Raw genomic sequence first — 72089 nt, 5'->3', positions numbered from 1 at the left:
GATCATCTAGTCTTAACTTCCCCAAAATAATTCCTAGAGCAGATCTTTTAGAAAAACATCCAAACTTGATTTTAAAATTGCCAGTGATGGAGAATCTACCATGACAGTTCCATAGCTGTTCCACCATCCACTGTTCCATAGCTGTTCCAATGGTTAATTACTCTCACTGTTAAAAAAAAAATCATACCTTCATTCCACTCTTCAACATTTATTTTTAAGTATTTTTTTCTATTTTATCTATGTACATTTTCATAGTTGCACAAAATTATGGGTTTTAAACCTTTTTTTACAATTTTTATTGATTGAAATGTTCACAATGGTGGGAAAATTATGGGGTGTCAGTCCCTAATGATTTAATGACAGAAGACCTTAAGATTCAAAAAGTTACATTTTTCTTCCTTTGCCTGTCTGTAAATTTGGATTATCATAGGGGTTGCCAGTTTTGGTTGAACGTATTCTTGGAGGTTTCATCTCATGACATAATCTTTAATTCCTGGTGACTGCAGGACCATCCTGGAAGGTTGGCAACTCTAATTAACATCAATGGAAAGATTCTTTTTCATTGGTTTCCATGTGTACAGTGAAATCGACATTTATCCACATTCACTGATAAAAAAATCTAATATTTCCAAGCCGAGTACAGAAAGATTTTGATGTACTACCTTTATAAAGAGGGTTCAATGCCAAAAAAGAATCCTATGCTAGGTCCTTGGTTGATGGAGCTGGTTCTGGGTTACACCCTCATTAGAGTTAATTGAGCCAACACCTTGTGCTCCTGGAGAGTTTATAAGCTCAGCAGGAGGAAGAATTTCCTCCACAGAGTTTATAATCAACACAAAAGCAAATTATGGGGCTACCAAGCTGGTGAAGCCAGCACAGCTCATGAACAATGCAAGCCCACACATTTAAATTCAAGGATTTACAAGCTCCATTGACAAAGCTGCTAACTGCCTTAAGCCTGATCTAGCCCTGAATTCTTCCTATTTTTGAAATAATATAACGTTAAGGTTACAAACTGAAATGCTCAAAAGTCAGGAAGTGGAGAAGTTCTGATTTTCATAATAACATCAGTTTAGCTATGATGCACATACTTTGAATTATCTATTCCAATGTTCCTTTTCAAGGTCATGATCCATCTTCCATTGAAGACAATGGGAGTCTTTCCGTTGACTTTAATGGAAATTGGATCAGGCCCTAAATGTCAACATTAAGCTATTAATATTTATATTGTTGGATGTATGTCATGAAATATACAGGATGTGCAATGTGGCTGACTGAAGATTGCTATGAGAATCATAAATTTCCTGGCTTAGTCATTTCTTGACCAATGCTTTTACATTACTAACCTAACCTGGGTAGTAATAAATAATAGGACTCTGACCTTCTCTTCTGACTTTCCACACCTTTAGTCACTGTAAATGGTGTGATTTTGTTGGTGAGCTGAAAAATCACATAGGTTTCAACTTTGTATACATTTTCCTGTGTCTAGTCTCTCTCTCTCTCTCTCTCTCTCACACACACACACACACATATAGAAATAAAATTGTGTTGCTTTAGAAGTTGCACATAACCAGATCAAAATTAAAAGGCTCCCAAAATATATGAGCTATATGAATTATAATGTTTAAAGAGCTCTTAGCTGCCATCACAGTCTTCAAAGGGGGGTCTCAGGTATTGTGTATTTGGTTGTCATGGTAATAGCAACTTGTTGCTATGGCAAATGAGTTAGATTATTAGGGGATAGCCCAGCCAGTTTTGGCTGGTTTGGTTAGTTAAGTGTGTGGAAAATAAATGGCTGCTTTCATGGCTCACAGCTATCTGTGTCTCAAGTGATTTCTTCCTAAAACTGCTGCTCCAAGGATACAACAAAGTGGCGACGAGGATGGGATCCCTGTGCTGCCCCAGCAATAGAAGGAAGGAAAGGTAGGGAAAAAAAACCCTACCAAAATCTTTTATCTGTTGGAAGGGGGTGAGAACTGGCTTGTTTGCACTGACTGTGCTGGTTTGTTGGCACTGACTGTGAAACCTGAAACTAAAACCATGGCTACACTTACAGGGCCACTGGAACCTTTTGAGGAGAATATAGTGCAATGGCATGTGTATACTGAGCGTTTTCAGCTTTTTGTTGTTGCAAATGACATTACAGCAGAGAAGAAGGTGCCAATATTCTTAACTGTTGTGGGGGCTAAAACCTACTCCCTGCTACGCAGCTTACTACACCTTGTTAAGCCTGAGACCAAATCTTACAGTGACATTGTGAATCCTGGGGTCCCATTTTTCCCCAAAACCACTGGTAATTGCTGAAAGATACAGGTACCACAAAAGAGACCAAATAGAAGATGAAACACGTGTACAATTTGCAGCAACTTTAAAAAGGCTAGCAGAACACTGTGAATTTAAGGAGATGTTAAATGATGCCCTGCGTGACAGGTTAGTGTGTGGCCTGTACAGTGAAGCTATACGGAAGCGCCTATTGACAGAGGCTCAGCTTACCTTACAGAAGGCTGTTGATATTGCAGTCTCCATGGAACTGGCTACAAAGGAGGCGCAATACATCGGTGCATCCCCTGGGGTGCATAAAGCACCACAAGAACCTACCCACAGAACTGTGGGGAGTCAGGAATGTTACCGCTGAGGTAAGCCGGGTCACCAGGCATCGCAATGGGACACATTGAGTGTGCCTGTAAACAAAGGAAAAAGAGGTCTGTGGTCTGGCTGACCAAAAAGGGGAACCTGCATACCCTAGAGCAGACCCAGGATGACCAAGGTGACACCTCATCGCAAGAAGAAGTGCCACTGCAGGTTTTGTCTTTGGCCGTGGGCTCACATGAATACTGGGTAACCCCGCTGTCGGATGGCAAACCTATACGCATGGAACTGGACACCAGTGCAGCCGTCTCGCTGGTCTCCGAGACTGTATATAAAGAAAAGCGACAGCATCTTCCGCTTAAGGCAACAAAAACTGTTCTGAAGACGTATACGGGAGAAGCTGTGCCCATGTTGGGCACTATTGATGTTAAGGTGGAGCTCAATGGACAGGCTGCTAAATTGCCACTGTTTGTGGTGAGAGGTAATTACCCAGCCTTAATGGGTAGGTCTTGGCTTGGGAAGATTCAGCTGAACTGGGCAGAAGTGCACCGAATGACTAAAGAAGAAACCGGTCTGACTACTATACTAAGGAAACATGTTCCTGTTTTTGGAGAGGATCTGGGAAGTATGAAGGGAATCACTGTGACATTGAACATTAAACCTGACAGTCAACCAAAATATCTGAAAGCCCGAACTGTGCCATATGCCATCAGGCTGAAAGTTGAAGCAGACCTGGAGTGCCTGGTCACCAATGGAGTCCTAATACCAGTTACCCATAGTCCATTGGCCACTCCTATCGTTCCAATAGTGAAGAAAGATGGCTCCCTCCGGATTTGTGGCGATTTTAAAGTCACTGTCAACCCAGTGTTGTGTGCAGAGCAATACCCGCTTTCCTGCATCGATGACCTCTTTGCGGGCCTGGCTGGGGGACAAAAGTTCAGTAAGATTGATCTGAGTCAAGAGTTTTTACAGATGCACATCGATGAAAAGTCCCAAGAGCTGTTGACTATTGTGACTCATAAGGGGCTTTATCGATACTGTTGCCTACCCTTCGGAATAATGTCTGCTCCTGCCCTGTTCCAGAGGGCTATGGACCAGATCTTGTGTGGCTTGCCAGGAGTTCAGTGCTATCCAGATGACATCCTGGTCACTGGAAGGAATGAAGTGGATCACTTAAAGAACTTAGAGGCTACCCTACAAAGACTGGAAGAGTATAGCCTACAAGTCCGCAGACAAGTGTGAATTCTTCCAGCCCTCTGTTGAATATTTGGGACACATCATGGATGCTGCGGGTCTTCATAAGGCCCCTGCAAAAGTTAAGGCTATTGTGGAGGCTCCCCCGCTTCGAAATGTTAGCCAGCTGCACTTGTTTCTAGGACTATTGAACTATTATGGAAAGTTCATCTCACAGTTAGCTACACTGCTAAAACCACTTTACGAACTCCTTGGGCAGAACAAGACCTGGAAGTGTACTGAAGCCTATAATGTTGCATTTAACAAAGCTAAAGATGCATTGCTAAATTCTGAAGTTCTAACGCACTTTGATCCATCCTTACCCCTACAATTGGCCTGCGATGCCTCCCCTTATGGAGTGGGTGCAGTCATGTCACACATTATGCCTTCGGGAGAAGCGAGACCTATTGCTTTTGCTTCACGCACTCTAAGCAAAGCAGAAACTAACTATGCCCAAATCGAACGTGAGGCATTGGGAATCATTTTTGGAATGCGGAAGTTTCATCAGTACCCGTTTGGGCGGAAGTTTACTCTTCTTACAGACCATCGACCTCTGACATCAATTTTTGGACCCTACACAGGCATTCCCCCATTAACTGCTAGTCATATGCAATGTTGGGCATTATTACTTTCAGCGCACACATATGAAATCAAATATCGGAAATCCACTCTGCACGGCAATGCAGATGGTCTCTCAAGGTTGCCTTTGCCAGTCAAACATCAAGATACTGCCCAAAAAGAAATCTTCTACTTTGAACACGTAGAGAATACACCCATCACTGCTACTCAGATAAAGAAGGCAACTCGCGTTGACCCAGTATTGTCTCAAGTTATGGACCTGATGATGCCCGGAAAATCTCGACAAACCTCTCCAGTCTCACCCGACCTTGTTCCCTACATGTCCAGGAGGATGGAGTTATCGATCCAATCTGGTTGTTTGTTGTGCGGGAGACGTGTCATTATCCCACCACCACTGAGATCACAGATGTTAGAACAGCTACATTCTGGTCACCGTGGAACAGTGCGCATGAAGGAAATTGCACGAAGCTATTTTTGGTGGCCTGAATTGGACAGTGCTATTGAAGAGAAAGCAAGAGCTTGTATGTCATGTCAGGGTGTCAGGAATGCACCCCAGTGGGCGCCCCTACACCCATGGGACTGGCCTGAAAACCCATGGCAACGTATTCATGTTGACTTTGCTGGCCCCCTTGAAGGAAGCATGTTCTTGGTGGTGGTGGTGGATGCCCATTCTAAATGGCCAGAAGTCTCTATAATGCAGTCCACTACTGCAGAGAGTACTATCCAAAAACTACGGGGACTCTTTAGTCATTTCGGTCTGCCAGAACAACTTGTGAGCGACAATGGACCGCAGTTCGTCTCTCAGGAGTTTCAAAATTTTATGAAGGCAAATGGGATACACCACATCATGTCAGCACCATATCATCCATCCACCAATGGATTAGCTGAAAGATTTGTGCAGACAATGAAACAAGCTTTGAAATCAGCAAGGGGACAACACTCCATTCAAAAGCGTCTGGGCACCTTCTTACTTTCCTACAGAAACACACCTCATGCTACGACCAAGGCATCCCCGACCTTTCTAATGATGGGATGACAGCTGCGCACTTGCTTTGATCTGCTGAAACCTTCTGAACCCAGACTAACTGTGCAACGTCAGTAGCAATATCAAGTCATCAGACGTGCACCCCAAGCAAAAGACCGAACCTTTAGCACGGGACAGCCAGTTTTGGCTCGGAATTATACTTCTGAAACTAAATGGGTCCCTGCCACGATCATCACTCAAACAGGACCTGTTTCCTACACAGTTTGGACTGCAGAGAATCTCACCTGGCGGCGACATATAGATCAGCTGTTGCCAGGTCATGCCAGTCCTCAGGACACATCTTCAGTTGAGTTGTCTGACTTCACCTCTTCTGGTGAGACACCGAATCAAGAATCACCTGTTCCTGACTGTTCTCCTCCATTACTGCCAGCGGCTGAGATACCCCCTTGCTGATACCACCTCCTCACCCGTTCGCACTACGAACCCTGAGCCCGTTATCAGGCCTGTGCCCAAGGTACTGTCTGGTGCAACAACACCAGAAGTTCACTGTAATCCACCTAGAGACAGAAGACCTCCTCAATGGCTGGATCTTCAGCTGGGGCGAACCCATGGTTATGGGGCACAATAATCCCTGGGGTTTAGCCGGGAATGGAGGCAGTCTATCCTCCTTCTCTAGTTTAGTGTTTGTTTTATTTAGGGGATGTTCTTATTAAGGGGGGAGGAATATGTTGTGTATTTGGTTGTTGTGGTAATAGCACCTTGTTGTTGCTATGGCAACTGAGTTAGATTATTAGGGGATAGCCCAGCCAGTTTTGGCTGGTTTGGTTAGTTCAGTGTGTGGAAAATAAATGGCTGCTTTCATGGCTCACAGCTCTCTGTGTCTCAAGTGATTTCTTCCTAAAACTGCTGCCCCCAAGAATACAACATCAGGAACTAAGCCTGTTATTGTACTGCCCCCACAAACACGACAAGGGGTAACCAGTATGGGAAGGTTTTTCTCGCTGTTTGACTTGGGGTTGTGTGAGGAAGGAAGCGGTAGTGTGAGATAAGTTTTGTTGCACTGCTATGAAAAGGCTCATTAGACCAGGGTAATAGCCATCCTTTTCACGCTGCTGCTTGAACCTCTCCCTCCCCACACCCGCCCAGCTGGGTTAAAATGAAATAAGTTAAAATGGGAGTCTCTTCATTTTAACTGAAATAAGTACAACTAATAAGAATCCCAGCTTCTTTTTCCTGTGCAGGCCTATCCCGCAATACACACAGCATTATGTCTCTCATGGTCCCTGCTGCCACACTGAAATCTATCAGCTGTTTTTCTTATTGAATGTTCTTTGCTGTTTAACTTTTCCTTGGGTTTCTTTTGTTTTATTGCGGCAATGTCAAAGTTTGCTACAAACTAGACAAAGATACCACACAAGATAACTTTTCCTATTAGGCCCAAACCAAGCCCCATGTCCAAGCACACCTGTTCTTTAGGGAAAATAAGAATTTAGGAACTGCCATAGTGACTCAAACCAGAGGTCCATCTAGTCTGGCGTTGACCTATACTGTCTCCAACAGTGGTCAACACCAGATGCTTCAGGGAAAGATGCAAGCAGCATTGCAACAGGGCATTATGGGATAACTTAGAGGAAGTTTCTTCTTTTCCTCTATTAAGTTAGAGGTCTAAACTTTTCAGTTTTAACAGGTCAAACTAAAACCCCAAATCTGAATAGCCCCATTCCTTTGAGGAAGTTCATACCGGTCTTAACTTTGCAGCTCTGGGCCAAGCTCTCTTGCCAAGCAATGACCTTTGCAACAAAACATCTTATTAAGGACTGAAGCTGTGATTTTCAAAGGAGTCTAATGGAGTTAGGCACTGAAATTCGATAGATGTAGGGTGCCCACACTCAATTGGGCCCCATAGAAATTCCCAGCCTAATTTATCAATGAATAAAAACAAGTCAAATACCAGCCTCCATAACAATATTTTTTATTTTTAAAAATATAATGTAGCAATCAGTTCCGCAAAGCCCTAGGCATGGTATGTTATCATTCTGGTCATGGGTGAAAGGGCAGGAAGCAGAGGAACAGAATGGAATTTGGAGCCTGACCCAAGTCCTGTCAGGACACAGGGGAGGGGCAGTTTATGAAAAAGAGAACCCATTAAATGGGGAAGTGGGCTGCCTTACTTCTGTATCCTGTGGATCCACACTTCCCCCTTAGCGTGACAGCTATTATACAAATATATGTGCAGGCTCCTCCAAACTGCTTCCCGTAGCACTCAGGCAGAAAAGTCAATACAGAAAAGCTGGGACTTAAGAGACAACAGGCCTGATTCTGATCTCACACCATGTCAATCTGGAGCAAATCCACTGAAGATAATTGAGTAAAATCAATTTAAATCCTGTGTAAGCAAGAGGAGAAACAAGCTCAGCATTAGAGTTGGTTGAAAATCTTCCATCAAAACCTTTTGGTGGGGGAAAATTGTATTTTAGACTAAATGAAAATGTCCATAGACTGTGTCTACTTTCCTCATAAAGTTTAGCTTTTTCATTGGAAACCACAAAATGGAAAATTGTTCCATTTTTTGACATTTTGAACTAAAATTTTTTGGTTTTTCAATGAAAAGTCAAAATATTCCTGGGAAATTTTTTCTCACCAGCTCTACTTAATATATATCTAGTGAAAGAAGGCCTAGAACACTGAGGTTTCAAGCCTAACTAGCTTTCCATACAACAATGACTTTGATCTTCTTTCCAGTAAGGACAAGACTTTCAGTGGTAACTAGAAATTTGAGGAGACAGCTTAAAGGGGCCTGATTTTCAGAAAGTGCTGAGCAGCCACCCTCCAACAAGTACACAAGGTTCTAGTCACTTCTGAAAATCTTGGCTGAGGCTAATATTGGGTAAAATTTTCAAAACAGGTTAAACAACATTAGGGCCTAAGTCTCATTTTCAAAAACGACTTGGGCAACTAGGGCCAGATTTTCAAAGGTATGTAGACACCTGAAGAAGCAGATAGTTGCCTAGAGGGATTTTTAAAAGGCTAGGCACCCTAATCCCATTGATTGTCAGTGAGAACTTAGGCTGCTAAGTGCCTGAGGCACTTTGGAAAATCGGATTTAGGCTGGTAAGTCACTTTGGTGCTTTTGAAAATTGTATCCATTCTTCTCAAAGTGTTAGATCAAAATATGACTTGTTTTAGACAAGAAGCCATCTAAAAAGTTTGCATCTGAGACTGGACTGTTAAAAGAAACCACTTTTTATTTTCCTGCTGTCAGCTGATGTTTAGAGCCTAACAGTTCTTTGCTGCTCCTTTACTAATATTTTCTGAACCTTACTGAAGCTTTTACCAATACTGACCTGAGCTCGTAACACACCCTGAAACCAGACGAGTTTTTCCCGGTTTTAAATTCATTAAGAAGCACTCTACTTGAACATATACCACAAACCTACGGTATCTTTCAAGGGCATTTTCTGTTATGAACTGGAATATGTTAGGAATTTAAACAAAGGTGTTGTATCAGCAAGAGACCCCCAGATGTAATGATCTCATTCTTAAGCCACTCAGCGTTTGAGAACAGGAATGGTGTTTGCTATCTATTTGCTTGTAACAGCTCGCAAGACATGCTTAGCTATTGTGTCTGCTTTGCCACAGTAAAATTCTGGGCACATACCTTGCTGAGTAGCGTATATGAGGGACTAACACACCCTCCCCTCCTGCCCTTTTCATGCAACATCTCTGCTGATATCTGCTTGTAAACAAATGGTTTCTGTTCAAATTATTTTTTTTCAGCGAAGACAGAAACATCCTGTTTTGGGAAGGGAAGGAGTCAAAAAATGTGATGATTTGGTTTAGACACGAATAAAAATATTTAGCATTTAAACCTTCAAACATTAATTCATTTCAGAAGCTAATCTGAGCTGCCGCAAAATTAAGCTGAATGCCTTAGGTTTGCAAAACTTTTTAGTAATTGAGAGGCAACAGGGCCTTGTGGTTATAACACTAGACTGGGACTCAGGAGACCTAAGATCTAATCCTAGCTCTACCCCTCACATCCTTTGTCCTGTCTAAATTTTAAGCTCTTCAGGGCAGGGACTGTCTATTACTATGTGTATATGCTGCATCTAGTACAATGGGGCCCTGAGCTCTGTTTGGGCCACTAGATGCTATTCTCTTCAACAGTAGCACAGGATTTTCAAGGGATTCCATTTCCTTGCCCTTCAGCCCTCCCCATTTCAGCACCATCACCCTCTCCCTCATTTGCCCACTCCTCCACCAGTTACATTGTCTTTCCTGTTCACCTGCAGCTGGCTCACACACCCCAGCACCTCCAGTCCGCTTTGTGCCTTCCTCTCTCCAACAGTCCCTACCCTATGTCATCCACATGACCACATGCTTAGCCAAGAACTCTCCATGTTTGGCATGGGTTCACTGACCCTACCATCACCTAGGAAGGAAAACTATCAGCTTAAGAGTCTAAGCCAATGGTTCTCAGCCTGTAAGCATTACTCACAAGGAAGCCAACCGCTTTTATCAGGGGGAGATGGGGCAAGTCACAAGCCTCCACCTATCCCTGTTTGTCACTAACCAGATTTGCTGAAGCCACTTATCTCAGGTGCCGGGAGGTTGGGCTGCAAGCTGCTATTCACCCAGCCCTTTCTTTGAAACAGTGAGAGAGCCACCCTCAAAGCATTCTGGGTGTCATTAGAGGAGAACCAATCACAATTCAGAAGCAGTATGAGATGATGCTTAGAGCCCTGGGCCTAGGACTCAGCCGAAGAGCAGACATGACCTCTGAAAAGGTGACTGCGCACCTAATCTTGCATTACATTTGTTTTCCATGGAGGTCTCTCCTTCACATGGCGCAAGACCCAGTTCTCACTGAAGTCAAAGAGTGCCTTTCCACAGACTGCAGTGGGAGTTGGATCAGACTCATGGACTGGCTGAATACATTTCTAATACATCTCCACTGTTTTACACCTTCCAGACCTCTTGCCCCTCTGCTAACAGCCAGGGTCGTTGTGCTTCTGCATTCTCCTCCAGCATAGCAGAATGGCCAACTTCAGTACTAGCACAAATATCCCTGCTCAGATCAGAGATCAGCATTCAAACAGGGAGTGATTATCAGACCCCTGGCACCCTTGACCTTTCCGCTCCTTCCCAGGGAGCCTCAAAGGCAAGCCACATCTTGTGCCCACATTTTGTTTCCTAAGATAGCCCAGAGGGGCTTCTTTGGCAGCGTTCGACTGGCTGGTCAATAGCTCCTTTTGGCTCCCATGTTTACATCGTTGTGGTCATTAATTTGAGAGAAGCCTTCCCTGCCTCCCTTTGCAGGGGGGGAAAAATGTGACCTTTAAGATTGTTTATACCAATCAACAAGAATTCTTGGGCTGCCAGATTCCAAGAAACATGAGACAGTCTTGGAACTGGAAACGGGAGGGGAGCTGTATACAGAGAGAGACAGAGAGAGAGAGAGAGAGCACTATCAAGGTCAAGAGTTCAAGACAGGATAAAGCATAAGGCAGTGTGAGGAGACAGGGTGGGAGGACATGTCCTTCCCCTTCTGTGAGGAAGTCAAAGAAAGCGTGCGCAAGCACTGAAGGTGTAGTAGGCACCGTGAGAAGACCAGAATTTGGAAATGGATTCTACGTCCTGAGTGTAGGAGCAGTATAGGAGAAAGTTGCAGGGACAAATCAGGCATACGGAAACATATATGGTGTCCCTGAATGACTGGGACCCTGACTTTTCCCACCAAAACAGCCCCAACTCATCTCTCCGCCTAGGACAAGCAAAAGACCCCTTCCTTTTGCTAATAAGAATCATGTGAGATACAGTAGAGCATATGCCTAGGAAGGGAAAAAAAAACGTTTAAATTCCACTCCCTCTCCCCCCTCCCCCGCTTTTACCACACTGGGATTTGCAGTGGCCAATAAGGTGGTTTAACAAGAGAAGGGTAAAAAAAAATTTTCCTACTGTTAAATGCAAGAAAAATGATCTGAATTTGTAAATCTTACAGGAATCTTTACACAGTAATACCCAGGAATCTTCTTTCATTGCCAGCTGTAGCCCTGGAGGGAGCAGCACACAGCTCTTTCTCTGTTCTCCTGCCCTCAAGCTCAGCCAGATGAGCCAAAGCTGAAGTAGGGGATCCCTAGTTCAGGGGGTCTAATAGGTTGTGGAAGCCCAGGCTGGCAGCACCCCTCACTGACAGTTCAGGGCTGGCGCCCAACCAAGTCACTCGTTGGGAGAGGATTTCAGTTCAGTGATGTTCAAGGGAGGCACACTTCATCCATGCAGAATCAAGGCTCTGAAAAAACAAGGGAAATGGAGGGAGGTGCAGTGGGATAGGTACAGAGGTGGAGTGGTACAACATGCTGCCACTAGGCAGCTAGTACATTTCCAAATATATGTTTAACAAAGGGCTTGTGGATCTAAGAATATAATTCTCACCTAGGATACAAGGAGTCCCTGCTTCAAACCCCAAATAAATCCCCCTGGCAGATGAAAATGTATAAGGAACCACATGGCTGAATGGATAAGGTGTCTGTCACTGAATCAGAAACTGAAGGGTTTGAGTTGCTTTGTGGTTAGAGTTCTCCATGAATCTATATGTTTTCAATAATAAAGGTCTAAGCCCTCCTCTCATTTACACGTCTTGAGCTCCAGCAGGGTCAGCTGGGTGCAGCCAAAGGTGAACTGGGCTCAAATATCAATGTATTGTTACTTTAAATAATGCACACTGCTCATTTAAAAATATTTAAGATTACGACCCAATAGCTACATGTCTACTACTTAATTAATAATACTCAGTAAATGTTTTAATAAAAAATTACATTTTGAAACTACCAGAAACCACTCTTTTATTAGTGCTTGAGAATAAATCTATTATTGCATGTTCAGTAACAACTGGTTATTAAAAACATGCGCCCTGAGGTTTCTCTCTCCATTACAGAGGCTCAGGAAATATGTTTAATACCACCACTGGTGTTGTCTTGTTAAATCCTTACTTCAATGGGCATTTAAGAAACTTCATTTGAAGTTCTGCATGGATTTCTGAGTAATAGCTTGGACAACTTGACATACTTAGTGAGCTCACAAAGCCACAGTCAGGAGGAAAGCAGACAGGCTCAGCAGCTGTTTGTGCAAAAGTCAGTCTTTAGTCTGTTTTTAAAGAACCCTAGTTGTCTTCTTATAAAGTCTCTCCCCTGACCCTCATTTCAGGAAGCTTCAGGTTTGTTTTTGCTAGGGATTTTTGCACTGGTGTAGCAGCACTGATGTAGCTATACCAGCACAAACCCTTGGAGTAGATGTGCTGCACAAGTGTGAACTGGGGCTTGACTAGTGTGCACTAGTTAGCCTTGAACCAGTTTGAATGAGGTTGGGCTCGCTTGGATCTCAATGAACTGAAATTTTCAAATTGATGCAGCTCATCTCCATTAAGGGACTGCATCAATGTAATACACTGATTCAAAAATCCCTAGCATTAGACAAGCCCTCAGCAATATCTATGGATGGACGCAGACCATACCACAGACAGAAGACAGGTCCATTCACCTACCAGCATGGTGTTTGCCATCCATAATGTTTTCCCATTTTAATCCCTAGGCAGCCCATCAACAATCTCTGCAAGATCAATGTCAGACTTAAAGGCCTGAAGTTTCCTGGATCCTATTTTAATTATAGGTGCCAGGTTTAAGCCACCATCTCTCCTCTCAGTGGGCATCTTCCTCTGTCTTTCATATTTGTCCTTTTCTACTGTTCCATTTTACAGTGAACTAGAACCACAGAAGTCAAAGATGGAAAAGACCTTTTAGATTTTGAAGTCCAACTCTCTGACAGAGCCGGGTTGGTCTTTACAGTATATTCTTTGTTCAGCCCTGATTTAAGTGACCCGGGGACAGCACTTCTCCATTCTGATAAATCTCACTTTCAGGAAATATTTCCTGATAATCTACACTTCCTTTTGCTCTTTAGCTATAACTCCTTGGATGACCATGCAGTACATTTTTGTTCAGCTACCTACAGTTTACTTCTCATTTTTCTTTATCATCTTCCCAACCCAGACAAGTTTGCCAGCATGATTTGCTGACAGTGATATATACACATTTCCTCAAATGTTGCATTGCTAAAATTTAAGGGTTGTATTTTCAGACAAGCCTAAGGAAGTTAGACACTCAATTCCCAATGGATTTCAGTGCTTAATTCCCTTTGGAACTTTTGAAAATCCCAGCAAAACATCCCTGTATTTCCACTTCTGGAACTCACCCTGATCCTAATTCCAAATGTACATTATGGTCCCTATTCCTAAGGTATTTCTGTGCTACCAGCCTTGGAACCTCTTCTACTACTCTGGAGAAAGCTATGCCAATCTTGCTCAGACGAGCATGCTGAATGTTAACGTTGGGTACAATTCACCCATGGTCAGAGAGCCAGCACAAGGCATATCTGCCATTTAAGTCCTCAAAACGGGGCTTAAGAAGAACTCAGATGATGCACAGGCCTTGTTCTGGCCTTCTGGATGCAGGGAATTCTCTGTGGGGAGAAGCGGTTTTCACAGAATAGCTTCCAGCCGAGGTGAGCTTAGCACATTTAACTCAGTCCAAGCCATGAGGAAGGCTTTTACTTGACTCATATTGTATAGCTGCTGTTACTGTCTATAGACAGTGAAGATGCTGTTTTGAGTCCTGGCTGTGGGACTGTGTAGGAAGAAGTCCAGAGCAGGGACTCTACTAATTAGTTCTGTGCTCTGTCGTGTTTGATCACCAGCTGAGAAGAACTACCCTCCCAGCCATGGTTCAAAGAGTGGAGTATATTTTAATGTTTAGTTTAAAATAGCATGTCAGGGCTGCCTGCTGGTGTCAGGCTCCTGAGAGGTGACGGTTTAAATTATAGACTTGGCCAGTCTCCTGGCCATGAACATTTTGCTGAATCAGAAACAATCCAAAAAATAACGGTTCCGTTTAAAACCATGACTGCTATTTACACAGGAGCCAGAGTTGAGCTCAAACCAAAATCCTGGATCTGACTCCGGGAGTTGGGATCTCAAGCTTCTTATCTTTCTCCTGAATCAAAACAACCCCTCCCCCCGCCCCCCCCCACCCCGCAAGCTTGGACCCTCCTAAATATGGAGCTTGAAAATTAACACTCTGTGACACAGATAGAGCAGGTGCCAGCTCTTGCCAAGGCTGTAGGCATCAGCTGAGCACGGACAAATTCATAGCTGGAAACCAGACCAGCTCACCTGTATGTTAGTATTGTTCAAGATAAGTGTCAGACTTGTACAGATGTGCTTAGACTCTATAAAATGCTTGGAAGCTGCTGCATGCATTAATCTTACTTATTACGTAATATCTGTATCCCAGGCCATAATATGTACGTTTTGCTTTACAACTGTAAATGCCTGCTCTGAACTTGTGAACCCAGGCAGGAGGAGAGGTTCCCCTGCCCATCAAGAAAGACTATCAAAACTAAATGGGTCATTGTGGAACATCATGATACCAAGTCTTGGGTAATGGCCCTCTCACACCCATGAAGGTGTTACATGAAAGAAAGCCTGTCCTATCAGCTTTTGTGCTGGAAGAAAGAAATAAAACATGGACACAAGAACATTTTCTCGCTCTCTTTTGATGTTTAGACTCTGATAAAGCCAGAGACACAAAACTGAAGCAGAAGTCCCCAGAGTTATCCTGGGTCCACCCTGAAAGACATTTTGAAGTGACAGATTGTTACAGCTGTCACCTTTTAAAAGAGTAGACAGTAACTCATTTGTGTATATATGCTGCCTGTTTTAACCTGTAAATAACTCATTTCTTTTTCCGGGTTAATAAATCCTTAGTTAGTTTAAGAACATAAGAACGGCGATACTGGGTCAGACCAAAAGTCCATCTAGCCCGGTATCCTGTCTTCTGACAGTGGCCAATGCCGGGTGCCCCAGAGGGAATGAACAGAACAAATAATCATCAAGTGATCTATCCCCTGTGCCCATTCCCAGCTTCTGGCAAACAGAGGCTAGGGACACCATGGTTTATTAAAGGATTGGCTACCAGCATTGTCTTTGGTATGAGATCTGAGGAACAAATTGACCTGGGCTAAGTGACTGGTCTCTTGGGACTGGAAGCAATCTGAATCTTTTATGATCTTTGGAATACGGCAACCAACTATCACTAAATCCAGCTAGCCTGGATGGCAGAATAGACTGGAGTGTTCAAGGGGACTGTCTGTGACTCCATGGTAAGACTGTTACAGTGCTTCAGGAGTTCATATTTGTTATCAGCTTGGTGAAATCTAATTATAGAACATACCATCAGTTTGGGGTGTCTGCCCTGTTTTTAACAGTCTGCCCTCAGACTGGTACTCATGGTTGTGAACCCCTCCAGATAGTGTGACACACCCAAATCTAAATTTTACCAGATATCAGGTTAAAGTCTTCATACATGTGGGTTTGAGTTAAGAATCAGATCCAGGATCATCCCTAACACAGATTTTCCAGATGCAGCCCTGCACAGTGAAAGTCTCACAAGAGCAGCTATTCTCACAATTTATTCTTCAAACACAATAAAACAGTTTCACATATAAACCCTGTCTTTCCCCCGGACCTGTGGTCTCTGCAGTTCTCCTTTCCAACTGAGCCACTTGCTGGCTTTTACGATTACTTGATAAGTCTCAGAGAGGAGGTAGTTGATCAGCCCCACAAACAATGAAAGACAGAAGGCAGAAGATACTGGAAGTGAATCAGGGCTTTGGAGCCGAGCCCGGAGCTGGAGCGTGTAGCAGCTCCGGAGTAGCGGAGCTGCAGGTTTTTGCCTGGAGCTGAAGCGGAGCCGGAGCACAGCTCCAAAGCCCTGGAGTGAATTGCTGGCTAGATAAGTGATGGAGGGTTTGGGTTTTACGGAACAATTGGTCCACATTCTATGGGGCGGGGGGACTTTAAGTTTGGATGACCTCCAACTCAGTAGAAAGGGGGCCAATCTCTTTGGGAACAGGCGGGCTAGAGTAGTCAGGAGCGGTTAAACTAATAGCACAAGGGGAGGGTAAAAAGAGGGAGGATATGAGCACTCAGCACAAAATCGAGATGTTGAGAACAAAATTAATCGAGGAATCAAAGGACATGAAGAGAAGAAATTCTTGAATTGCCTATATACCAATGCTAGGCACCTGAGTTACAAACAAGAGGAATTGGAATTGCTCATTTATGAGCATAAATTCGATCTAGTTGGTATTACTGAAACTTGGTGGGATGATTTACACTACTGGAATGTTAAATCAATGATTATAAATTATTTGGGAAAGATCGAGTGGGCAAAAGAGGATGGGAGGTGGCGCTCTATGTCAAAAATGGTATTACCCATTTCTGAGTCACTGAAGAACTCAGAAGAAAATTATCCTGAATGCTTATGGACCAATGCCCTAACAGATAAAGCACAAGATCGGGTACTAGCTGGGGTTTGCTACAGACCACCAAATCACACTAGAGAGCAGGATGACTGCTTTCTTATGCACTTATCTACAATGTGTAGGCAAAAATGCTGTGTGATCATGGAGAACTTCAATTCAAGTGACATATGCTGGAGGTCTCATGGTGACTAACTAACACATCCTTGGAATTTCTAAACATAATAGATGATCATTTCCAAATTCAAAAATGTAACAGCCAACATGGGGAGGTTCTATATTAGCACCTGTCCTAACAGGTCAAGAGGAACTGATCACAGAACTAAAAATTAACAGTAGCTTAGGTACAAATGATCATGACTGGATCACCTTTATAATGTGCTGGCAGAATAAAGTCCAAACCAGTAATATATGTATTTGGTGCTTTAATAGGACCAATTTCTCAAAGCTGAAAACAATGATGAGCCAATTACCCGGAGAAAAAATTTAATCAGAAAAAAGTGAATGATAATTGGGAATCATTTAAGAAGATGTTATTAGATGCCCAAAAAACTACATTCCCACAATTGAGGAAAAAGGCTTTACTGGTTAAAAACCTGACCTGGTTCAGAGAGAAAGTAAATGCACCTGTAAAAAAAAATAATTATATAACAAATGGAAGAAAGAGGAAGTTGATAGTAATGAATATAAATCAGAAATAAGGAACTGTAGAAAATTGATAAAGGAAACTAAGGGATACAATGAGACACCTATGACGAGTAGAAATAAGGACAATAAGGAGTTTTTAAAATATGTTAGGAACAGACAGAATCCTGACAATGGTATTGGTCCATTACTAGATGGAAATGGTAGAATTATTAATAATAATGCAGAAAAGTCTGAAGTGTTCAATAAATATTTCTTTTCTGTATTTAGGGGGAAAGCAGATGATATAGTCTCATCATATGGTGATGATAACACTCTTTCCATCACACTAGTATCCCTGTAAGATGTTAAACACAAACTACTAAATTTAGACATTTTAAAAGCAACAGGTCTAGATAACGTGCATCCAAGGGTTTTAAAAGAGCTGGCTCATGAGCTTGCTGGACCATTAACATTGATTTTTATCAAGTCTTGGAGCACTGGAGAAGTTCCAGAAGACTGGAAGAAAGCTAATTTTGTGCCAATTTTGAAATAGGATAAACAGAATAACGTGGGTAATTATAGCCCTGTCAGTGTGGCATTGATTCTGGGCAAGATAATGGAGCAGCTGATACAGGACTCAATTAATAAAGATTTAAAGGAGGGTAATAATAATAATACAATATGATGTAAATCAACATGGGTTTATGACAATAGATCTTATCAAACTAATGTGATACCTTATTTTGATCATATTGCAAGTTTTATGGATAAAGGTAATAGTGTTGACATAATATACTTAGACTTCTGTAAGGCATTTGACTTGGTACTGCATGGCATTTTGATTAAAAAACTAGAACAAATAAAATTAACATAGAACACATTAAATGGATTAAAAGCTGGCTAACTGATAGGCCTCAAAATGTAACTGTAAATGGAGAATCATCATCAAGCAGGTCTATTTCCAGTGGGGTCTCTTGGGATTAGTTGTTGGCCCTCCACTATTTAACATTTTTAATCAATGGCCTGAAATAAAACATAAAATTATCACTTATAAAGTTACACAAAAATGGAGGGAGTGGTAAATAATGAGGATAGGTCACTGATTCAGAGCGATCTGGATCGCTTGGTAAACTAGGCGCAAGCAAACACTGTGTGTTTTAATATGGATAAATGTATATGTATACATTCAGGAACAAAACATAGGTCATCAGCTGAGCCTGAGCTCCCGGTGTGACACTGCGGCCAAAAGAGCTAGTGCGATCCTTGGATGCACGAACAGCAGAATTCCAAGTAGGAGTTGAGAGGTTGTTTTACCTCTGTATTTGGCACTGGTACAACTACCGCTGGGCTGCTGTGTCCAGTTCTGGTGCCCACAATTCAAGAAGGATGTTGATAAATTGGAGAGGGATCAGAAAAGCGCCACGAGAATGATTAAAGGATTAGAAAATATTAATTACAGTGATAGACTCTAGTAGCTTCATCTATTTGACTGAACAAAGGGAAGGTTAAGAGGGGTGACTGGATGCTAGTCTATAAGTACTGACACGGGGAGCCAATATTTAATGATGGGCTCTTCTATCTAGCAGAAAAAGACATAACACATTCCAATGGCTGGAAGTTGAATCAAGATAAATTCAGACTGGAAATAAGGGGTAATTTTTTAACAATGAAAGTAATTAACCTTTGTAACAATTTGCCAGGGGTCACAGCAGATTCTCCATAACTGACCATTTTTAAATCTAAACTGGATGTTTTTCTAAAAGATCTGCTCTAGGAATTATTGTGGGGCAGGTCTCTGGCCTGTGGTATACAGGAGGTCAGACTAGATGATCACAATGGTCCTTGCTAGCCCTTAAATGTATGAATCAGTCACTGTGAGGAGGGCCCAATTCCCCTTGAAGGTTCATCTAGACTATGACAAGGTATATCCCTATTTATCAGGGCTAAGATTTTCAAAACTGTATGAGGGATTTAGTACCCAATCCCTCACTAACTTCTCGTAGGTGCTTTTGCAAGTCTCACCCTGCACATATAGATGGGGCTAGGTGTATGTATTTGTATTACTTTCTGCTTAGTTGTATTCCTGGGTATGTTTTTCACAGACATTTTTTTAGTATCTCCAGAGTCATCTGGAAAGTCAAAAAAAAATGCAAGATCTGGTCTTCCCAAGGGACTTCAGTCTCCGGATGGAGGAAATCTCATGAGAAGCCCAGTTCTTTTGCTATTTTGATTCCACTTGTGGCTCTGTAAGGTTAAAAGAAAGAAAAAAAGACTAAAAAAAAAATACACATTTACATCCTGAGAAACTCATGTTCTTTCGGGTTTCCCCAAACACTCAGATACCAAACCCAAATGAACATCCCTACTATTTATATGTAACTACTTACAGACAAATGTTGTCTTCAGTACATGCAACTCAGTCATATCACTGGAAATTGTGCAGAACTGTGTGTCTGAGAGCAGAATATGACCCTCTAAAGTCACATGCTAATGATCTTCTCTTTCTTGATTACATTTATCACCTCCTCTCATTGTCCTCTCTGAGCTAGAGGTCATTAGGAAATGCTAGAAAGCCTTCCTTTTTGAAAAAGCCTGTCTGCTGTAAGACTAACACCAACAACAATGATGTTCTCTTGTATCCAAAAAAACCCCAAAAAACCCCACAACCAATTTCCCCAAAATCTCCTGAAACAAATCAATCTAAACAAGCAAACAAGTACATAAAATCTAAAACAGTTAAAACAAAAAATCCCTACCCGAAATATAGGTTTTACCCTGAAAAGTGAGAAGGGCAAGAGACTCCATGAAATCCACTAGGGACACTGCCAGCACTATTGGCTTTATGTGGAAGGAACTCAGCTGCTACTGTGATGGGCGGCAGCATAGAATCTATATAAAAGTAGATAGATTGATGATCTGGCCCATTAAGGAATTTGTTTCCACCATTGGAAATCCACAGCCAAAGGATTAAAGAAAAATTGTACAGACAGCCAAGGTTGATGGATACCTCTTGGGCTCTCTGACTTGGGGTAAGGATCCGTGGGGTTGCAGGGTACTGGGCAACAGATACTTCCACCTCATCACTGGGGAACAGGTGAAGCAGCATCCAACAATTACTGAGGGCTAGTCACGGCAGGAAGTGCCACCCAAGAGTGACAGAACTCTGTGGCCAGCTGATTGGTCTACATCAACATTTAAACAAGGAAGTTGGCCCAGGAAGCTGTCTGAACAACAGTGTAGACTCTGGTTTGTTAATGCTATAGACCTTGTCTTTTGCCCTGTCTTGCACCTGGCTCCTGCCTTCGACCCCAGCCCAGCTTGACTTTGGTACCCGTCTCCTGACTCGCCTTGGTAACTGTCTAGACTCCTGCCACTGACACTGGCCCAGTGGATATTACTGGCTCTGCTGCCTACACCCTGGCCATTACACCAAGCTATCTTTATTACCTTATTTACAGCCAGAGAAAGGGGCTCAGAGCTGCACTTTAGTTGAAACCATGACCTTAGGTGTCCAATTATGGGTAGCATAGAAGTGTATGACTCCTATGCCACACCGGATATCTTAGCCACCACCACTGCTGTAAAGAGACAGAATTATTTTGAATATTTACCATACACCCTGCTTGGGCCTTGTATCTCATCATCTCATCTAAGTAGGGGTTGAAAATTTTCTTATAACCACCCAAACAAGTTGTGTTAGCATTTTCATGCATGTATATTATACTCAAGAATAGTGTTCCAGCTCTTCCAGCTGGGAATGAATGGAGATTTCCCATCTTCTCATTAGAGATTTAGCTCTCTGGTTTGTCTCTTTTTGTCTCTGGGTTTTTCCAGCCTATACTATAAGGACAGGGATTCCACCCTCCCTGGCCTATGAATCCTATCTCCCCTCTTCCAAAGCCTCTCTACACATGTTTGCTGTTACTTCCAGATGTGTCTGCAGCTTGAAAACAGTGATTTTGGATACAAAAGAAATATCTAGTGTTAGCTGTGCTATGCAAAGATCCCCCAACGTCTTCTTTCCATCTCCCCCGCACAATCAGGCTGACTGTCCAGTGGAAAACAACTATTTTTAAGGTACCTTGTCTACTGTAGAGTCAATAGTCCATATAGAAATGCCTGAGCATGTGTAGAAGAATTATACACACAATCCACCCCCCTTAGCTCATCACCTCAGAATTCACCCCAGGCCCCTAAGCAAAGAACCCCAAATGGATATCTAGTAACATATCAAATTTGTTGTCCTCTTCCTTTTCTGTTTGAGTGAATCAGATGCCTGTAGAAGAAAGGGAATGATGGCACTGCCTGGAACTGGACCTAGTCTAGGTAGGCTCTACTGTATCACTGCACCTTGATCCTGTGGTTACTGTCTATGCTGCTTTGCCAAAAACACTTCAGTCCTGTCCTGCAGAAACCCCAGAATTCACAAGGCAAAAAGAGGAAAGGACATGAAAAGACATTAAAACCTGGATTCTCTGCTCAGTCTCCACTCAATGCATCTGAGATCACAAGGGTTGCAGCTCCCTGATTCTGGGAGCAGTTCTCATAGCTGCTCTATTCCACCCCAGCTAGCTATGGCCCTCCCCTCCATGCATCCTGTGTTCTAGAGAATTGGCACTGAAGCCAGCTATGCCAGCTGGGGATTCTCCTATGATGGGAGAATCCTCAGCTGGGGAGATGGGTTGTCTTTCCAGAGCGGCGCACAGAGGCCACACCATAGGAGAGAATCTGGATCTAAGCCTCCTTTCCAAAAGCAGCTCTTTAGTAACTTTACTTCATGCATTCCCCTCCTCACCTCCACCAAAAATATCTCACTGCATCCCCATGGTAGTGCCTGCTGTTGACATTAGACCAGACTCACAGCAGGCTTTCTTGCTGCTGCTCTCAGCTGAGTCAGTCATGGTGAACAAAGATTTCTGGCCATTACTATTTTATTATTTTCATTATTTCATTCATCATTTTAATTCCCTGCTTTCATTCCTGGCCAAGAGAAAAGGCCAGCATGGTCCACATCTGGAAACGAATTTCTCAAGACTGGAACAAAGAACTGCCTCCAAAAACTATGGCTCCAAGACTCCTACTTGGGCTCTCCCATTATGGAAAAGTTCTGTAATAAAAATCTCATTGGGAAGAAACCAGCAAGGGTGAATAAAAACTAGCCAAAATTTAATGGTGAATGAGATGCTTTCTGAAGGGTTTTTTTTTTTTTTTTTTTGGAACCATCCTGTAAATATCTACATGAGTGATCTAAAACTCAACTTATTCAGTTCCATGGCATGGTTCAAAACAACCATTGAAAACAATCATTTTCTATTTGATTCTGTAAGGATTTTTCCATAAGGATCAGATGGAATCCATATCCATTCTGTGGGATGAACTGCCCACGTCACCCTTGTCATTTTCAGCAAAGCTGTGTCATCACCCCCACCAAAACTTGGCGTTGAAATTTAAACATTTTTCATGGATTTTTTTCCTCGTCAGAAATGTTTCACTATTTTTCAACTACCAACGTGAGAATCATAGACTAGAATAATAGAATATTAGGGTTGGAAGAGACCTCAGGAGGTCATCTTCTAGTCCAACCCCCTGCTCCAAGCAGGAGCAACCTCATCTAAATCATCCCAGCCAGGACTTTGTCAAGCCGGGCCTTAAAAACCTCTAAGGATGGAGATTCCACCACCTCCCTAGGTAACCCATTCCAGTGCTTCACCACCCTCCTACTGAAGCAGTGTTTCCTAATATGCAACCTAGACCTCCCCCACTGCAACGTGATTCTTGTTCTGTCATCTGCTAACACTGAGAACAGCCGAGCTCCATCCTCTTTGGAACCCCCCTTCAGGTAGTTGAAGGCTGCTATCAAATCCCGCCTCACTCTTCTCTTCTGCAGACTAAATAACCCCAGTTCCCTCAGCCTCTCCTCGTAAGTCATGTGCCCCAGCCCCATAATCATTTTCGTTGCCCTACACTGGACTAAGAGGAGGGGAACAATGTTCCTAAGAAATTTTAACTGGAGGAAAGTAGTGATTGTTTGCATACTTGAGAGTCTAAGAGCAGGTTGAAAATTTGCCATCAAAACTTCTGTTTGGCGGAAAATGGCTTTTCAACAAAACAGAAATGTTTGTGAAAAAAAATTCCACCTCTGTTGTAAACTGTTTTTTGTTTTTGTCAACTGAAAACCCAAACAATTTAACAAAACTGGGAAAAAATGTGTGCATTGTTAAGAGTAGCCACATCGTCCCCCCAAGGTAGCTGTATTTCAGTGGGGCTAGGGAGTGATTTATACAGTCTATAGTTCATACAGTCTGTTAGCAATGTTTCTGAAGTGCTTTCGGATTTGTGTGGATGAAAGGTGTGGAACTCGATATAGTAAGATAATGATTATTTCATAAACATGGCATGGATCTGTCAAAACATGGGAGCTCTTAAACTGCTCTCTGGGAGGCCATGAACTGGTAGAGATCAAAGGGCACTGCTGGGGAAAAAAGCAATTATTTGGGACCACAAGAGTACAGGGCCTGTCAGGATCAGCTGATCTGCTCAGTCATGCACATATTTGTACACTGGCCTTGCATGCTCCCTCCAGAAAGATAAGCTCAGATCCTGAACTTAGATCTCCTGCATGGTAGCCCAATGTGGCACTAGACCATTAGGCCAGGCCCATAAAAAGCAAGTTTAGTTCTCCATGTCTAAATCAGAGTGATAGTAAGGAAACTCCAGGACCAGCCACTATATCAAAGAGGCCCTATTGCCTCAGAATGTCCTAGTCATAAAGCAAACTCTTTGTTTTCTTTGGTACTTGAATGCTGAATCACTGGACTAACCTTTCATCAGGGACCCCTGTAATGAGCTGTAAGGCTGAGGAGGGAAAGGGCATTACTTAGACTTCCCTTCCAAGCCAAAGAGAAAGGAGATTCCTGGAAAACCAGGTTAAGTTCTTCCAAAAAAATTCCTTCTGAAGAAATGTGGTGTACTGTATGTAGCTAACTATTTGTGGTGGAGAGGGACGCTAGAATAACCCTGAGAGACAAGCTGCCTTCCAGACAGAGGTCTTAGTCACACTTCCAGTTACTCATTTAAGTTCAAATATATCCTATGGAGGCAGAGGAAGAGGAACATCCCAAACAGCTTCCTATGGCCATGTTTGTGCTAGTGTGCATGTGTATGTGTATCTATATTTACATTTTAGAGAAGGAATGGGGCCAAAATTTGGATCCAGAACCAGCTTTTGAAACTGCCTCCACCTACCCTCGGTGAGGAAGTGCTCAGACAGGAATAGAATTCATCAAAACTTTTTGTTCAAACTTTGTTTTTTAGAGAACAGCCTTTTTCAAATACAAATTGTCCACTGAAAAAATTCATTTCTGTTTCCACGTTTCCAAGTTTTCAAAAAAATTAACAGAAACTGAAAATACACTTTTTTCAGATTTCAGTTTTTCAGTTATTGGGGTTCCCCCTCCCCTTTTCCTCCCATTCACTTTTTTCTCTGGCAAAATGGAAAAAAGGAGGGAAGGGGGAAAAGGGAAAGAAGGGGAGAAACTCCTCCCGGCCCCCCCAAAAAACCTGAAAACTTCAAACCAAAACACATTTTATATTTAGTTATGAAAACTGAAAAATTGGGCAATTTTTCCCACAGTTTTTGCTGGTTTGTTTTGGTTTTTGTTTTAAAATTGGAAAATGTCACGATTTTATTTAAAACTTGTTGAGAAAACAAACATTTTTCAATTTTTTCTGCAAAACGTGCTTATAGCTAGTTCTAGCATGACCCTTTGGATTAGTCCATTGTAGAGAGACGGGTCACAGCCTGGGGGATTTTCACCTTCCTTTGAAGCATGGGGTATGGTGTTGCAGGTTTAAACTGGTGTATATGGCAGATTTTCTGTAACTTGAAGTCTTTAAATCATGATTTGAGGACAGCAGTAACTCAGCCAGAGATTAGGAGTCTAGTACAGGAGTGGGTGGGCGAGGTTCTGTGGCCTGCAATATGCAGGAGGTCAGACTAGAGGATCATGGTGGTCCCTTCTGGCTTTAAAATCTATGACTCTGTGAACATATGGACATGAGTTGTTCTGATCCAACCTTCCTTTACACCCCCTCCCAATGTAGTTTAATGTATTTGGCATTATATGAGGCATGTACTTTCAATAAACAACTATATGTAGGACTGGAGGTGCCTCATGCTTCAATATCAGACCTATACGATTTAATAGAAAGCAATCACTTGTGGTAAGTGTTTTGAACCACGTTTTGAGATTTTTATTGATTTATACATGAAGGGCCAGAGTCTGCCCCAACTTCCATCCATGGAATCTGGTTCAACTCAAAATGGGAGAGATTGGGGTGTAAATCAGGGCAGTATTAGACCCTTCCAAGTTGACATCTCACACGCTGAATGTGGTATGGAAGGGATCCTGTTTGCAGAAGGTTCCTGCCAAAGTGCTGCCAATTTTCATCATTTTATTACCAGCATCATGATATTTAGTGTTTTACGTAAACCTCCAGCTGCAGAAATCATGCTTACATGTGAATCATGTTTACATGTGAATCTCATCTTTCCTTTACAAAAAAAAAAATGCACCTGAAAGGCTCACAAACCAGAAGGCAGGTGAAAAGAGTCCCTAATATACTATTTTGAAGAATAGTCTGATAGTTTTAAAGCCAATTATGTATTTATTGAGGCCTGACTCATGATTTTGGAACACTTGCGATTGGCTGTATTGACACAGGGCTCATCTTCTAAAGGCCATTTGACCAGCCTGGCGGCAGGAAGTCAACCTAGTGAATTCCAGTGAGGAACTCACCTTGAACTCAATGAGGGGAAGCACTCCTGAAAGGCTTCACTAAATTACTGAAAGGGAAGTGGGGAACTGTCTACTGAACCACTTTTCAATGCTGTGAGCACGAGAGGTGTGAGCTCTATTTCCAGTAACACCTCATGGGAAACGCACACAGATGTCTAATCTAACCAGCCATCCGTGGTGTCAAGCTTCACTCCAGATAGAATGTGGATAGGGAGGAGTAATTAAGTATGGACTCAGGCCTGGGGCCCAATCCTGCTCCTAATGAAGTCAGTAAGAATTTTTCCATTGGCCCCAATGGGAGCAGGATTGGGCCCTAAGTGCATACCTCAGGAATGACTCTTTAAGAAAGATGAATTCTCTTTGACTCATACCCAATAATTCATAGTAAGATTGGGCAGCCCTCTGAAGCAAGCTATTGGCAGGAGGAAACACCAATAAAACACGATAGAAAACTTCCCAGAAGATGCAAATGTAAGAAGAATACACTGACCTGTCCCTGAAAAAATGCTAATAAATTAACACTGTTTCATTACACAATACCTAAGCATTTACAGGAAAAGAGCAAAGAAGTTTGGCTGGCCCAAGAAGAAACTGGTCCAGAAAGACTAGTGTCTCTGCAGGAGAAACAGGGAGGACTGACTAAGAGGGAGAAGTGAAGCAAAGCTAAGAGAGGGATAGGGAACATGAAGGGAGTATGAGACAAGAGGGAAAGAGAAGCAGAAATAGGGATTGAGGAAGAGGAAACAGGAATAGAAAAAGGAAGGAACAAAGAAGAGACAGAGAGACACACAGAAGATGGAGGTAGAGAGAGAGAAGAACTGGGAGGCTTGGAAAACCCTCACCCACACTTTGATTGACCCTAGCCAGTTACATTAGCACCTCCGTTGCATGGTGGACTCAAATCCATTTCCCCCACAGAAGCAGCAGATAATAAATAAGGCTGCCAAAAGAATGAGCAAAATGGTAGGATGCCTGGTGGACTAATTAAGGCAAAGCAAATGGAAAGAACACGTCGCGTCCCATTATTAATATGTTCTATATTAGTGTCATTATAGATGATTACATGAATCGGTTTCACAGCCTGAGCCTTCCTCAGCCAACTCCAAGCAGTAATCCCAGTGATTCACGACCAACGGTTACATAACATGGATTTCCAACAAGCTGATCGTGCTCCGTGGAAAATAGTCTCTACATATGTGTGTGTAGAGTGAGTCACTTTGATTCTCTGGGTTGACATTTGCATCCTGGGCCAAGTTTGCTTGCAAGAGAAAGTCATTTTTGTGAGATTTCCATATTGTATAGGTAGATATTGACATGGGAGCATTCAGGGTAAGGGGGAGGAGGGGAATGCCCCTCAGATATCTGGTTACTGCTATAGCAGTAAATTTCCTTACCACAGTAAAACACACAAGACGTATGCAGACCCTTCCCATATATAGAAACAGCAATCACAGACTAGAAATAGAAAATGGGAGGCACTAAGCACAGAGAGGAACGGTTGTCACACAAGAGGGATTGAAACCAAGACAGATTTTCTTTCCCACCCTCCAAAATACCAAGGAGTGCAACAGAGATTCCCTCAAGCTGCCAGGAACCAGGACAGGACTCTCTATCTAAAAGCAAGGGGAAGAGGAGAATGAACGTAACTCCAGGACGACAAAAAGAGGCAGCGTAGACAACAGTGGGCTAGGTAGCCGCCCGGCCTGGAACCAGGAAGGAATGATGACACATCAATAAAACTTGACAGACACCGGGGAAGAAAGACCTAGATGCAGCATGAAGCCGTATCCCAGGCACATACTTGGTGTATTGGAACCACCACCGGACAGAGCCTAGAAATTCCTGTCCTAGCACAGCTTGTCATGCCAGCAAAGATCACAATCATAGAAATGTAGGATTGGAAGGGACCTTGAGATGGCATCTAATCCATTCCCCTGTCCCACAGCCAGACCAAGTAAACCTAGACCACCCCGACAGGTGTTTGTCTGACCTGTTCTTTAAAATCTCCAATGACGGGGATTCCACAGCCTCCCCTGGAAGACTATTCTAGTGCTTAACTAGCTTTCCAGTTAGAAAGTTTTTCCTAATGTCTAACCTAAGTCTCCTTTGCTGCAGATGTCACAGTTTGATTTGATTTGTGTCCTCAAGAGAGAGCTAAGATGATGTCATTGCAAAGAAGGAGCAACCCACAAATAGCTGTGTCACCTCCACAGCTGGCATAGTGTCAGGAATGGGAGCAAACTCTATCGAAGGAGGAGAAAATTCAAAGCTCTCTCTCTCTCTCTCTCTCTCAGGAGCTGGATAAGATTGGGGGCCACCTCTCTGGAGAAAGTGGGACCATGAAGACAGGAGACTGGTGAAATCTGATTGGCTGTCAGACTTTCATTAATCGTTTTTTTAAAAAAGATTCAGAAAAGGAGGCACACAGAGTACACCACAGTGTATCCCTGAACAGTGCACAGATAGGTTGGTGCACAGGCAACCCAGAATTCTGTCCTCAAAAGGCCATTCAGGGCCAGGCATCTGTGAAAGAAACTGCTGCAAAGACATAAGAGAATGCAGACCGCACTGAGCGCTACCAGACCATTGAGAGCGGAGAGTTGCCAGAACCAATTCCCCAGTCTGTGGGGGGAGAGGGACTCGGCTACAAGGGATGCCCACCGATAAAGCACCTGTTATTACTGTGCAGGGCAGGACCCTATAGATCTATCAGCCTATTTACTGACAGCACCCATCCCTGTCATAGCTGAGCACCTGATGTTGATCTTCGTTTATGCTTCTCCACTGGAGGCTGGTACTTGATGACAGAGGCATCCAGGCTTCCTGTAACTCTTGCTCTGTCATGCCAGGGCCTCTGTGAGATGAGCTCTCATTGTCTGTGACCCTCTGTCTCTGGTTCACATCCACATTGCCCCAATCAGGGCCTTTGGGGCTCACAGCCGCTGGCAATGGCACGCCTAATTCTCACCCTTCACCATACATGCACTGTCCCAGGGCAATACCAGGGCAATAGAGGTGCCTAGGGCAGCTGCGAATTGCACAGACATGCTGCTGCAGCTTGATTAGGGCAAGAGGGAAGATGCAGCCCAGCCATGTTTCCCCTGGCTATCCCTCTACTTCCACAGCCCTGCTCATTTTGCTTCTGTAGTCCTCCGGCACTTGGTGCACCAGGCAAGGATGCCCATTCTGCCGCCACCAAAGCATGATGGCTCATCCTATTTTGGTAGAACATGTGCCACCATGTCAGCAGCTTGCACTCTATTTCCAGTGCTCTGTGCTGCAGGGAAATGGCTGGGGGGGGTGGGGAGGAGAGGTGTTCCCGGTTCTATGGGTCACTTGTGTAGTGCACTAGAAAGATCGGCCGATATGAAAATCTCCTCTGATGATCAAGCAGTGAATTCCAGTCCCTCCTGCACTGATGCCTAAAACTCTTCAGTCAACGTGCATGCAGTGCTTTGAACATGTAAAGCACTATCTAAATGCTAAGTATTATTATAACGATCCTCTCCTTTCGGTCAACTTGACCCCCCAACACACACACACATTCCCCACCTCCCTTTTTAGCACATTCACAGCATCAGAAAGTGCCCAGTTTTCACACACCCGGCCCTCTGCCATATGATCTCCCAGCCCTCAGAAGCTTTAAATAGTCAGCATTATTCTGAAGGCATGTTAGAGCTTGTCCCTACACACTCCAGGAATAATCCTTGATAGCTGGTTGGAGTGTGTGTGTGTATGTCCCTGTAACAATGCGTCCTGGCCCTCACCCTACTTGAGATCATGCCTAGAAAGGGAGCTTAAGCACAGTTCCCGATAGATGAATGAGTGGCATATCACAGTGTTACAGCACTGGCACCATAGTTTTGTCTCCCAATGTTATCTATGTGTACAGTAAAGCTCCCTTCAGTAGTCCCTAAAATAAAAACCTAACTTCAGAAAGGAACAAACTGACCACACTGTGATCTGATAGACTCTGGACTGATCCCAAACCCTTTCTGTAAATGTAACAGGATTGAAAACAATGTAGCAGACTTTTAAAAAAAAAATGTTTCCTTTCTCTCTTCCCCTTGGGCTCCCTCCTCTCTCTGGTGCATTAGCGTGCACACAATAATTCCAGTGTTACATGCTGAAACACAAGCTGCCTTTTACTGGGATGATAAATGTGTACAGAGAATGTCCACCACCAAACTTCTTTTTATGCTAAATAATTTTTAATAGAAAAGAAAGAAGAAACCTGCTCCTTAATAACTCAGCTTCCCCAGGGCTGGAGAATGTCAGTGATTTCAGGCTAATCCACACAGCAAAAAGCCTAGGGCTGGATAGAACCCATATTCTGGCTTTGGGTTCCACCTGCAGAGTTTGGGGGTAAGGAAGTGCCCTGTGATGTAGTAACATTTACTGTATCAGTGAGGCAGTGTGGTGAGACCAGCCTGCAAATACAGTGTGGATAGCATATAAGGATGGATGGATGGATGTTCATTAGCTAGGGGAAGCAGTGACTCTCTCCTTCTTCATGTGCACTGAGAAAGAGCTCCCAGATCACAAACCCTCCTGCCGGGCACTGGACGCTGACAACCCTGTGACATAGACACTAGAAGGCTGCGATGAGCGCTATAGAGATGCCTGTTTAACAATATTGTGAGACAAATGTCACACAATCGTGTCTCGGTGTCAAGTCTGCCACAACCAGATGGGATGTTCTGATTGACTGGGCAGATTGGAATAGGGCTTATTCAGATGGGTTGGGAGTTTTTGCTACGTAGCTCACCATCTGTGGATCTAGAGCCCAGGGATCTAGCAAAGGAATCTGTGGGTACCAAAGACACAAGCAGAGAGGATGCAGATGGGATAGGGTTGGGCACAGACTCATCTATCAGCTCCCTGACGAAACTTTTGTGGCAAAGGTCTTGTCCGCAGCTCTCTAAAAGCCCCATACAGCTTAGCGAGAGAACTCTGTAACAGCATCCATTGGAGCCAGTAGGTACTGACTTCTGTTAGCTGACAGGGGTGTTAACTTTTATAACCCCGTTAAATGGCATGTGACTGGGGGGAAGATATCAGGGCCAATTTTTCATATCACTCCTGTTTGTCGTATGTTCGCTGCATGGTAAACTAAATGCTGACAAAAATGAAGCCAACAAAGCCACCTGAATCCCTCTGCCTGGCAGAGAACTGAATGGGGAGGCTTGCTGTGCTTCCAAATTTTTTTCTGAAAGCAAGTGGTATTGAAAAGAAATGGAGGAGGGTAAAGTCCTCTGCACTGCTGCATGTGCCAGGCATTAAGCCATTGGAAATCTATGATACATTCCAATGGGAACACAAGGGTGGGGCGGGGGGACTACAGACTGCTAGACAAAGTGATTCAAAAGTACTTTGATCCAGGCAAGAATGTCATTTGGGGAAAGCACATTTTCTTTACAAGGAAACAGCTACCAGGTGAGACTATAGATCCTTATGTCACAGACCTACCGGTCAAGTTAATAAATAAATGACAATTGCTCTTATAGAGCGCTATTCATCAGTAGATCTCAAAACACTTCTCAGAGAAGGTGATTATCATTATTCCCATTTGCAAATGAGGAAATTGAGGCAGGGAGAGGTGACATGACTTCCCTACGTCACACAACAGGCCAGCGGCCGAGCTAGAAATAGAATGCAGGTTCCCAGAGTCCCACTCCAGTGCTCTACCCATATGGCCCCACTGCTTAGGTCAGATGAATCTGAACACTCAACACATGAGCGAATTAGAGACCCAGTTATTTGCAGTATAACCGAAAACCAGGTCAAAGGAAAGGGACTACAGGAATGGACTTGACACTATAATGAACAGTGTCTATTTGCAGGGCTAGCGAGAACTGTGCTTCCCAAATGAAAATATCAGCAAGCAATGAAAGAACCTAAGTGCAGCAACTTAAAAATGCAGACCAAAGGCACAAAGTCAGAAGACGTGAGTAAACATACAGCAAAGACCAAATCCTCTTGCACTCATTGTGGAGGCATTTGTAATTAGAGCTGAGCAAATACGTGATTCTTTGGTTCAGTGGCTGTACCAAAAAAATCTGGTAAATGGCTAATTTGGGGTCACCGTGAAATGACAGTTTTTTGCTTTTTTCTCACTGAAGCAAAAAAATCGATAACACTTAGTTTCAGGTTGAACAAAATGTTTCCTTTTCAGTTTTTTTTTAACCCTTTTTTGGGAGAGAGGGTGAGGTTAGTTAAGTATAGCTACTTTTTTTTAAACAAAAAGTCAAAAAGTTTTGTTTCAAAAACGTCTATAAAAATTCCCATTTTTTCATCTGAAACAATTTGTCAGATTCAACCCAAATTTGCACAATTTGTGATGACCTGAAATTGGATTTTTCAGCCAAAAATGACTTCCCAGCTCTAATCATAACACAACACAAAGGTGCACACCACAGGGGATGCTGGGTTGTGCATTCGTTAAAATAATGAGCACAAGTATGTTGCTCACTGTACAAACTGCAAAGAAATATTTATTAATCAACATGCAGATGGATGGCAAGGCTCTGATTATGATCAGGAGACAGGCATGGCATTCTTTGTTGGGTCTCAATAAATTTAAGAAACAAGGTTCTACAACAGGCCAGTCTGAGAAATGAAGAACAAACAAACAAAAGTGAATTTTCAAAGAAGAGCTTGGATATGAGTGCAATGTAACCACAGTAAGACCATCCAATGTTAAAATTGAAAACTAAGCTTGTTTCATTCAGCCGGCACAAAATGAGCCTATAAGGCAAAGCTACCCTGGTTTTACCTGTAGACTCAGCAGACTTGGAAATAGTGGAATAGGAAGCTCTCATGTGTGTTTGGTCCAAAGTGCAAATGATAATGATCAAATGGGTGCATAAGCTGTCTACTGAGCAGGTTGCAAACGGTACTCTAAAGGAATTTGATCATGCGTGTGTAAAGGGGTAGAATGCATTAAGGATATAACAGATCTTATCGCTTTAGAACCCCGTCTGCCACCAAAAATACATCCACCACATGAAGTCCCTTTAGCACTGAGAGAGAAAGCAAACGCTAAATGGACGTGATGGTAAAACTAGATGTTCTCTACAGACGAGATTAATGGTATGGTCAATGGGGGAAAAAACAAGTTATATATGTATATCGATCCAAATGATTTAAATAAAGCCATCAAATAAATCAGAGGTCATGTCTAGGCTTCTAACAACAAGGGCATTTTCAGTTTTGGAGGTACAGGGGCTTCCAAGTGCTACTGTTATAAAATACTATAATTATTCATTGGTATTACATTCTAGATAGATGGCCATCAGAAAAAAAGCCCAATAATCTGCAAGCATGAAAACGTATTGGAGCTACAGAGATGAAACGGCCACACAGAATACGGTTCTGTACAATCGACATTGTGTCATATTATCATGAGGTCAGAAAAGCTAAATATAACCCACAGTGCCTACGTGTGCATTGAGATGTGTAAGAACAGAGCCTGAGAAGTTCTATTTGGCACATTTACAAATCCCTCCGCTGGAGATGATGAGTGACCTCCTGGCTCCTGCGACTTCACTGGGGCCAGGATTTCACTCAAGGTACCCAAGTGTGAAAACTACTAAACACAGGAAACAGATTGCAGAACCCACATGCAATTCTTGATTGCTCTCAGTTCAAGGCAGGTGCAAATCTATTTGAATTAAATGGGAATGCTTGCCCCTTATTAAGGGATTAATACTCAGGGTTTGAGTTTGTTTGCTCGTTTTCTAAACTGAGCTATTGCAAAATACATCAGGTAGCAAGGTACAGCACTGTAAATCATAGTTTGTTAGCTACTGTATTCCAGATGAGTTAACGGCAGGTAAGCTCACAAGTGGCTCATTGCAGCAATTTCATTTGATATATCCAGTACACCACATCAGGATTACTACGTGGAGTCAAATTAGAATTAGCATAAAACTTAAACGATGCGTCAGAAAGAGAGAATTTTAGATTCCAAACAGAAAGTGACTAGCCACCTGCCAGAGTAATAGCACTAAGCTTATGTAGTATCATAATCAGCCACCTATGTGAAGAACAGAAGACATCTACCTATAACCAAGGATAACATTGTCTCTGTTTCTGGAGGACATCCAGAATACTACAGACAGTGCTTGGGCGCTGGCAGAAGTAACCCACACACAGTCACTGACAATGGTAAACATCAGATGCAGCAAACATAGGCTCCAGGTGGCAGACCCACTTCAGCAGCCAAACAAGCCATTGCAGAAGGTATTGTTTGGAGAATACAAAGAGACTGCGTGAGTAGAAAAACAATGAGGTTCACAGTTAGTAGCTATTGACCAATGCCCAATAAGAGGCAGGAGGTTCTGATTGTCTGCCCCCGCCCTCATCCCTACATGTTCCTATTAGTGTGCCTATTAATTGACAGTATTCATGACTGGTTGTCATATTTAGTTGACATTATGTTTTATTTGCATTTCATTATTGCTGAAATGTAACAGTCACTACTGGAGTTAAAGGAGACTGGCCCCATGCAAGGGATATTAAACATCCATTACCCTGATTTATGTCAATTGACTGAGGCTCGGAAATAAAGACCAGTCTCTTACCAGCACCCGTGTGTGTCACCAGCAACGATGGACTTCAGATGGGAAACATTTGTCACTGGCCCCTAAGAAACCTGGAGAGGCATAGCTAGCTGCAAAGACTCCCTCCTCCCGTAAGAAGATAGCAAAAAAGATTAGTGTGGGGTAATGCTGGGGCTTACCCTGCTTCCTTTCCCCTGAGGGGCAGACAGTGTGTTGAGTATGTTGGCAGGGAGGGGGGAGAAAACTCACCTAATGTCTTCACCTTACATGTGTGGAATACCCACTATTGTCTCCACCAAATCCCGTCACAAGATTCCTACTTTGATGTCTACGGAACCAGCTGATACGGACTAGGCAAGAGGGGAGCTGAGAATACTGCCACTAACATGATTATTTATCTATCACCTCAAAATCTACCCACAAGCAAGCAAACTAAATAACTTCAGTACCTACAAATTGCACATAGCTATGCTACGGCCATGCACATAGACAAACTATGCAAAAACGAGTCTCTACGACTGTTACCCAGCCCTCCCATAGATTTGTTACAGTTGCAGATAACTGTCTCTTATTAAATGTTTGTACAGCACCTAGCACAATGAGGCCATGCTCAGGTTGAGGCTACCACACTATATATTCAGTAATAATTTCAAACATGACAAAATTTGGTTTGGTTTTAATTCTAGAGATGGGCAAAATATTGTGAGAAGTGTGTATATTTTGCCAAGTCCTTTTGCCTATATTTCTGAGAATGATAAGGTCTATTGTGCTTTAAGAGTCACAGTCCTAGATCTTTGTACCATGGAGCATGTTATAATAGGGAGGTTAAGAGAAGGATGGGTGTCTTCAATAAAAAAGCTGTCTTTTCCCAAACTGCCAGCAGGGGTCATGCATGTGACAGCAGCAACCCGTGTAACAGCTGCCACGTCCTCTCAATTCTTCAGGGGAAAGGGCTCATTGATCTAAGCAGGTCTTTTCCAGCTCTAGCTATCATAAGCCTAAATCTTCCCCATCTCCACCTCCCACCTCTCATCCACTCCCTGTGTGTGGGGACTCTCTCATTTTAAAAAATGAGATGTTTATTGGAGGCTCCCACACACGGGGAGTGGGTGAGAGGTGGGGAAGATATAGAAATGGAGTGCCATAGTGAGCGACACTCATGGGGGATGAAGATTGTTTTCTCATATGCCTCCTCCATTCTCCCACCCCTCTCTTTGAGTGGGTGGGCTTTTTGCAGTGCCAATTAATTCCATGCTGAGGAAAGGGTGGGAGGAACAATACATGGGGTCCCCCATCCAGCCCACCATAGCAGTGTCACCTTCCATTAAGCAGCTGCCAGTTCATATGGAAAGAGGGAAAAGCCAGCAACTTGTTTGGTTTTCTTTTTTTCGTGGGCACTTCACTACTTCAAAGGCTTTCCTTCAGTTCACCGAGGTCAGAGGGCAAAGGTCAATGGGCACAGTTTGACCTCTCTTTCACCTCCACCCTAAAAGGGAGAGAAAAAAAAAAGAAAAGAAGGAGAAGAAGAAATTCTGGCAAACACTTTTATCCTCTAATCTTTCATCTCCACATTGTTGCTAAAGCTTTGTCTGAGGAGACAATGCGCCCTTCAGAATCTGATACTTCCACATTGAACTCTTCCTCCTCATCTTCAAGAAGTAAATAAAACTAAACACCAAAACCAAAAAAGCCTCAAAATTGCAGATGAGGGGGAAACAGGCATTATTGTTCAAGTTCCAGACCAACATGTGAAAAATGCATTTTTTTTCTTTAAAGACAGCATTGTTTTATTATTATTTTTTTTTTATTTCTGATCACCAGCCCTGGGGCATTGAGGAATAAGTTAAAGTTTCAGAAAGCTCTCCACAGCTGGTGATTATATCCCTTGCAGTGTGTACAAAGACATTGAGAAAGCAGCGGAGAAAGTAAACAGTATCACTTCTGGGGATGGTGTGGGGCGGGGGGGGGGGGGGGGGGGGGGGGAGGAGGTGGGGAGAAGAGGAGGAGGAGAGCAGCAGATGAAATTTAAACTGGCAGACAGCCCAGCCGCCAACTTAAAACAATACAGCTAGAGAAAGCCAAGAAGGAAAGAAAAACAGAGAGGAGTGTGTGTGGAGAGAGAGAGAGAAAGAGAGAGAGAGAGAGAGGAGGGATGAGACCTCCAGCAAAGGATTTGAGCATCATCTTTGGGGGTCCACCAGCCAGCAGATTAGATTACAGGGCTAGGCTTCAGGGGGCCACATTCTTCTTTCGTTATGTAATGTGTATATGTGTGTTTTTAATTGAATTGGCAAAGCTCAGTTGTTTACCTCTCACAGGAACTATGAAAGGAAGGCATGGGGTCTGGAAACAGCAGTCAACGTGGCTACATCTACATTACAAGCTAGTACGTGTGCGGGGGAATCACTCCCCTGGTTTATAGTGTAGACATAGCCACAGACTAGTCTCCTCGGTGTCCACGGAAACAAACAAGAAACCACAGTGGAGAGTTGGGTTCAAACCCAGTTTCTGATCCCATCTCAGATGGTGTAATTTAGGTTTCATGTACACTGGCCTTTCAACAGACTTTGTAAACAGTGCTCAAACTCCACTTGAAGAGAGTTCCAAATTAAACCAGTTTTTCACGTGTTTCAGCCCACCAACATACATGAAACCAAATTGTGTTAGTGTCACATACAGGTGGCACTCTATCGCTTTTAAAAATGTTTTTTTCTGCCCACCCCATGGGACCTAGACTAGATGATGGTTTGGCCCTATCCCCATTGGCCAGCCAAACCTATGTTCAATAATCTGAGCCCCCAGTGGGGATTGGACCTCAGGCTGGCTGCAACTCAATTTTCACCTCCCAGAATAGGTCTTGCTAAATAGGATCTTTCCAGGTCAGATTGACCTGAAGCTCAGTGGAGAAGACTGAGTCATCCCAGCATGGGGGGGGGGGGGAGGTAAAATTCTGGATCATCCATCCTTCCTAGGACTAATAAGCCCTTCTTTATGGATATCTGTAGGTGGACCTCGCAGGAAATTAATTTGGAAGGTTTATAACAGAGTGTGTTCCTTAAAAGGACCAGGCTATTCTGTGCTTTTGGTCACCCTTCCAGCAGTCTGTTAGGTTTCACACCAGCATGAATCATATATCGTGGAGGTTGATGTGTTCTTTAAAATCCTCCAACAACTGCTCCCCCCAAACCCCACCCCCTTCTCACCCACATAAAGCAAATCTAAACCACGGCTGTGAATGCTGAGGAAAGAGCACTGCTAAACTTTCAGACTTGCAAGGGATTTAGCCACACAATTATATTGGGCTGAACCTCAGAAAGTTTGGTGGTTCTCTTATGTTCAGTTAAAAACTCTGCATTTTGGGTGTTGAAACTTATTATTATTATTTATTTGTACTTCAGAAGCATCTAGCTGCACACACACACACACACACACACACGGTAACAGACAGCCCTCCCCTGTCAAAATAGAGAAGACAGAGAGGGAGGTGAAACTGAGTCAAAGTGAGGGAAAGTGACTTGCCCAAGCTCACAATGCAAATCAGTGGCAGAGCCAGACTTAGAACCCACGTCTCCTGACTGCCAGCCTGCGCACTGGATACCACTACCACTTTTGGAAAGGAAGGTAGATTGCAAGATCAGCTGTTTTGTACTATGTTTTAGAACTTCGATATATAGACCTGGCTGGAGCCAGGCAATGGTAAGATCAGTGACAATTATGGCAAATGATACACTTCATAAAAAGTTACCCAAACTTTTCAAAATCTCCATAAAGGTTTGGTTCAGGTTGAGTTGACCTAGTGGATGTGGCATGGCTTTCCATTGTTCCTCATGGCCATTGACATCAGTTCAAAATGGGCATATATAAAACCCTGCCTTATGAAACCAGTATCATTTCCTGTTTATTTTGCACTGCTCTAAATGACTGCACTAGATGTAGGGCAACAAGTGATTTCAATCTGTGGTGTCTCATGTCGGACACCCAATATATCAACCTGTCTGAATGTGTAGGCCTAAGCATCTGGGTGGAACTGTGGTCTAGAGCAGTGCTTCTCAAGCTATCTGATGTGGGAGACTGGCAATTTTTTTTCCCCAATGTGCACACAGACCGGCAGCCAATGGCTTGTGGACCGGCACCGGTCCGCGGACCACCACTTTGAGTAGCACTGGTTTAGAAGATTAGGTATCATCCTAAGGTTCTACCATGGACTTGTTATCGATTACACTTTGGTTACCCCTTTGTAAGATGAGGAGGATGATTTTTGCCTATTTCACAGGGAGGCCTATCCAAACTTAGATTCGGACCACACTATGTTGTTGAAAGCTGGATCCTTAGGTGCATGTTCATTGTACCTATGCCTTAGTCTGTCCCTGTCCATTTCTGAACCCCACTGAGGAGGAACCAACCCAGTGGAGCCCACCAAAGCAGGTGCCATCAAATGTTGAGCTCATAATTTCAATTCAAGGGGGTAGAGCTTGGTGTGGGGGCAGACCCTAGGGGAATACCACCCAGGAAGCTAAATCCCCTTAAAATGTTAACCTAGTCTGACAGTAGTTACAGATCATTGTATTCGCAATGTTATGCCTACATTCATTTTCCAAACTGCAAGGGCACACTGGTCCCTTGATGGAGAATAAGAGTTTTATATAAAATGCAGCACGGGTATCAAACCCTGTATAAAGTTAGCATATATAAAGATTGCCATCTAGTGGCAACTAACACAAACAGCATCTGTTGTATTGTTCATATGTTTGTAGGTTCGATAAAGTTAATGAATGCACTGAAAATGGCTTCTTGGATACAGCTCTGAACAAAGCATGGTACCTACTCAATGGTCACAGCAATAGCGTAATATGGGAAACATGCCACTAGAATCCCAAAGGCAACCTTTTACTTCCCTTAAAGGGGTGACTCAACCACAGATCCAATTAGGATGAAGTGTGAAGAGGGCTTTAAGTGCGACTTAAATCATGCATAGGGCCTTGGGCAGGCCCTCGGAATGTGGATGAATTTCCCCAAGCATCCGATCGTCAGCTGGTGTAAATCAGCATATCTCCATTGGTTTCAATGGAGCTGTGCCGCTTAAGCTCAGCTGAGCATCCAGCCCTGAATGATGGAACACAATTTGGTGTTAGATAGCACCTTTCATATACTACTCAGAAGTCGCCCACATTGTTTTACAAAGCAATGAGTTAGTACTGGTAGGCCAGAGAACCATAAAGCAGTGAATGTTAAGCCAAACTACCTTAACTGAAAGGTAGTTTCCCAGAATACCTACAGACAGATATACCAGGCCAGGTCCAAGTCAATAGAGTGATGCCAATTTACACCAGTCAAGTATCCGGCTCAGGGTACACAACCCACTTCTCCTGCCCCCTCCCCAAGCCCCAGCTTAATCTATTAGGCCTCCACTGGCCCTATCTGAAATTGTATTTCTTTTATTTGTTCTCGGGCTACCCTTAGCGTAAATTGAGACAGATTAAATTGGAGGAACTGACCAGTTCTTATGTTACACTTCATTAAAAACTTTTTTTTTTCAAATTTAGGGCCAGATGCTCAGCTGGTGTAAATTAGCATAGCTCTACTGACTTCACAAATCCATTGACTTCTATGGAGCTGAGCTGATTTACAGCAGCTAAGGCTCAGACCCCACAGCACAAGCTCAGAACAAATACTTCTACTGTTATCGGAGAAGGAAAAGAACCCATCCTTTGGAATCCCTCTTCATTGGTAAACACCATTTCCCATGGAACTTAGCTAGCAACTACAGCGGACCCTACTACCTGTGGGATACAGACAAGCTTTTTGTGGAGGACTCATTTTGCCCCCACCCCCCTTTGTGTCTTGAGAAAGGACAAATACATCAGACCTTAGAATCATAGAATATTAGGGTTGGAAGGGACCTCAGGAGGTCATCTAGTCCAACCCCCTGCTCAAAGCAGGACCAATCCCCAATTAAATCATCCCAGCCAGGGCTTTGTCAAGCCTGACCTTAAAAGCTTCTAAGGAAGGAGATTCTACCACCTCCCTAGGTAACGCATTCCAGTGTTTCACCACCCTCCTAGTGAAAAAGTTTTTCCTAATATCCAACCTAAACCTCCCCCACTGCAACTTGAGACCATTACTCCTTGTCCTGTCCTCTTCTACCACTGAGAATAGTCTAGAACCATCCTCTCTGGAACCACCTCTCAGGTAGTTGAAAGCAGCTATCAAATCCCCCCTCATTCTTCTCTTCTGCAGACTAAACAATCCCAGTTCCCTCAGCCTCTCCTCATAAGTCATGTGTTCCAGACCCCTAATCATTTTTGTTGCCCTTCGCTGGACTCTCTCCAATTTATCCACATCCTTCTTGTAGTGTGGGGCCCAAAACTGGACACAGTACTCCAGATGAGGCCTCACCAATGTCGAATAGAGGGGAACGATCACGTCCCTCGATCTGCTCACTATGCCCCTGCTTATACATCCCAAAATGCCATTGGCCTTCTTGGCAACAAGGGCACACTGCTGACTCATATCCAGCTTCTCGTCCACTGTCACCCCTAGGTCCTTTTCCGCAGAACTGCTGCCTAGCCATTCGGTCCCTAGTCTGTAGCGGTGCATTGGGTTCTTCCGTCCTAAGTGCAGGACCCTGCACTTATCCTTATTGAACCTCATCAGATTTCTTTTGGCCCAATCCTCTAATTTGTCTAGGTCCCTCTGTATCCTATCCCTGCCCTCCAGCGTATCTACCACTCCTCCTAGTTTAGTATCATCCACACATTTGCTGAGAGTGCAATCCACACCATCCTCCAGATCATTTATGAAGATATTGAACAAAACTGGCCCCAGAACCGACCCCTGGGGCACTCCACTTGACACCGGCTGCCAACTAGACATTATTTCTTATTTCTGTTCAAGTCCTTACACTACATTCATCACAAAAAGGCTAATTCATGGCCCAGACACATCTTTCTGTTGACCTTGATGGTCTTTGGATCAGGCCTCACGTACGCTATAATTTTCACAGCCTCCGTGGGATTTGAACCCAGGTTCTTTCCGGCCGGAAGCAAGGCTCATAACAGTAGACTAGGAAGCCACATAATGTAGGTCTCCAGCCAAATTTGGATGTTGAAGGTTAGCCACGATTGGGGTAAGGAGACAAAGTGCTATTTTCCCTCAGGAAAGCTAGCTTTATTTTCTAAAGGTTAATGAGAAATAGAAGCAAGCTAGACTAGCCAAAAGAATGAAAATAAACGGGGTGTTTTTCTCTTCCTCATTTTGCAGAAAAATGCATGGCTTTGGTTTTCCTGCAGGCAGTTGCTTTGCATCGATGTACCGTGTGGTGACTCAGACACTGTTATTATAATCTAAGCCAAAGAGAAGGCATGTTTTATGAGATACATCTCTACCCCCCTTCCCCCGTCTGTCCATACTGTGTGCTTCCATGAGTGAGAAGAAATAGTCAAAACTTGGCACGATGGTTTTTAGTGTCTCTTGGCAGCGTGTATTCTTCCTTTGCCTTCAGATCAGCAATGCAAAGGAGGATTCTGGTTTATAGAGGCCGATGTGTAATGTCAATAGCAAAATTTGCTTTTAAGATTCACATGAGAGGAAAGCAGAATATCATTCAGAAGACAGAGTTCCACACTTGCAGGGAGAGGAGAATATAGTCGAGATCCACAGAGAAGCAATTTTACTCCTATAGAGGAAATAGTTTGAACAAACCCACACCTGGGATTCCAGCCCCCGGACTCCATAGAATCAAAAATACATAGGGCCCAATTTACACCACTTACCACCATTCATGGGTACGTATTCACATGACTAGACCCAGTGACTTCAGTTTAAGTAAGTGCTCACCTGATTAAGGAAGGGATTCACAATCTGGCACAGAGTGAGCCCGACTCTCCCTTCACACTGGTGTAAATTGGTAGTAACTCTATGGAAGTTAGTAGAGTGATACAGTTGTGAAACTGGTTTAAGTCAGAGGAGAATCTGGCCCACCATCGACAAGTTTGATGCCATGGCTCAGACCTGCATTTTGAACTCTGAAGCCTCTGATCATTATGAAACCTCCAAACCCCAAAAGCAAACTAAAAACAAAAATAAGATGACTTGAGGTCCATCTCCTCAGAGTTGGCGGTTTCCAAAAAAAGAGCCGAAAGAGAAATTTTGTCTGTGCTCAAAAGTGACTCAAGCTACAGGGGATTTGACGAACTTGCCTCCCACCCACCCCTCTCCCACGCACAGATGGACTCTAGACTCAACATTTTTTTAAAATCAGGTCAAACGAAAAAGAAATCAGATGACTCAAAGTAACAAAGAAATGTATTATTTTGAGTCTAGTTATGAGAACAATTTCCTAGGAGAGATAATGCTCTTAGATCTTTCTCCATCTGCTCAATGCCTGTGGCACTCTACCATGTGCCCCATATTAGGTCATAAAGGTGATGTTTCTGTTTTGCTAGGAATAATAGACTGATTTTCAAATTTCGGTGCCTAATGTTAGGCATCTAAATCCATATTAAGGGATCTGAGTCTGCCAAGAATTGTACCTGTTCCATAGTTCATGCTTAAAGTTAAGCCCATGCTTAAGTGCTGCCCTGAATAGGGGTGGACCTAATCAGAGATCCCGAGTGCCCATTGTGACATTCTGTATCTTGGGGGAGCATCCTGGAACCCCCATATTCCTCATTTTTATATGATCGAGATCTTACATATAAAGCATGCCTTGTAAGGTATCAGGGGAAAGGTCATGATCTGCTGAAAGTCATTTCTCTATCCATGTGTGTATATCATTAATGCATGTGAAGTTATGAGAATTGTCTTGTACGGTGTTCACTAAAACATGCTGTAAATTGGGGAATCAGCAGAAATTAGCTCCCCAGAGGCAACAGCAAGAAAAGTAGCCAATACCTGGGGGGAGTATCAATCAACCCATCAACAGCCATTGTCCAGCAAGGGAGCTACGATGCAATGACTCACCTGCATGAGGCTACACCAGGGGAATTGCTCAGCCTTGCCTAGAGACTCAGCAAGGCCCACCCAGACATGCCTGGATTTGTGTTTTCCAAGCACATGGACTGAGGGTATAAAACAGACAGAGTGGACACATACTGGGCCCTTCTCCTGCCCCCACCTACACTGCAAGCAACTAAGATACTGAGAAGAAGACAAGACTCCAACAGAGGAGATTGTTCCTTAAACCTGGGCCAAACCTGTATATTAAGGACTGCAATATCCATCGGGGTGAGAAAAACTGCTTAATCAAGAAGTTGCCCAGTCTAATAGGGTTGCGAGTTTAGACTGCGTACTTATATTTTATTTCTTTTGGTAACTACCTGACTTTTTGCCTGTCACTTAATATCACCTAAAATCTACCTTTTATAGTCAATACATTTGTTTAATTGTTTATCTTTACCATGAGATTGTATGAAGTGTGGGGCAAATCTGCTCAGGTTTTCCAAAGGCTGGTGTATGTCCACTTTCCATTGTTGAAGTGGTGAACCAATTAATAAATCTGCACTGCCCATCTTGAGCCATGCACAATGGTATATTCCTGGGGTACAGTGCTGGGAGCTGGGGCGATCTGGCTTTGGTGCCTTTCTCTGTGTGATTCACGTGTGGCTCTGGGAGCATTCATGCAATATAACTGGGTGTGGGTCTCCACATGCTGTTGGGCTGAGTGATCACAGCTCCTGGAGGAGTTTGCTGCTGGTCACTAGCAAGGCATTGTGAGACACAGCTCAGGCTGGAGAGAGTTAAGGGTTCACAGCAGTTCCATAGTTCCAGGCTGCACCCTGTGGGGATCCCGTCACACCCACATCTTCCAGTGAACTTCTGAAACTGATGTAGGGGTCTAAAAATAGGGGTAGGTACTTCATTTTCAGGCACCATGTTTGAAAATGTTGGTGGCAGCCCAGAGATATGCAAATAAGAAACAGAGAGTGACTGACTGACACACTCAGCCAGTGAAACAAGAGAGAGAAGTGGGATCTCAGATTATTCAGAACAATTCTAATTGCTGTGTTAATGGTCCAGAGATCAGAAGTTACCTAGCAACTTTGAAAGGTGTTTACCCTTTAATTGGCATCACACATACCACGGTTACATTAAGAACAGACGTACTCTCCTTTAACCTTCAAGTAAAGCTGTTCCACTAAAACCAGAATGACATTAACATCAAGCACCACCTCCCCACTCCAAGCAGAGCTTTCCACTACTTGAAGTAGTGACACCATGAAATCTACTAGGACTTTACTACTTCCAAACTATTTGAGACTGAAGATGTTCAGATACAATGCAATGAGTAGCAGTACAAAACCTAAAGATAAAGCGAGAAATATCTCTACCTTTTGAACAACAGATTGTAGAGATCTCTATAGCTCATAGGATTGGCAGCAGAATACAGAGACTTTTCTCCCCAGGTTATGCATTCAAATCCCTGAGAGACCAATAGTGACCCAACAATGTTAACATAACTGATGCTATTTGAAGGCCTATGTGAAATGAATCAGTGGTGTCAGTCCACTTTCTGGTGGGCAGATGACACTAAACTGCAGTCCAAGAAGACAGCTAAATCATGGAATTTAAATCATGCCTGAACACAGACAGGCATGGAATGGTCTTCTCCTTGTCTGGGACAGAGTGCATAGGTATTAGTGAGGCTTCTAATGTCACTCGGTGCTTTCTCTGTTCTGCCCTGTTACCTCCATGTTGTTCAGACCTGGGGAATTCAGCACATATTTAAAGTCAAGTCCATGTTTTAAGTGCTGCCCTAAATAGGGAGGGACCTAAAACATGTGCTTAAAGCTTTCCTGCCTTCCTGTGTAAGCCAGCAATTCACAAGGGTACACCAGGCCATTCAGAAACAGTAATTCACAATGGGTTCTGCTGGATGTAGCCTGAGCACAGGCAAGGCCCCACCATTTTTATTGCTGTGTCATCAAACCATGCACAGATTGGGGTTAGAGGAAAGAAGCTGAAATCCCGAGACCCGGCTACACTCCACTGTATCACTCCACTCCCCTGAGATGCACCACTGGCGAATTACACTTCCTCATTTTCGAAGGGTAGATGTAGACAAGCGCAGTCAGATTTCTAGTGTCTCTGCCTGGATCTAACTGAGAGGAATTCTATTTGAAATCTAAGTACTCCTTAGAGCAACAGCATTAGGGTGCCTGGCTTTAAGGGTTTCTTTGACCAGCTTCTCTGAACTGAACATATACAACATGAAACAGGAGGGGGTGCGGGGATAATGACCAGAGTTGTGGTTTGCAGGATAATTGTATGCAAAAGACATGCTGCAGGAAGTGGGTGTTCAATAATTCATTGCAAAGAGATGTCTCCTATCGGTGCTGCCCTCCTGGCCCTATGAAAGCAAGCTGAGCACTCCATCTATATTCCCCCGCTCCCCACCACCCAAATATGAATTTAGTGCTGGTGAATGGTACCAAATGGACATTCCAGGAGGCTTCTTATTTGTCGAATAAGTACAAAGAGAACAATAGCACTGCTGGCGACCTCAGAGTCCCAACCAAAGTGGCTCAGCCCCGTCCGGGAGGGACAACCTCTAGGAGTATGGGCTTCTTTACCAGTCAGTTACTCCTCTACAGAAGTGGACACCTGTCCACAGTCATTGAGGGCAACCAGGAAATAGTAAGGTAGGCTATACGTTTACCTGGGCTTCAGAACTGACCTGCCCCCATGAACACTGGGCCGAATGCACTCTACTGCCAATCTTTCCTCCCTCTCATTGAAGGCTGCTGAGTGTGGAGCAGCAAATATACTCAGAGGTGCAGTGAAGACTCAGGAGGAGCAACCTGCTGACTGTTGCTCACATGCACCACCGTTCACTTCTCTCTCTTGCCATCACCTAGCCAGGCTAAAGGGAAAAGGAATTCCCCTGCTCACGGGGAAGATGAAGACAATCATCCCCAGCTCCTGACTCCCCTAAATGAAGGGAATGAAGAAGCCAGCCCCCACCTTCACCAACACCCACTCACCCTCAGCCTTCTGCTGGGAAAAGGAAAGGGCACCACACCAGGCTCCTGAAATGAAGAATAGCATCCCTCTCCAACTCCCAAGATTCCTCACACCCTGCAGCCAGCCTTGAGTCCCATCCCTGTCTCCACCGCAGCTGAATGGATGCATTGGTGTGACTGGATGAGGAGCAGGTCGATGTTTATTGTTCAGTAGCACCCAAAGCCCCCCCAGTCAGGGATGGGAGCCCCGCAGGCCAGGCACAGAACAAACAGCACCTGCCGTAAGGGCTTACCATTTCATTTAAGACAAGACACCACCAGCTAGTACAAACAAACAAGAGGGAAGGAGGATGGCGGTAACTGTAATTACAAAGGCTAACCGTGCATGATGTCGTGGCTCAGAATCAGCACAGCAGTGGAGGGTTACTATTCTCTTTTTATAAATAATCCATAAATAAAATCGTCTATCCAGGAGTGCTATTCAGCTCATCCTAGTGCACTGGCACATACATTGGAGTGAGTGGAGAGCTTGGGGGGATAGGTTAGAACAGGGCACAAGGAATGAAGGGGAAAAAGGAGGAGAGAGAAGGATAGAAGGAACACCAGATGCTGGAAGCAGAGAGAATGATATGCAAAGATCTACAAAAGTGAGAAGATAAAGTATGAAATGAAGGAAGGGAAAGAAAGTTTAACCAAAGGAAAGGAGACATTTCCATTTCCAGCAAAGTATTCAACAGACAGCTGTTGGCTAATGTGTTCCAATTAATTTGATGCACAGAGGTCCAGATCCTCGGCTGGTGTAAATCAGAATAGCTCCACTGACACCAGCAGATGTGGCCCATGCTAGCTAAGATTTCTCTCCCCTTATACAGACACTTATGGGCTAGCTGGTGTTCTATTGGCATAGCTCTGTTGATGTCAATGGAGCTACACAGATTTACACTAGATGAGGATCTGGCCCAAATCTCTCCCCTTTAGTCTATTGCTCTAGTGATATATAATGTGCCATTGTTCGAAATAAAGAGGGGGCATGGGGAAGATTTCCCTGTTCCTCTCCTGATATTGTGAAGTTGGGGCCTATTCTCTTCTCTACATTAGGGTAATTGCATTTCAAGTGAAGATTTTATAGCCAGAAAAGAGAGGCCCTGCAAAATGATTTAGAGAAAACCACAAGTTTGGCACCAGTACCAGGATCCCCCACTCTGAGTTTGGCTGTCTGAAATGTTCAGCTGGAAAAGGAGCTCAAGTTTTTCCTCACATGGATGTGACACTGCTGTAAGGCTTTTCCCTCTGCCCGTTGTACTCCTATGCACATACACAGGGACACACACACAAACATGCAACCTAGAGATGGGTACACAGCAAGCACAAAAGCACATGCAGCAGGTGTACACTTACATTAAAAACACACACGTGTAGTTACACAGACATGCATTCACACCGAGCCTTATGCACACAATCATGCACAATTCATAAAGATAAGTTCACATGCAAGCGCACCACCATATTCACAGACACAAATGATGTTGGAGGACAGCTTGAGCCTCTGTCACAATGGCCAGTTGTGTCTTTGTCCCCCCTCTAGTTGCTGAACTACAAAGAGGATGAATGAGTCTATTGCTATCTTCAAACTAACAGAAGTGGTTTTTAGCTGCACAGGTCTTAGGTTCAGTCCCACCCAAGGCAGTTGTCAGAGCAACATTGGTCTTAAAGGTGTGAGCCTACTGGAAAGATTTTTGCGATCATTTGAGCTCACTAGTGGGGAAGAATCCAAAGCCAGCATGAATCTAACCATCTGCAGGCTGAAGTCAAGTGTTCCAAGATCCCACCTGGCCATCCAGTCACACAAATGTAGTGAGTGAAGCCTGGATGTTACACACATCAGAACCACAAACAAATCTCACATAATTAAACATGCCACCTTCACTAGGCACTTTTTAAGCCCTTGCTCCCCACCATCATCATGTTCGTTTAAATGAATTTCATCCTGATGAAAAGTGCCAAATGACAGCTTTAACGTCCTCTATGGAGCAGCTGCAGTGCGTGCGTCCTTCTCCTGCTCCACTAACATTCATCCAGCCTGTTCTGGAGTGAGCTCCTAGAAGGGGAGAAAGCTGTTCAATCTGTAGGACCAGCCAGTCAGATATAAAGACAATAAAAGGATCCACAAGACAAATGGACGGACAATCTCCTAGTGAAAAGAAAGCCCCAGTGTTTGCACCAGCAGGAAAGAAAAGGTTACAAAGTGGACTTGAAAAAACTGCCAATATTAGATATGCTGTGAATGTGTTGACCGTACTCTGATCAGGTCCCTGTAACATACAGCATATGTTAGATAGATGCAGCAGATGCACATATTCAAATTACAGTAGGGATTGGCAAACTTGTTGTTCCTAAATCTGAACCCACTTGAACATCCTTGGACTGATCCAAAGCCTATGTAAGTCAAAAGCAAGATTCTCATTGGCTCAGACCCTCTGAGGTCAGTATTAAGACTACCATTTCAGTGTGGCTGAGTTTGCACTCCACTTGGAATACCCCATCATGACACTATAGTTACACCTTCGGATTAGAGCGGAGCTGCAGCAAATTTGAATACCGACTAAATTGAGTAATTTTGGCACTGAATAAATTCAATCGACAATGTTTCTGCTCCTCCACCTCTGCTGTGATTCCTACAAAGCACTTGAAAAAAATCACTCAAGGGTATGTCTACACTTAAGCTTCTACAGCAGCACAGTTGCAGCGGTGTCACTGGAGCAGTTCAGTATAGACACTACCTACACCCATAGGAGTGGTTATCCTATTGGCATAGGTAATCCACCTGCCCAAGACGCAGTAGCTAAAATCGACAGATGATTCTTCTGTCAGTCTAGCACTGTGTACATGAGAGGTTAGGTCAGCATAGCCCTGTATCTCAGGGGGGTGGACTTTTCACGCTCCTGAGACCCGTAGCTATGCCGATGTAAGTTCCCAGTGACTACGCAGCTGGTGTGTCAAGGCCGCTGCTTACGATACTAATCTTAATCACTTCATTGTTACTTTGGGCTCAGCCCAACCGTTTGTTGTATCTGCTTGTTGTCTCATTATATATTTGGACTGTAAAACATTGGGGGTAAGGGTCATTTTCTCATTGCGTGAGTGTACAGTGTTCAGTGTAATGGGACCCTGATCACTAACTGGGACCTCTGGATGCTACTTCAGGACAAATAGCACTAAGTAATAGTCTTTGTGGAGAACTTATTTTAGTGTGTGCCTTAATGACATGCAGAGCAGATACAGCCAGATTTCATGTTTAGCTGCAATTGAGTCAGGTGACATTTGGATAAAGGGGGTAGGGGAAGGGAAACAGGCAAGAAAAAACATTAATGTAAAACATTAGCCAAAACTATATTCTACCCACTCACTCCCTCTAACTGTGATAGATGTGCTAACAACAAAATCCGTTGTGTTAACTACATGTTAGTTACAAATTGTACGAGAAGTAGCTTTGCTCTAATTACACTGTATAGAAAGGGTGGATTTTTTAAAGTGCTTAGCACTGGCCTAATTCTAGTCCTATTGAAGTGGATAATAAAACTCCCATTGACTTCAGTGGGAGCAGAGTTAAACCAATGAGGAGTGCTTTTGAAAATCCTACATGATAAGTTTTGTAAACGCGTGTGAACGGTAGTGTTAGTAAGAATAAATTGGTACTCAAAATCATTTGTCCAGGGCTTACTGGCTGATTTAAGAGGCAGGGCTTAATCCATTTTTTTCCTTTCTATTTTAATAAAGATTTCATGTGCCTGGTACGTCTCTCCAAGACAGATCCAAACTGATCAGACCTGATGCCTCAAACTTTGGATCCAGATCTGAAGTTCACAGCTCAAGCTCATGCTGGTACTGTATAAAATCCATGAGCTCTGTCTAGTTTTGCGAACAATTTTGAACTCAAAAATTAGTCCAAGAGGCTCAACATCATCAACCGCCAATTAGTTCAGCCATCCCCAATTTCAGTGTCATCTACTTGAAGGTTATATATAGGGGTCCCTTTGTCCCTAAGTGAAGAGCAGCCTCCTCTGGGCAAACACACCGTTAGAGCCTGCCTGCATAACAACACTGAGGTGGAAAAAACAAAAAGCATTTCTACTAGTATATATTTTAAGATTGTACAACCTTGGGAAAGTCACTTCACCTCTTTGTGCCTCAGTTTCCCCTCCCACTTTTTGTAAACCATCTATTTAGACTGTAAGCTCTTGGAATCAGGGACTGTCTCTTGCTATGTATTTGTACAGCACCTACTAGTATGGGGCTGAGCTTTGCTACAAAAATACAAATAATAAATTATAGTAATAACAGAAGTACTGGAAAAGGGATAAAAGACCTATAAAGCATTAGCAACAGAAATAAGTATAAGCAGATGGCTCTGGACATCAGTGCGGAAGAGAGAGATGGAACCTGGGTTCATATCTACAACAGATCATTAGCTCCTGAAAGCCAATTCCATCTGATGGCTATTTGGTGACCTAATGAGCCCGTGATTTCAGTACTGCTCCCAGCAGACAAGTTTGGCCAGCATCACACTTTGCATTAACTGTCCCTCTTATCAGCAAACTCACAGACTCAGGACTGATGGATATCTCCATGGAACTACTCAGTCCTGGAGTTGAAAGGCTGAGGCTCCCTCCAAGTTGAAGGTTGAGCCATTATTGGCAGGGGAACGCAGAGATGGAGCTGCTGCAGCTTGTACGTCACTTGCTTTGTGAACAAGGGGAGGGCTTCGGTCTCTAGGGCTGTCATTCCCTCCCCAGTACTGAAGAAACAAACAGGGATAAAAAGACTTGGGACTAGGACTGCACAACTGCTCTGTTGGCGGTATTGCTAATGACTATCATCTGGGTGCAACGACTGCAAGAGAGAAACTATTTCTTAGTGTACACAGAGCAAAGGAAAACCCTTAAGCAAACATACCAGCAGAACAATTAGATGGTTCATCATAACTCTGGCTATGGGATGTTTTCTCCATTTTTCCCTTCAAAGGGACAGCGGTTAATAAACAGTGTAGTCTTTTCTGGAGAAATGAGTCACCCTCCTGCCCACTGGGGTTACCCTCGTACTGTTCCTGCCGCTATTCAGACCATGCAGGGTTTATATTCTCCAAGCAACCCTCGTATTTCAGTTTGCGGTATTCAAAGGCAGGAGTTACAAGGCCATGCTACATAGCTTCCACCTTCAGCACGTTCATTAAGGCTTCTGTTTTCAACCCCAACATCGCGAGCACTTCCAAACTCAAACTAAAGGCTGTCTTCGAAATATTTCTATAGAACCTGGGAAGAAGAGGCACTAGATGGTTCAAGGAATTGTGATGGGTTAGAGGGATTTTGGCTGGTTGGTCTGACTCTGCTACAGGGTGGCAGCTGATTGAGAGCCACTGGCATCTGACAGACGTTTGGGCAGTCCGCATGTGAAACGAGTAGATAGCAATCCAATTACCAGTCAGCCCAGACAGGGCCATGTGTGTGTTTGATAACAGAGTGGACTTACATTGTATTGTAAAGGTAGCTATCAACAGACCTCCTCAAGGAAAGAGTTCCCCCACCTGATCCTGGCTAGCCCTGAAGACTGATGGCTGAACCAACCTGGGCAGTTATAGCTACTGGGCAAGGGGCAGAGAGTGAGAAGCTCAAGTACTCAGGCTATGAAGGGGTTCATATACGAACACTGTCACCTATAAGGGACAGTCACAGCTAGCACAGATTACAGAGAATGGGTGCATCAACTCTCCTTCTTTCCATAAGGAGCAAGTGAGGAACTATGTTCAATCCCTGGTGCAACCTCTGTCTCCAGGAAAGACGGATTTTAGAAGAGTTTACCCCAACAAACCCAGGGCGGTTGTACAAAATCAATGCCATCCAGCTGGCACCACTGTTGCCCATCTGAGCCCAGAGGTCAAGAATGAAGGAAAGAGACTGGACTCCCCTCTCCCTTCCCACAATGCAGAGAAACTCACATTGCTACTGCTCATGTACCATCATTAAAGGGGACTTCACACTCCAGCGCTGTTATATCTGCAGTTTGCACCAGCACCCTATTTACTGAAAACATTGTTGGGGGGATGGGCAAGGAACGTGTGGGGGTGTGTAGGGCAGGGGCCAGAATTAAGCCATTTTCTTTTTTCTTTTACAGTCCCTCTGCTCCACTCTCTTGCACATAAACGGGCTATACCTATGACAGGCATGTGATCATTGCCTGAACCCAAGTCCACCACTCCTCTATGACAATCCACTTCAGACATAGTAGATTGCTCCCTGTTGTAAGCAAAGCTACTCACAGAAATCATTGCATGGTGTCTGGATAAGCTATAGCTAATGCACTTCCCTTCAACTTGCTCACTACCCTGTTCCTGTATCACCTGCACCCAGGTGCTCTTTCCCCAACTAAGTCACTCGGGATGCTACCGGCAATGGGTCGGGTTCTCTGGAGGTATATACGAGCATGGCTCTATCAAAGAGACCGATAAGCCAATTTACGCCAGCTGAGGATCTGGCCTGATATTCAGACTGTGTCATGCTGGTCAACACGAACAATATAGAATATTTTGAAATCCCTGCTGAGTCCCGTACTGCCCTATATAACAAGATCTCTAATCCCTGATGAATTGCTGTTGGATGTTTGGCTGTCTAGCTGCTCCTAGGACAGAGTGGGGGCGATAACACTTGTTTCCTCTGCAGCTCTAAGTTTCCTAGCAGGGTTTTTCTCTCTCTGACAGAGCTCTGGGTGGGATGGAGCAGCCACAGAAGCCTTGGCTTCACTCGACTGGGCCCCTGTTAATTTCCTGAACACTTCTGAGGCGTCCTGTTCATGGCCAAACTCGGGCTGAGATCCCAGCTGATATTTTAGCTTTTGCCGCAATATATTTAAAACTTCAGCGGCTATAATAATCCTGACAGGGGCCCCTCCTCCATTTCAGAACATTTGCTTGTATACAGATAGATATCTATATCATAGATGGGTTTTTTCCATACAACTGTCAAGGAGAATGCCAAGTCCCAGTAACACTGGCTGATCCTTGGTGAGGGCTGGAGACACCCAATTGGTTTGCTAGCTCTTAACATAATGATATTCATATTTCATAGTTAACAAGATACATGTGAGGTGGTGTATGCCACCCGGCTGTGCTCTATGGGACGTTTACAAGGCAAAGAACGTATGAATTACCATACCAGATAAGACCAATGGTCCATCTAGTATCCCATCTCAGCGAGTGACCAGCTCCTTCAGAAGAAGATACAAAAAGCACTGCCATGGGCAGTTATGAGAATTAGGGGGAAAATATCTTTACTGGGGGCAGGATCTCTCAGTTAGTAGCTAGTTTATGGCCCTAATCCCACAAAGCGCTTAAGCACATGCTTAATTTTAAGCATATAAATAATATAATTGAAGTCAATGGGGGCCACTCACATGCTTGAAGTTGAGCAGGTCTTTAAGTGCTTTGCTGGATCAGGGCCTATATCCCCTCCAAAACAGTGGATTTTTGGAGAGTAGCTGCTCTGGGCAGTCTCCCTCATAGGGGCATCTTCCCTTTACATTCCTTCCCTGCGTGCTCCCCCACAGCAGAGTCACATTTGACCCCTGGGAGACACCCAACCCCATGCTTATTTATCACATTACCTCATCTCCTCCATTATGCGCACTTTCCTGAAGACATGTGAGAATCGGTGCACGCATCAACATGCCCCGCACACCTGTATGCAGGCCTCTGTGGGATACAGTTCCCCTCCCCTATCACCAAGCCTGTAGAGCTCCCTCCTTGCTACATCCATTCCCTCTCCCAGGCTTGGAGGTGAAGGGGAGAGGAAGAGTCTCCACTGGAGAGAAGTGAAGGAAGACAGCTCCTGGGAAGAAGGGCAGTGTGGTCTGAAGGATGGGGCAGAGAGTGGCCGTGGACCAATTCCTTTAACTTTCTGTCCCAGTTTCCCCTCCTACCAGAAAAGAGTCATTTGAGGATCATTAACATCTGTGGAAGACTGTGCAAGGGCCAGACATCATGCTGGCAGACGACCACAAAAGTCCTACTGATTCTCTCTGTCACCAGGCTGATGCTGGGTGCAGTGCCATTATCTTTAATGGAGCTATTCCAGATTCACCACAGCATAAGTGAGATTACAGCCCGCCCTGTCTTCCCGGCACTCCTAGCAGATGTAGCTATGAAACTAAAGACCAGATAGAGTAGACTAGGCCTAAGGTCCCTTGCTGAGCTTGGAACTCCATCCTCTTCGATGCTCTATACATGCTTGCTTGCATGCTGCCCAACACGCCTGGCTCATAAAGGCAAAACTCACCATGGGGAGAAGCCAAGCTCAGATTTCAGGAAGAACACGTGGGTGGTTAGAGCATGGACCTAGAACTCAGAAAGAAAAGTCTAGGTTCTATTCCCAACTCTGCCACAAACTTTTCAGGCAAATCACTTAATCTCGGTGTTTCTATAAAATGGGGATGATGATACTTCTCTCTTTGTCTGCCTTGTCTATTTGGATTGTAAGCTCTCCTGGGGAGCGTGGGTCTGTATGTACTTACAGGGGACAACAAAGCTCTGATCTGGGCTTTCAGACACATGGCATCGGCTGTCACCCCAGATGATACAGCCATGCCAGCTGCAGAAGCTAACTGTGATGCTGTTTGGTGGTAACTTGATTTAAAATCTATTTCAAGTGCAGAAAGAGCCCGAGAACTTTAGGGCCACAGACCTTCAGCACCACCAATGCCGGCTGGTGGACGTTCACTCATTATCTTCAAGTCAAGGCAAATCAAATCTTCCACTGAAATCCCTGGCACTCTTTTCCCTTTTCCTTCGCTCCTTTCCTTTCCTCCCACTTTCTCTTTTCACTGCCAGTCTCCTTTTAATATAAAAATATTACAGTAGTGCCTCGAGGCCATTCTGGCCAGCTACAGCTCCATTGTGCCAGGCACTGTGTGAACACAAGAGACAGTGCTTGCCTCCAAAGAGTTTACAATTCAACCCTGGAAACAGGACTGACGTGTTTTGCCCATAGACATACAGCACGGTAGCGGAAGAGCCAGGGGTAGAATCCAGAGTTCCTGAAGCCAACACCCAGGCCCTATCCACTGAACCACACAGTCTCTTCCCTGCTTGCCATCCCCTCTCTCCACTCAGCCATTACCCGACTGGCTCGTAGCCCTGCAGATGCTGTGTCCCTGCGATGCCTCTTGGGCAGTTGTCAGGTCTGGCTAACTCTCTCTCCAGGGAACATGCTGTTCCCATTTGTGCTACTCCTGTTTGCACTGTGAGCCCTGATTTTCCACTGAAGTAAATAATAGAACGAGATGTCCAGCTGGAATGGGGCTAAGCACTGTCCTCTGGTAGACATCTTCCCTTTCCCACTACCCAGCAGCTCTCAGGCCTCCAGAATGTTCCTCCTCAGAGCCCCATTTCCTATGCTCTCCGCTTCCTGGCAGGGGAAAGGCACACACCCACTTGGCTCTCCCAGCAATGGAGCCTAGAGCCCCACTCCTGACTCTTACTCCAGGCTCCCCAACAGCCCCATTGTGCTTCAAACATAGGTGCAACCCCTGAGGGATGGGGAACCGAGAGAGACAGGCCTGTCTCCCCACCCCCAATGTTTTCCTTCCCTGGGGCTGTCCCCCTGCTTTTTCCAACCAATCCTGCAGCGTTTGGTTAGTTAAAATGAAAAGGCTTCCCCCATTGTTCCCCCAGAACATGCCTTTCTGTTGCTGCTCATCTCTACTTAATGCCTCCTGGACATTTTCTATTTCTTCCCCCCTCTGTACACCTCCACCCCCACCTGCCCTGGTTACCACTAGTGCAGGTCTGAGCCTGCAGAAGAGAGGAGAGGCACAAATACAGCACCCATGCCTCTCTCAGAAATTGAAGCACCAGGCTCCCTCAACATGGGAAGAGAGAGGGGGGAAAAAGAAAGAACAGAGAGATGGGGTGGTGGGGGAGAAAGCAGGCACCTGCTGGGAAAGGCCATGCTGTAAGAATTCGCCTTTCTGCACCAGCTATTTGTCAGGCTACTTCACCGAGTGTCTCCTGTCCCTTGATTTATCTCAGACCCCCCTCCCCTCACTAACATACGGGGCTGACATCCTCCAGTTCCAGGGCTTTGTGCTGTAGACAAAGTCTGCCTTTACGTAGGTGCTGCACAGCGTACATGACATCCAGCCTGGGGCCCACATGAAAGGAGTTGGTGATTTCAGCTTAGACCCCCAAAAGCCTTACATTCAACATAGCTGGGCAGAGTTGCTCCAGAGGCACCTAGGAAAGTTTGGGCTAGCATGTGGTCTGTGTTGCACAGCTTAGACTAGAAGACTATAATGGCTGCTTCTGGCCATAATCCACACCCCTCCCAACTATGAATCCGTGTATGATTGAGGTCAATGGTGGTACCTGGTGGCAAAAGCTTGCATGGCAAGTGTCCAACGATTCCTGCCTCGCTACCCTCTGAAACTTCACAAGCAGAAAAGTGCACCAATAAATACTAAAATAACAAACCCTTCCCTATCTCCCTTGGAGGATAGGCTAGCAAAGTGTGGCTGATTACATTTTCCGTAGTGAAAAGAAAAGGAGTACTTGTGGCACCTTAGAGACTAACAAATTTATTTGAGCATAAGCTTTCGTGAGCCACAAGTACTCCTTTTTCTTTTGCGGATACAGACTAACAGGGCTGCTACTCTGAAACCTGTCATTTTCCCTAGTGTTGCTCCCTATTGTGAAGAATGAAGCTAGTTACCTGGAAACAAAAAGTTTTAAAACATGGTCTCAGCAAAACCAGGTGTTTGATCCAAGGAGGGGGGTCCAGCAAAATCCTCTGCAGGAAGCCGAAAGGTTTATCAGGGCCTGTTCTCTTTACATAGAAGCTGGTTTTCATTAAAGAAGGAATTACCACCAGCTCTCTCCTCCCTCACCCTAGTAACACATCATCCCCATCTCTTTCACTGCCAGTTTGTTCTAATAAAAAGCAGAAATCATGTCTGAAAAACATCTTGTACAAAACCAGACCCTCCGAGCAGTCAAACCGATACATTAGCCAGCGTTTAGTCAGACACGTGCATGCACAAATCCCTTGCTAGTCTGTAAACAAGACAGATTGTTTTCTCGGCTGCTGGAGATGAATTTCATGCTGCTGTGGGAGAACCTTACTCTTCCAGGGTTTCGATGGCGGCGTGGGAGGTACTCGGGAAGGGTAGATTTGCAAGGCTACCCTCGGATGTAACTGCATGGTCCAGCTACCTTCTACTCTGCAAACATTCTAGATGAACTCCAGTATTCGACACCCCCTTGGGCCTGAGCTGCCTTCCATTACACCCGTTTCATGCCAGTATAACTCCACATGACATCCAACAGTGCCACGCTGACGTGAAACAAGCATAACAGAGTGATGACACATGACATTGCCTTGACTGCTGAGTTTTAAACAGGCTGAATGCTATTCAACACCTAATATATCACAGCTGTAAGAAGCTGGCAGGAAATAGTACCTATTACACTGAGAATTACAAAGGGGTTGAAGTGAGATGCAAGGAAATAATTCCATCCTGGCCTCTTCAGGATAAATAGCAACAGGTGAACTCAAAGAGTCACAGATTTGGTTTAAATAAGTACCCAGCTGGTTGGATCCAATGCTTTTGGGAACCCCAAGGTAGATCCAGCTCTCTGCCTCCCACACAGATCTCCTTGCCACAATGTATGCCCCTATGAGATTGTAAAAACCTTGAGAATACCAAAAGGATCTCCTAGTCTTTCCCATCCTTACAGTCATTCTGAGATTTTACAGCCAGACACGCAGGGAGGGTGTGATTATAAGAGGCATTCGGCAGCACCCGCAAGTACAGGTTACACTAGATACAGATCTGGTACAATTCAGGATGAGTGGTGGTAAGTTTGATGGGCAGAGAGTGGCCTATAATAGATCAATAACATGGGAAGGCCCGTGAACAAGGAGAGCAGTCATGAAAGCAGGTTGTAGGGACCGAATGAGCAAATGCCATTAGACATCATGTGTGAGCAATCTGCACAGTGAGTGGTGGATAGTGGGGAAAGCCTGGCAAGGTCAGTGCTCCCACCCCATCTGATCTGAGACAATGGATAGGTATGGGAGCGTGGATGGCAGTGCCAGCATAAGGCTATATTGGTTTTTCTCTCTGCACATTAGTGGGTCTTGCAGCCTAGAAGCAAGATGGAAGGTCAGAAGATCATCTCAGCTGTGTGGGTGCTAGAAAATTAAAGATCAGACTTTTATGGGGAGCTTCTTCTGCTTGCTCAGGTGAGAGCCATCAGGTGAGAGAGGGTCCTAAACATGCCCTACCAGATCCTCCCAGCATTGTGGTGGGGCAGAACGCTGCAGGAAACCATAGAAGAGAGAATCCAGACTGGAGCGCCTCCCAAAAAAGTGTTCATGTCCCTGAACTAGAATAGATAAACCTGATTCTCACTCTTCCTGCTCTAGCTGTGGGGCTGCAAAACTGGATCTAGGAATCCAGGCCCGGGCTGTAACCACCACTGCATATTCTAGCCAGAATCAGAAACAGCATGGGGGCTGTTGTGAGACAAAGGAGCAAGGATGGAGGTAGAGAGACCATGTGCATTTGGAGAATCTGGGCAGCAAGGCACAGAGAAGTGACAAGAGACCCCACGTACAGGCCATTTCCCTCCAATCCTTTGCTCCTTCTCTGCCCACCCCCTGCTTCTAAACAAGGAGAGAGACAGTTTAGCTGCTCTGACCTGAACAAAGCCCTCTGTCCTGCAAACTGCTTTGCTTCCTGTGGGACAAGCATTGCAGCACTATGGAAAGGGCTTTTTTCCCCCTTCAGGCCCCCTGCTGCCTGCACACACAGGGAAACACGGAAAGATGGGGCCTTCCCTGCCTTTCATCTCTTAGCTTGTTTGTTTTCTTTGTTCTGGTTTTTAAAGCCTACTGGATGCCCAAACGGAAGGTGGTGGTTGGCTCTTTACAAGAAAGGGTGAAAAACAAGTGACACCAGTACTTTAACAAGACCACAGCAGAGAGTCCCTTATGGCACACACTGCAGGATTTAATAGAAAACTATCCTCTTCCTAGGCATCTTTTGAACCTTCCTATTAAATGTAATTGAGAATTATATCCCCGCTACCAAATTCTTTTTTTAATTGCCAGTAGAAAGGACCTACTTCCCCCTGGGTTTTAGAATAATTGCTATAGAAGTACTGCTCATACCAAGCATCCACAATCATGAGACAAGCTCCAAAAAACATCCTGAATTTTTTTTTAAATCTCATGATTTTTAAGCCGAAAAAGGTTTTTTCTTAGCCTTATGGTTTTTTGAGCCTTTAGGGTTCATGCTTTCAAGCTTTTCTCTGCATTCTTGAGGGCTACAAGTTCACTTAAAAAAAAAAAAGTCACATAACTCAGAGCTGGGGCTTTGGGAAAACCACCAAATACTGTGAGATTCATAATGAAGTTGTGGGAGCTGGCAACAATGTTCACTGGATGCCTCGCTAATAAATTCGATAAGCTTTTCTTAAAGGGCAGCTGCAGGCAATAGAACCGGTCAGGTCCCAGCCTTTGGAAGGAGGGGGAAGACAGGGGCTCACGACTTTGCTTGCTCCCGAGCACTAGCAAAAGTCTACGAAGAGGTAACGGTGATTTAATTCAAATGCTCTGTGTGTATTTACACCACTGCATCATGATCAAAGCCAGTACATGCACCTGCACTCACATTTACCACACTCTATCTTCAGCAGCCACAGTCAATGATGGATCACAAATGATAAGTGCATGCCAGGTGCATCCTCCTGGCACCGGCAATGCCTAACTTACAGTGGTGAAGCCAAGCGTACCACTGATTAATATGACCCCAGGAGAGCAGAATCTGGCCTCTTTATACCAGGTAATCTGGAGTAGCTCCCCTGAAATGAGTGTAGTCACTTCAGATTTACACTTGGTTTAGAGCAGAATCTGGCCCATTGTGCTCAAGGTACTTTACTCAAAGTGAAGACGACAACACTGAATATTTTAGGCCCCAAATGTGATCAGACAGTGCCTCAAAAAGTGTTTGCTTCTATTGAGCTCTGCTGTCTGCATTCAAAAGCCAAGACCCCAGGCTCTGCTATAGCTACTTTGCACCACTCCAGTGGCACAAAGGAGCCAAGAGGTCATCTTAACTGTCTTGTGGAGAATCCCACTAAATGGGGGTATCCCAGTGGCACAGTACCACTGTAGTGACTTTTAAGCTACGTCCCGTCCTAGCACCTAATGCAGGAGGTCATGTACAGAGGAAAGAGGCTCTCTCTCTCTGCACCTATGGCTAGAATAGTCCCTCGGAGCTGTAGGTAGCCACCAGTAAATTAGAGCAGCCTGCTCCAATTTATTTTGGAGACTGAGCTAGTCCAGCAGCCAGACCCAAGGTCTTAGGGGCAGGTAAAGGGGGCATAAAATTACCTTTGTCCTCCCTCCCCCAAAGCTGCAAAGAGTACAGCTCTGCCAGCCCAGAATCAGGACCTAAATATCTAAATTTAAAACCTCGTTACTCCATCCTCCTAAAGCTAAAAGATGCCAGTAACCAGTATTTATTTAAGGCTGGATTTGCAATGGGGCCCAAAGGACTGATTCCCATTGACTTTCACTACAGGAGCGACACATATTTGAAAATCCTAAGCACCGCATTGCACACCGCTCCTCCCATCAGCAAAAGGGAGTACAAGTTAATATCACCAAATGGAGCAGAAGGACTGTGATTTGCTATAAAAAGAGTTAACTGACCACGGGGCTTCCCTGCAGCTGGGTATGACATAGCAGCCTCTCCTCTTCCAGCCCTGCAGCAATCTGCCTCTTCTTGTGACTCAGACCTCCCACCGGGTCACATTTACTCCCACCCCTTCAGGCATAGCATGGAGTCCTGCAAGAACAAGTCTCTCTATCTGGTCTGCCACCTTTACTTCTGAACTCAGTGCATGAGGACTTCAGGCCTGTAGCAGAGCGAGTTCCCAGGCAACCTAACAAGCACAGCTGGCCTGTAGAAAGCTGCCTAATTGGCTACCCTGTCTGAAGAGTCAGCAGCCCAGCAGCAGTAGTTTAGCAGGTGCTTAAAGCATTTGCCTACTGTTGCATTAGCTGCTGGTTGTTCCCAGCGCTGTGTCACTCCAGGTAATCCAGCTCTGATCCTGGACTCAGATTCTGGCTACTAACTCCTGCTTCAACTACTATTCACATCCCACTCTCAGACACAGTGGGCCAGACATCCTTTTCTCAGGGCTTTCGGTAGTCCACACCCTCTTTTCAAGGACTGTGTGTTATCATGCTAGTCTAGGGACCATAGGAAAAGCAGTCAAGATTCACTGCACCAGGATCCTTGCTGCAACCTCTCTGGACTTCTTCCTATCAAGCATTTCCCTAGGCTTTCTCCTCACCCTACAAGAGTCTTCTTATTCCCTGACATGCTCTTCACTACCTGAACCATGACTGCAGAGCTTCTCCATGCAGTGGCCAAACTTCCTCTGTTTATAGCACCATCCAGCCCCTCCCCAGCTAGGTGCCATCATTAATTAGAGCTGGCTCACCCACAACCAGGTGGGTTAATTGGCATCTCAGACTCACATTAATCCTTTCACCAGCTGTGTGGGGGAGGTACCCTATCACACTTGCCCTTGCAGGGGTGACGTACGTGGAGGTCTGAACATCTCTTTGTCTAGCTTTGATTATTTCAGAATGTTCATGACCCTAAAACAATGCTCAAATCTCAGGTCGGACCACTGGTGAAAGGGATTAAAAAAATACTGGAAGAAACGGAGACTGGAACAACCCCAGTTAAGGACACAAGAAAAAAAAATGTTAAGTTTTATCAAACCAAACAGGACAAGATTTTTTTCCCCAAAACTCCCGAAAGGGCATCACAATCAGTGGACAGTAAATGATTTGTCTATTAAAAGCAGAGGTGGGTGGGTTAGTCACTATAAATAATATTTATTGGGAATTTAACTCTCTTTATTCTCCTTGCCAATTGTTCGCAAACCAATCCTGATTTCTCCAGATGGATCTGTAATTTCTGATGAGGATTTTCAAAGGCATCTGTGGGAGTCAGGGAAGTTAGAAATTCCATGGCATTTTGGTGCCTAATTCCCTTAAAGGCTGTCTCCATATTCAAAGGACTTTACTGAAGTGTCTGAACAAATCATTTGCAAGCTGTTCACTTCGACTGTTTGCTATTTGTCATGTGTGATTTGTCACATGATACTGTTCCTGCTCTTTGACTGGATGACAGAAAGCTTTAAAACAAGACAGTAAATAATGATGAATAGCCAAGAAGTCACTTTTAGTTCACTTTTTTGGACAAAACAAACTTGTGTGAATGTTTGTGGTAACTTCTAGATTCATAAACATTTTTTCCCACTATCCAGACGTCATCCAAATATTTAAATAAACCCATAATGAAACTCCGTAGAGAACAACAGAGCCAAGTCAGACTATTGGTTTGTCAAAATTCTGTTTATTCCATTAGCTGACAACGTCCTTGCAAAAAGGTATTTGACACTGTTCCTTTAAAAGCCATAATCCAAAAGAACTCATAATCCATTTTAGAGCTGCCAGACAATACCTGATTTTCTCCTTGCAGGCTCCTGTGCAGTTCCATCATCCATATATTGGATGTCAAACCATATGGTCTAAACCTCCTTTTAAAAAACACTTGCCTGAATGGATTGGAGAGGATTTTTAACACTGATGAGGTTTTAATCGAAACACAAACATTGCAACATTTAGAAGTGAATGGATTTGACTCCAGAAGTGTCAGAGGGAAATGGGAGAGGGTTCAGGAAACAACTAAACCTTTCACCTGTCTCTCTTCGCCACCATTGCAAAACCCTCTGTCGAAACACAAGACAAGTTGAGCTGCCATATTTTAAACAAAACACAATGGTTTATTGTACTACACTTCTGACACTGGGAACTCGGAGTCGGAATTTTCAGCCCTCTTGGGGTTTAAAGTATACATACACTGGCTGCCTTGCTATTGCAATGTAGGGGCTTCGGATTTTCTTTTACGATGGCAAAACCGGAGAGCAGCGCGAGCTGGAACTTCAAATAAAAAATTCTGAAAAGCTCTGCTATGTTTATCTTCACTTTCCCATACTGGGGTTTTCACCCACTGGGACCTGAAACAAGTATTTTTTTTTTAAATGTGGGTGGGGGGTGTATTTTCTTTTACAGATTTCAGGAAAATTCAAAAGCTGGATTTTGAAGGTTAGCTCTGTATGTTACAAAATGTGTCAGTGTGAGTAATGAGGACAGAAGATCTGCCAGAAGGGTCATGGAACAGAAAGAGCATAGAAGGGGGATGTTGTCCAAGAAGTACATGTGAAATAGGCCTGGGTTTGAAATGCAATACAGGGAGAAGCGAAAGAAAGATCGAGTCATAGATATTGAGTCCAGAAGGACCACTAGGATCATCAAGTCAGCCCTCCTCCAGAAAGAGGCCATAGAAGTCCCATGCAGAAACTCCTGCCATGGAAGCAACTGGTTTTCCTGCTATCTAAGGCCCCCCGCCCCCGGTTCATCAAAGCACTTAAGCACATGTTTAAAGTTAAGCTGAACCTTGGGCCTTAGTGATCATTATTGAGATGAATAACTTGTGGATGAACTAGAAGACCATAGGCCAGATCCTGAGCTGATGTAAACTGATGATACTCCATTGATTTCAGTGGTGCTAAACTGATTTACACCAGCTGAATATATGGTAGATTATCTTTCAGACAAATTGACTGATTGGCAGGATGGAGAAGATGGGTCCCAGTAGGGATATATGATGAATAGCCTATCATCTATCTATGCAGTTCAGATTATTCCCGCTTCCTCCCCAAACCTATTTTATTACATATCTTTATGTTAACTACTGGCAAGTGTACACATTTTGCTTGATATTTTAACCCACTTAGCATGGGACTGGGAAAGACAGTTGCCAACTCCGGGCTTCCCATCCAAGTTCTAGTCTCCCTCCCCAGGCTCCTCATCCCACTGTAATGCTGCCCAGGCTCTTTACCCTGCCAGTCCCAGTCATCTCCTGTTCCCTCCCCTTCATTTTCCAGTCCCATCAGCCCAGCTTCTCTTCCTGTCTTTTGCCTCCCGCACTGGCTCCCAGTCTTCCTCAGCTTCCTGCAGGCTCTCCAATCCCCACTCTAGTCTTCCCCTCTGCTGCATCCCCCACCAGGTCCAGCTCTTGTCTTCTGCATTTGAGTCTGGCTGTCTCCCCTCTATGTCCAGTAGGGTGCCTGGGCAATCAGAATACAGGAGAGACAGACAGTCTCTCCAGTCACAGTTTCTGTCCTACAGCTGCTGTGAGTACCTGTTGCAGGGAAAGTACTGCTACACCCCGACAGCTCCAGGATGGAGCATTGTGACAGGGTGCTCTACTCAAGAGCGCCCCCTTCTGGTGATTAGCACTGCCAGGCAGATGCCCCCTCCTGCAGTTGCACTTCATCACTCTCTCTCGCTCCAGGAGCTGTAGCATCTTCTTTCGCGATACAGCCCTCACGCCAGATCACTAAGTGGTTTCCCCTTTCAAGGTTGAGTCATTCAAAGCCTTTCTGCTCAAGTGGCATCAGTCATCACACCCACCACCGTGACCCTGCCATTCCTGCAGTGACCCCCAGGCAGTCTTCTAGTTCACTGTCCCAAGCCGTACCACTCTGCAGTGGTTGGCAGGGGAACTCAGGTTCCAGTCCAGGGCCCTTTTCCAAGCAGTCAAGGTGTGCAGCTTCTCTAACCTTACTGCTCTCACCCTTGGACTTCTTCCTAACTTACTTTCACCCATTCTAGTCAGACCCCTCTCTCCTGGAGTCCACTGGGGTCTGAGGGATTCCTACCCCTTCTTCCCTCAGGGAAAGCGACTGTCACTCTTCACCTTGCAGCCCTCTTTCAGTTGCTAGTCTCTGCTTCAGGTAAGCCCTGCCTGTTTCCTCACAGGTGAGCTTGCTTGCAATTACCAGCCCCCTCCTAACCTAAATCTCTCCCCTGTTATCTGCTTCATTGGCTGAGTGGGCCCACCTGGCCTAATTCAGTCCCCTCTGGGCCAGTATGGGGAGCCAGCCCCATCACAAATATGCTCAGTGCAGTCAGCACCAAGGAGTTGTGAGGGGATGGAGCATGGGGAGTGCAGGTGGACTTTTTTGGAGAATCTACCTGCCAACCTCTAACAAGTCTTTACTAAGTATATACAAACAGATTTTTGAATACTTGTAACTTGGCCAGATGTGCGTAGTTTTTCACAGGAACAGCAAAAGGCTCATTCCTGATATCAGAGTGACCCCCCCGCCCCCCACTCCAACCAAATGTCAAGCCTCTGCTTCAAAACATGGAGGTGCTAGAGCTTCTCAATGAAGGGCCTACAAGAATTTTTAACATGGATAAAACAATGCATTTTTCCCTAATCTCGGTCTGGGCTATGGCTGAGCCATTTTTTTTTGAGGAATCTTCCCCAAAAAATTCAAAATGAGGCAGACACCCAGCATGGAAAATTTCAGCACAAATGGTTAAAGTTTGGCAAAGTTCTACGCTTATAATGGGAACTGTCAGGCAACATGAACTGTAAGCGGTGCTACCAGTTCCATCTGTAATATAAAGGGGACCCACTATGTCGATGTGGATTTAGAGCAGCTTTTCCATTCCTAGTAAATAGCTCCATCTTCTTTTCCGTTTGGAAAATATGCTAGTTTTTGTTTGTTTGTTTTTTAAATGACTGACCCTTGGGGGGAGGGGGGAGCACTAATGAATTTGGTCTAAATTATAAGGGGAAAATATTCATGGAAAACTACTTTCCAAACTGAAATGGTTTTCAACTAATCTTTCTACTCTGCAGGATTCACACCTCCCTGATGTTAACATTCTCAATCCACATGAAATTTTGAGACAGGTTGTCAGATCAATACTAATATATTTTTCAAGTATTTAAAACTGCTCCCAGCCACTTCTTCCATTGTGCCCTGCAGAGATGCAGAGGCTATGTGTGCCTTAGGGCATGGAGAGAAAAAGGAGCTTCGTTTATTACTGGGTAAAAATAAAAGACAATAAATCAAAGGAAATTAAATCTGCTCCAAATATGTTCAAGTAACATTGAAGGCCTGTCTTAAACCACAAAAATCAAAGAAAGTCAGTGTTACTGTTGCATCCCTGTCCTTAACTTACCCTGATGTGTTAGGAGTAAGTTGAGAGTTTCAGCCTTAACTGTGGATTCCTTGGCTGTCTTGCGTTTCCCACTTGATATCACTTTACTACAGTATTTTGTTCGATTTTAGCTCCTCCATGGCTAAAGGTCAGGGCAAGTGACTCGGCAAGACATCTATTCAAACAAACAACAATAACGCTAGCAAGAGGGTACATGACACTTATGGTTTGCATTGGAGTGGGGGGAGGAATCCCATTTCCTAGGCATGCTAGGTTACTGCAGGACATATATATGTGTGAAATCTAATTCAGCCCCCAGTGATGAAAATGCCACCCCTACAACCATCTTTATGGGCTCTGTAAAATTAAGCCCCTGGCCTTCTGTAGGTGTGTCTACTTCTTCTGGGCAATGGAACTGCTCCTGATTTAGAGAAGTGCAAGTGAGAGGTGAAACAGGCCCATAAGATCAGAGGCCTGGATTATCCGCTGCCTTACACTGTGGGTGCGTCTATCCTTTGAGGTGGGGGCATCACCCCCAGATCAAGGAGACATACCTACTATGCAAACTCTGATCGAGCTACTGTGCTAAAAATAGAGGGTAGCTGCAGTGGCATGAGGGGCCCACCTGAGTATATATGGATAGGTAGGTATGTTGGGTGCCTAGCCCTTCCTGGTGTTTATGCCACCCCAGCTGCACTATTTTTAACATGCTAGCTCCATCAGAGCTAGCCTGGGTATGTCTGCTCCAGCTGGAAATTACACCTCCAGCTCCCAGGGTAGACAAACCCTGTATCATCATTTATGCAAACTGAGTATAATATGTTGCCATTCTGATCTGGTGGAGTTTCACACTCACTGTATGCAGGTGTGAATCACAGCCCTAGGGGCAAGGCGGGAGAGAATCAGGCCCTGGAGAGCAATATGGGATATTTTGATCTACTTCAAATTCCTCCTGTAACTGCAGCGATTCTTCACCTCCCACACTCCACTTTGTGACATGCACATGAGGAACGACTGCCATATTCTACCCCAGAGATGGATGCATTTCAGTTGTGAGCAATCACTGGATAAAAAAAGTAGATGGTTAAAATATATATGCAGTCTAGGAAGCACCTGGGATGAGAGAGGCTATCAAAATGTAGGAAGCATTTTTATAGCTATATAGCCAACATTATCCCAAGTGACTAGTAATTTGGGGGTACCTTTAGAAGGCCCTGATTTTCAGAATGTGCTGACCACCTAGGAGCTGGTAGGCCAGCCAGGGCTGCTGGAACCCAATGTGGTCTAGCCCCACCCCCTTCTGGCACCAGACCACCCCTACCTCACGGTGGCATGGAGTAACTTTCCCTGTACCTGTCACGGAGTTGTCTATTATAGGGAACTTAAAGCCAGCTTAAAGCAGAAGCTGAGAATTTCTTTATGACAGGGAGAGCCAGGGCTGCTGTGTGAAACCAGCTTTAAAAGCCCTTTGCTTCACTGCAGCAGCATAGAGGGGACTTACCTGGGGCCGAGGATCTGATGCGTAGATTCTTGGGATTTCCTTGTAGCAGGGGCCAAAAAGCTGGTAGTCTGTGGGGAAAACCCGTAGGCTTGGCAGACCCAGGATGATCACTTAGTCATCAGTAAGGAATCCTGCTAAAAGGAATAAACCGGTTATGTGAACAGTCTTCCCCCAGCACCGCGGCTGGGTGTTTAGCAGGTACTGCCTACGTTCTCCAGGTACTCTGCACTGTTCACCTCATCTTGGAAGATGTGGCCGTTGACAATAATATCTCAGATACTTTATTTTTTATTGCAAGCCCTCCCGCTTTAGAAAGCACTCATAAAGGATCCACTGTGCTCCTGGCAATGTCAGCTCCAAAAACTCATGCCTGTGGCTTAGTGGTACATAGGATGTACCAACACCCCTCCTCCTATCCCCCGCTTCCCATCCCACAGCGTTGGAGAGCTGCTCTGAGTCATGGCAAAAAATTTTCTGCATAGTTTGCTCACTGACGTACAGAAGGGATTTTACCTACTGGAAAACAATTGAGGCAATTCCCCCAGGGTGCCCTGCTGAAAGCATTCGACAACTTGGCGTCTCTGTAATGTCTCTGCGACGTCAGTGACGGATCTGGGGTCAGGTCTGTTTAAGGGGAACTGGAATCCTGGATTCCACAGTGATTCTTCAGACACCAGGGAGAGGTGGTACAGGTTGCGCCTGGGCCAGAGAGGCATGTACATGGGACATGAAATTTGAATCACGCGCAGCATGGGAAGGGCATGGCAAAGAGGTGGCCCAAGGCTCAAGGCTTAGTATTCATTGTTCTCACTGGTATGCTCACATAGGTATTGAAGTCATTTGTGTTACGGAGCAAGACAATCTAGTCTAGCAGTTAGAGCTGGGGATTGAGAGTCAGGACTCCTGAGTTACAGTCCTGGCTTTGCCATTGACTTGCTCTGTGAAAGTCACTCAGGATCAGATTGTGATATCCTTACTCCCAGCAAGTAGTACCTTACTCCACAAGCAGTTCCATTGACTTCAGTGGGGTTACTCATGCCAGAAGGTACTAGTCAACCTGAGTAAGGGGGTGGTCACAGCCCTATCCTTCACCTCGCCGTGCCTCAGTTTACCCATCTATGACAAGAATACCTACATCACCAGGATGTCGTGCGGCTGTGTTGATGAAAGGTTAAGCTCCTTGTGGAAGGGTAAGAGAAGTGCAAAGTGTTAGTTACCTGGGGTTTGGTGGCACTCACTGTAATTAGAGGTTTCAGAGTAGCAGCTGTGTTAGTCTATATTCGCAAAAAGAAAAGGAGTACTTGTGGCACCTTAGAGACTAACAAATTTATCTGAGCATAAGCTTTCATGAGCTACAGCTCACAGTTGCTAGCCAGTTTCAGTTCACAACCTCCTGTTTCACAGGCCCGCATTGGTCATCTCCATGGACATGGACCCTTACGGCAGAACTTGAACGGAAAACAGAGGTAGTAGAGAGGAGATGCTTCCGTAAAATCCTGGGCATCTCCTATTTCGACCACATCACTAATGAAAAGGTCCACAACATCATCACCCGATGCGCTGGGTCATATGAAGACCTCCTGATGACCATGAAGTGCAAGCTGAAGTGATATGGCCATGTAACAAGATCATCTGGCCTATCCAAGATCATCCTCCAAGGGACAGTACAGGGGAAGAGAAAAAGAGGTAGACGGAAGAAGAGATGGATTGACAACATAAAAGAGTAGACAGGAATGGACTTCGCGGAGACTCAGCACTGACACACAATCGTCAGGGGTGGAGACAATTGGTTGATTGCTCATCAGTGATGGTGCCCCGATGACCAATGCAGTTATGGGAGTAATGATGATAGCTCAAATGGTTGAAAGATGTGAAAATTTGCCACAGCTATAGTCCTTATTAAAGGGGAATTTGATAGCAGCCTTCAGCTACCAGAAGGGGGATTACAAAGAGGATGGAGCTCTGCTGTTCTTAGTGGTGGCAGATGACAGAACAAGGAGCAATGGTCTCAAATTGCAGTGTGGGAGGCCTAGACTGGATATTAGGAAAAACTATTTCACTAGGAGGGTGGTGAAGCACTGGAATGGGTTACCGAGAAAGATGGTGGAATCTCCATCCTTAGAGGTTTTTAAGGCCTGGCTTGACAAAGCCCTGACTGGGATGATTTAGTTGGGGTTGGTCCTGCTTTGAGCAGGGGGTTGGACTAGATGACCTCCTGAGGTCTCTTTCAACCCTAATCTTTTGTGATTCTATGACTAATATGTATTGAGTGGCGCTGTTGGGCACTGTATGGAATGGCTAAATTCTGCCATAGATGCCATCCTGAGAGGCAGTAAAAAGGGGACAGAGTGTCCAGGCAGAATGAGGAATGACTCAAGCCAGACTCACTCTCCTTGGGTGTCTCCTCAAAGACAGTGCACCATACTCTCCCTCTGCACCTGAGCGGCTCCACTGGGCAGTGTGGGGTTGGGGGAACACAGCTGTAGTCTGGTACTCCCATTCTCTTTCTTCTGCACTTAGCCCTCAGGATGACACCCGGGGGGACAGTCTGAGAAGCTTACTGCAGAGGACATGTTGATTAGTTAATGGCCCCTTTGTTTTAGAGGGGCTTTAGCTCCTGCAGCATGCCTTCCTTATCTCTACTGAGCCCTGCATGTGAGCGTGCACCCTGCCGGAGAGACTGGGATCTTACATCCTAGATCTAGCCGAGTGGCTTTTACAACATAGAGGGCAAGATCCTGGCCCCTTTGCATCACTCTCACAGTGCACGGGGAATGGAAAGGTGGTTCAGTGAGGATTCCCCATGCATCTGAAAACCCAGAGCTGGGCAAAAGCCAGTCTAGCCAGCTCTGGGCTAGCCTGACTTCTCAGTACAAAGGGAGAGGCTGGAGGTGTGGTCTGAATGCGCAGGGCTCCAGATGGGCCAGTGGTAATCAGGCGTAGTGTAGAACAGCCTGCTCTAGCTTGCTCCAGGGCTCAAAATGGAGGAAGAGCAGAAGGGAATTCCACCTCTGTCCGCACCGTAGGTGCACTGAGTGTCTAAGAATCTATTCCGGGTCAGCTGAGAGCATGGCTCCTTAGATGACCACAGTTGGGTGTGGCTCGCAGTGCCCGCAGAAACTCGGGGGGTGCTGAGTGTGACTCTCGGCACTAGTGGTCTGCTCATGCATGAGTCATGCTTCATTTTGCCCACCCCGGTACAAGAATTTCAGTGTGCCAGGCCTCGAACATTCGTCTTTGTGTCAGAAGAAGTGGTAACCAATGGCAGGTCATTGCCAGTCCTCTCCTTCCTCTTCAGCTTTTCCCTTTCATAGATGGATAGATTCATAGATATTAAGGTCAGAAGGGACCATTATGATCATCTAGTCCGACCTCCTGCACAACACAGGCCACAGAATCTCACCCACCCACTCCTGTGAAAAACCTCTCACCTATGTCTGAGCTATTGAAGTCCTCAAATCCTCTCAGCCTCTCCCCACGTACGCACACCAAGAGGCTGGGGAATCGGAGCTGACGCAGATGGTAGGTGTCAAGCAGAGGAGGCTGTAGCATTGGTTTAGTTTTAAAAGGAACAGAAAACATACTGGAGTCAGTGGACGCAAGAGCTGAGCCTTGTTTTTGATTTCTCATAGACTGGAGTTACTCTCCCCAGGGAGAACTATCTTTTTTTTATATTTTTTTTTTATTTTTTTTGTTATGCATATTTTTGTTTGTAAGTTAAAAA

At 44.5% G+C, this 72089-nt stretch overlaps 1 long non-coding RNA gene across 1 annotated transcript; it reads right to left on the bottom strand.

Annotated features, from left to right (window-relative positions):
- Positions 1–34612: 34612 nt before the first annotated feature.
- Positions 34613–62175, bottom strand: LOC114020223. Its single transcript, XR_006291378.1, has 2 exons — positions 61474–62175; positions 34613–36237 (listed from the first exon to the last, which is right to left on the bottom strand). It is a non-coding gene; the product is annotated as an uncharacterized LOC114020223 (long non-coding RNA).
- Between the last annotated feature and the right edge of the window lie 9914 nt (positions 62176–72089).

The sequence above is a fragment of the Chelonia mydas genome, chromosome 6 (genome assembly GCF_015237465.2).
Source record: "Chelonia mydas isolate rCheMyd1 chromosome 6, rCheMyd1.pri.v2, whole genome shotgun sequence".
Taxonomy (NCBI): Eukaryota; Metazoa; Chordata; order Testudines; family Cheloniidae; genus Chelonia; species Chelonia mydas.
This window is presented reverse-complemented; position numbering and strand designations above follow the sequence as displayed.